The sequence below is a fragment of the Rutidosis leptorrhynchoides genome, chromosome 9, assembly GCF_046630445.1.
Source record: "Rutidosis leptorrhynchoides isolate AG116_Rl617_1_P2 chromosome 9, CSIRO_AGI_Rlap_v1, whole genome shotgun sequence".
Taxonomy (NCBI): Eukaryota; Viridiplantae; Streptophyta; class Magnoliopsida; order Asterales; family Asteraceae; genus Rutidosis; species Rutidosis leptorrhynchoides.
The window spans coordinates 24331369-24403457 of NC_092341.1; the positions used below are offsets into that span (position 1 = coordinate 24331369).

The window sequence follows — 72089 nt, forward strand, 5'->3', positions numbered from 1 at the left end:
TTTCTTGCTTGCTTAATGATGGTGCTGTATATAATGGACTCGCAGATTTGGGAGCAAGTGCAAATATTATGCCTCTTTCCTTATACAAAAGATTAGGTATGGGTAAATTAAAACCAGCCAAAATAGGTGTTCAATCATTTGACCTAACCATTAAACACCCGGTTGGAATAGCAAATAATTTACTTGTTAACGTGGGAAGTTTGACCTTTGTTGCAAACTTCATAATTTGACCCTCTCATTTGACATTCTAAACATAATTTGACCCTCTCATCCGTCACAATGGCTTGCTATATGAATATTTGTGAGTTGCTTTGGTGTTGTACTCAAGGTTGGAGATCTCGGATCTCGGGGAGATCTCGTTTGAACATTTTTTGGGAGATCTCGACATCTCGGAAAAATCTCGGGGAGATCTCAGACATTGACTTACGTTGACTTTTCAGTTTTTATAATATAAATATATACAAATGAATAAATATATGTATACTTATATACATTTTAACGAGATTCTACATGAAGGTTCAAGAAATGAGCGAGAAAATCCGAAAAATTACGAAATTTTATGAGAAAATTCGATAAATGAGCGAGATAATTCGAGAAATCGTGGCTTTGACCAAGTTTGACCTCGTTGACCGAAAAATCTCGGGAGATGGACATCTCTTCTCGGCGGCCTTCTAAAACGATATCTCGGAGAGATTTGGGGGAGAAATAAGGAGATTTACAACACTAGTTGTACTACTTGACTCACCCTAACCATTCTTTCCGTAAAATTTTATTACTTTTTTCAAAATTGCTTTCCGTAAAATTTTATTACTTTTTTCAAAATTGATCTTTGGCATTAAAACTGTACTACTTATAAATCAGACAACTACTTGAACCATTCAAATTCCAATATCCAATATAAAAAATAGAGTTGACTCGATAAAGTAAATTTAACACTCAATCTTTAAAACCATCCAGAAGAAACACTAGCTCTCAAGAATAGCATACAGCAGCTAATAACAATCTTCCATAACAAAAGTTGTAAAGTCAAATAATTGACATAACCTTTCTTGACTTTCTAAAGTCAAACCTTGAAAGTTAACATCAGAATTAGCTTTGTCAATAACACCATATATACTGCACTTCTAAATGTTTTGTAATATAATGTAATATACTTGACATTCCAAAACAATGAGACCAAGACACAAATTAAATATGTCAACAAACTGACACCATCCATTTGACTAAAAAATAGTATGATCCTAAACCTGTATACAGTGACTAGTTGATTGAATAGTTAGACCAACTAATGACAAGTAGTAGCCTGGCTCAATAGTAGGAATCATAGTTTGACCATGGATCATTATCTAACATTGGGTGATGACTTACGTAAAAGAAATGGAACTTATAACTGATTGTCTTATTCTAGAACTTGGATCCGGAAGTCCACAAAAAAATTATTGCTAATTGCCCGAAGTGAGAAGTAAAAATATTCTGATAAAGACATTCCTCAGTAATATCAAATTCAGTAAAGATTAAAAAAAAAAAAAAAAAAAAAAAAAAAAAAAAAACATGAAACAATAGAGCAGTAAACACATACATGTTAATCACAAAGCCTACTCCCAATAACAAACTCACACTGACTCAAGTCTTAGTATCAAATTAATTGAAATATCAAATGAAACATTTCTCACACAATTTATCAAGTCACGTGACATTGAATACACCCCTAGCTAGTAGCTCAAATCGCCTTAAATATCCTTAAATATGAAAAAAAGTTACAAAGAGACAAGGTAAACTTTGATAAAATATATGCCAAAGAACTCACATAGTATTAATTTCAAAAATTGAACCAAAGATGAGTAGGTTCTACCAGTTTGGTTTCAACTCAAGTGAATAGCACCAGCCGTCATACGACATGTAAGGATCAATACTTGTCCAAGAAGAATTATTTAGAACTTCCCATTTTTCATTACCAGGATTCTTGACCTCCATCTCTTTTTGGTCACATGTCTTCTTTGCCATTATTCCACTTATCATGAGTTCAAAGAATTGAAAAGCAAATTCCTTACTATCACTATATAGGGTTATGTATTTGGGATGGCAAATCGAAAAAAGTGCATTAATTACTGTCTCGTGCCCCGACAAGTGTTTTTGTGAAAATTTATAACATGATAATTGTTGCACATTTGTAGATGGAATTGGGAACCTTATTTGGAGATCATTAACATCGATCAGCAGTGTCTCATCAATCATATATCTTATTTCGATATCAAACTTGCTTGATATATTGAGTAGGTCCCTCATCCTAAGGAAGAAAGAATTGTCAATAGGATGCCTCGTATCAAGTTTAAGTCTGATATCTTCGTGACCATTACTAGATGTAAATAGGAGACTAGGCATTATGAAGCCTTTGTAATACAAATAAAGTAACTGTTGGACGGTGGTTGAATACCAACCACAATATATTTGACATGTTTTTTTGGTGGCTCAATTCCATAGATTCAATGTCAAAGGTAGCCTACAATTTTGGTGTATGAAACCAAAATATGAAATTGGAAAAGGAATAGTATGGCTATGTATTGTAGTATTGTTTTCATACATGGTGTTCACATGTACCTAATACATGTGTAAGATGCATTATAAATACATGGCCATGGAGAAGGTGAAGATCATCCAAATGGATCCATCCAAGTGAGGATCACAAGATCACAAATGAGAGAAAAACATAGTTGATAGGGTTTATCAATGGAGTATATTTATTTGTGAGGTCGAGAGTTTTATTCTTGTAAGGAGTGTAAAAGGGTGTACGGAAAACTTAGATTTTATCCTAAAATCTAAGGGACTTGGGTTTGGGTTAACTCATAGTGTACTTTTTCTTGTACCGGGATCTTTTATATTATAAGCATAAAGGGAACTCTTGGGGTAGGCGTAGGCAGGGTTTTGCCGAACCACGTTAAATCGTCGTGTTATCAGTTACTTTATTTGCTTTATATTATTTCTCATAAGTTTGTCTCAAACAAATTATATACTCGCTTCCGCTGGTGTGGGTGCGCTAGGCAAATTGTCATAACAAGTGGTATCAGAGCATCCAGGTGTTTCGGATAGTTTTTTGTTTGGAGATGGCGAGAAACGGCGGTATGCAATTTAAGGTGGAGCCATTTGAGATGGCGGATGACGATTGGTATATTATTGAACACGTGGATGTGTTTAATGGTCTGGTTAATCAACTTGAATAAGTTGAGGTTTATATGGAGGAAGAAGATAAGACCCTTATTCTTCTTGCCTCTCTTCCCAGTTCGCAGGATAAGAGACGAAGATCCAGTGACAATTTTGAGCATGAGTTTGCTATGGTTGGTCATGGAAGGGGAAGGTTTGCCGAGAAGAGATCTAGTGATAACAGTAGGTCTAGATCAGGAGACGGCGTGAAGGGTATCCAGTGCTTCAAATGTCATGAGTGGGGTTACTACAGGAAGTATTTCCACTCTGCAGGAATGGTGAAGGTAAATCTGGGGGTTCATCGACTGCGGTAGCAGTTAATGTACCGGTGGGAGATGTTCTCACAATCTCCAAAAGCTCTACTTCTGCTCAAGATGAGGTCCTGATGAAGGGAGAGAAGTATGAGGGTTTATACCGTCTGGTGGCGAGTACAAGATGTACTCGTGTCTCGAAGGTTTTGAAAGCGTGCATGCGGGAAACAGGTCGGGAACATGTTGGAACATGTGTGGCCAAGGTAGATGATGGTGAGAAGGAAAATCCTACTGTGGTAGAAGAGGTGATTCGAGACTCCTCTCCGGTGTCAACTAGGTAAGTTAACAGGGTTAGTTGCACATAATTATTAGTCGTGTTATTTGAATCGGGGTTCGGGACCAAGGTGATTCAAGGTGTGTGTAGCGGGGATAAGGTGGCCAATGGTGAAAGTACTTGGTGATAGTATTTTCAGTGAAGAAGAAGATGGAATGTTCGCCAAGGTGGAGATTGTTGGACGGTGGTTGAATACCAACCACAATATATTTGACATGTTTTTTTGGTGGCTCAATTCCATAGATTCAATGTCAAAGGTAGCCTACAATTTTGGTGTTTGAAACCAAAATATGAAATTGGAAAAAGAATAGTATGGCTATGTATTGTAGTATTGTTTTCATACATGGTGTTCACATGTACCTAATACATGTGTAAGATGCATTATAAATACATGGCCATGGAGAAGGTGAAGATCATCCAAATGGATCCATCCAAGTGAGGATCACAAGATCACAAATGAGAGAAAAACATAGTTGATAGGGTTTATCAATGGAGTATGTTTATTTGTGAGGTCGAGAGTTTTATTCTTGTAAGGAGTGTAAAAGGGTGTACGTAAAACTTAGATTTTATCCTAAAATCTAAGGGACTTGGGTTTGGGTTAACTCATAGTGTACTTTTTCTTATACCGGGATCTTTTATATTATAAGAATAAAGGGAACTCTTGGGGTGGATGTAGGCAGGGTTTTGCCGAACCACGTTAAATCATCATGTTATCAGTTACTTTATTTGCTTTCTATTATTTCTCGCAAGTTTGTCTCAAACAAATTATATCCTCGCTTCCGCTGGTGTGGGTGTGCTAGGCAAATTGTCGTAACAGTAACTTTGGAGGTATAAACTTGTATGTCAATCCGCCTATTTTCACAAATTATTAGGCTCAATCTTTTCAACGAAGAACTTGTAAAATCCAATGTTTCCATAGTCCAGTCTATTATTTTAAGGTTCAAAATCTCGAGGGAAGGTAATTTTGATTTGATCACGTCAAGGAATGTGATGTCTATGATCACCCATTGTAATGATAATTCAGTCACGCTCGTTAATGAAGCCATGCTAAATGTCTTTATAGGTTTATACCAATTAAGCAAGTAGGAAAATAAGCAAAGATTAGGGACATCATCAATTTTCAAAACATCAAATGCTACTTCTGTCTCTAACTTTAGTTGTCGAAGATAATGAAGATTTCTAACCTTAATTGTCTTCAAATCGCTGCAATATGAAACTTGAATTTTCTCGAGTAAGGTACAAGTAGACAATAAGGTATCGAGTACCTCTTCACTTATATTCACATAGTACAACTCGAGTACTCTCAATGACACACAGTTGATCACAAGTTTGGGTCCCACTGAACTTTTTTTAATAGACAGAATCACATTTTTAGTCTCGCTGAAATATTTTTAATAGACACAGTATGTAGGTATTTTCCGGAGAATATCTCACCCGGAAGTTTAATTTTTTCACTACGACCCCTACACGTATAAGATTCATTGATTTGATCGATGGAAAGCTGCTTGAGATGGGAAACAACAGTTGGAATCCATTTATAAGCAAGATCAATAAACAGATAGTTTAGTTTCAGATCAAAACTTTCGATTGGTATGTTGTCTTGGACATACTTAGATATGGTGCGATCCATAAACTGAAAATAATCTCTTTCTTTTTCTTCAATAAGAGAAATTGAGGGTTTATGGAACCTGAGATGAGGGATGGTAGACCAAGCATGTGACCAAGTCTTGGACAACACACACGTACGAGCCGCTTCTTCTACAGGTAACAACGTTTGTATATGCTGAATCAACTTGTAACAACCATGGATTTTTCAACGTTTATTTATTAATAATTATTATTATTAATACGTGTGATTAAACAAATGTATGTTATTACATTTGCATGTTGCCATGACTAAACGTACTTGACTTTAATTGCTCGAAACGTCTTTGTGACACCCGAGACTTACACGAATAATATTTTCAGATATTATTTACATTCATGATTTGTTTTATTAATCATTTTATTTAACTAAGGTTATTAGTCAATTACATGGGCTTTTATTGGATTACTTGTTAATTACTTACAAACTTGGGCCTTTTAATTGTACATGGGCTTAAAAGCCCACCCTACCCATATTAATGGACTTAGTTAGCCCACTAACACTTGTAAGTATCAATTTAGATGGAAGCTAGTTAGTTTAAGGCTTTTGGAATCTAGTTACTTGTTCTTCCAACACCATGCACACTAATAACCAACTTTTGTAAGGCTTTTCATGCTAAGAACTAGTAGACTTTCTCCTCCTCCCTCCTCCCCCAAAAACCGTCGGCCTAACCCTTCAAACAAGGGAGTTTGGTTTCATTTTTCACATTACTTCATTCATACTTCTCTCATTCAAAACACACACTTCAACTTGCTTTCATTTTTCTCTCTTTTCTTTCTAAAGATTGTAAGTAACAAAAACATTTTTCTCTCTTCTTTCCTTGTCTTAAAACCGAATATATACACCCTTAATCATCATCATTTGTTGTTTTTTACTTGTACTTAGTTGTTGTTACTTTGTTACTAGTTGTTGGTTGTTACTTACTAGTTTCAAGAATCAACTCTTTAGTTTGATTCTTCATAATATCTTGTATTTTCAAGAACACAAGAACATAAACTTACTAGTTTATGATTCTACATTTATTGTTTCAAAAGATTTAAGGTTCATGTGTTGTAAATCATACTTGTAATTCATGTTAGTAAACTTTAAGGTTTACTTTCTTAAAGATCAAACTTTGGTTTGAATCTTTAAAGTATGAATAACCCATGAACTAGTTACTAGTTACTTGCTTACTTAGCTTATTTACTTCATTTACTTGCACTTTAATTTCATGATTTATGTTCTTGTTGGTCAAGTGTTACTAGTTAACATTGATCTCATTAATCTTGAACTAAAAGTTAACTTTAATAGTTCAAGAACATGTAAGTAAGTTTTCTTTAATTATAACTTTGTACACTTATGTTAGATCTAGACTTTTGAGTCTTGGATCTTCAAGATCTAACTAAGAACTATGTTCTACAACTTAATATCTTGATTTCATAAGTTCACTTTCAAGTTTGTAACTTATTATTAGTTTTAAAGTTCATGTATGTGTTAGATCTAAGACTTTGATGTAACTTTGGTTCATCAAAACACTTGCAACACTTAAGTGAGTTGTGCTTCATGTCTTAGACTTACACTTTGGTTATGATGGTCAAACCTTGGTAAAAATGATGCAAACACATCAACGAGTTGTACACTTGAAGCTATATGCATCAAGGATGAGAACCATGATAAGCATCGAACACCAAGAACCACCGGAACCTACTGACCCTACTGTTTTACTATTTCTGTGTCTGACCCGTACGACCTGGGCTACTGTAACTATGATTTTCAGATAGCTCAGTTCGAGTAGATAATTTTTCATATAGGACTCGTCTTAATCCGAGTTACGGTTTAGGATTTATGGCCCTCCGATCGTCACTATGTCCTTTTAACGTTGTGCAGAAATTTCTGACCTACTCGCACTTAGACCGTCGCCACGGTCAAACGAAGACGAGTTTGCTTCTGTAAATTTTACCACACTTAAAGGACTCATATACAGAGCCATGGCCACTGGTTTCACCTTATTTAGTAAGGGTAGAGGCCGTGGTGACTGACTGAAGTCAGCCTTTGTTTTAAACTACTTTCATGAACGAAATTTACTTTACGCCTTTTGTTTGATGATGAATGATGATGACCCTTAAGACCTAATTTACATACTTTTAAACCTATTCAGACGATTTGCTGACTTAGTACTATTTGACTTCGGTTGAGGACTCGTTGGACCTTTCGGACCGATTACTTACTTACTTTCCGAGTCATACTTTTACCGATACTATATCATTGTGAGTTATAGCATTCCCTTTTTACTTTAACTTATTTTGGGAACTGAGAATACATGCGGATTTTATGTTTTACATACTAGGCACGAGTACTTAAACTTATATATGTGTGGGTTATATAACGGCAGAAACATTCCCTTTAGCTCGGTAACGTTTAGTCATTGGTTTTTGAACCGGTGAACGCGAATCTTAGATATGGATCCATAGGGTTTGACATCCCCACTCGGGCTAGTCGCCCTAGCATTTAACGAGTGTTTAATACTTCGTAGACATACGCACTTGCCAAGTGTACTTTCAGGGGGTATAAACGTTAAGTTAGTTACCAAGTGCCTACGGTTAACATATACTTTATCATACTATTTTGAAACGCTCTTTGTAGCACTGAAATCTCGTGGCCTACCTTACATACTGTTATACTTAAACTATAGCTCACCAACCTTTGTGTTGACGTTTTTAAGCATGTTTTTCTCAGGTGCTTAAGGTTATTTGCTTCCGCTGTCGTGCTAGTCTTGCTGTAGACACCCGCTGCTCTAGTGTTATCACTGCATGAACTGTTTATCTTGCATTCAAACTTTAATATATTTAAAAGTATGTTTTGTAACGACCTAAGGGTCACATACATTTATTCATGCTTGCTATTCGTAGAAGCATACTGTTGGTGTAAAACATGTGATGTCGGTTATGACGTCACATTTTTATCGTGAATGCAACTTCTTTTATTACAGCATATAGTACTTAACCTTGTAATGATCCTGTTGTTGATGATTCGTACACGATGGTTTTGTACGGGACATCACACAACTACATCGGGACATCCATCGACGACATTTTTTTAGGGTTGCTAAACCTTAATATCTCTCTTTTCGATTAAATGATCGAGCTTTTATTGAATAGAAAAGGAATATATAATATATATAATATATAATATATACGACTATTTTATTATTATTATATATAACTAAAAATCAAACTTGATAAATAAGTAACTTTATAATGGAAACTTATTCAAACTAATAAAGATTTAAATATAATTCCTAAAATACTTTTGCGATATCTAAATATTATCTCCAAAATATACCTCTAATATTTTAAAGGGTTTATTGCTATGTGGGGATATCAAAACTAGAATAATGATCTAATAGTTTCATTCTATCAAAATTTTATTTTATTATACTTCAGATTTGGTTTTAGTTTAAAGAATTTTTAAAAGAGTCTTTATTTTATCTTCAAAATTGCAGTATAATAAAAGTAAATAAACGAATTACATCCTTTTTTCCATATATTTGTGTGATTAATTGATTTAAAAATGAACTAGTTTAAGACCCGCGAATTCGCGGGACTTTGCAAAAAATTTATTGTAACTGAATAATTCATTTAAGAATCAATATGTATCTTCTATCCAGGTACCCTCTGTTGAATGTTAAAGGTAATGTGAATACTCTAGAGTGGTTGTAGATGTTAAAATTAGTTCAAACGAGTTTGTAGCTCCTGTAGAGGTACCCTCTGTTGATGTCATTTGTGACTCGGATCTGCCTTCTTGTTCCGTATGTGGTGCTTTTTACAATGGTGTGTGTAATATTAATAATGATGAAATGATGAAGAAAATGGAGGGCGAGCCGGTTAAAGCTATGCTTATCACCTAAAGGACCTTCTTAAAGCCGTGGTTATAAAAGTAAAAAGCAAAAGAAGAAGATTAAAAAAGAGCCGGCTAAAGCTATTCTTATCAACTCAAAGGACCTTTCTAAAGCCCTTGTTAAAAGTAAAAAGCAAAAGAAGAAGAAAAAAACGGTTGAGGGCATTGAGAGGCAATAAATTTGGTGAATTTAGATGGTTTATAATCTTCCGAACATTTTGGTAGATTTGTCACCCTCTCTGTAGCGTGTATTTGTTGACGTTTGTTTGTGTTGTCGCGGTTCTCTTTAGGTATACCTTCCGGTGAATTGTTTAGTGTCGTGAGCTATCGTTTGGTTGTTTGTTTGTTTAGTTCGGTTTGTAGGTTTTTAGGGGTCTCATCTTTTTGATCAACTATTAGTTGGTTATAAAAGATTTTTTAGTTTTTTCGCCAAAGAATAAAATATACGTATCTTTTATTAATTACATGGTATACAATCAACTTTAGACAAATGAGAACGATAATCATTACTTAGACATATTTCTTATAGTGTTTGGGTTTACTTTTATCAATTTTCTCAAATCTGAAATGGAAAGACGACTTAGAGGCATGCTGAAAATTCACAAAGAGACCGATAAACTAAGATTACATATGTAACATGCTTTTGATGCTTTTGACTAACTCAAGGGACTTTTATTATTAATCCATACTAACATTCAAGTCTTCCAGCATGTACCTACGCTGATAAAAGCACAAAATGAACCTTCAGTTTAAAAAAATAATATGATGAAACTACATGTTTAGACACAACAAATCATACATTGAAGTTATGTAAGTTATGTAGAATATTCATGTTTAGACATAACAAATCATACATTGATCAGATTATGACATTTTAGAATGACCACTAAAAAATGTAATTAATAACTATCATAACTTCACAAAAGATTAAACTACAGGACATCTTATGAACTTGTGGCCTGATTAACTTCCATCGATCAAAATTCGGGTGTTTTCATCTCCCTGACCTCTATGAACTCGAATTCTGTTATATGTTGAAAGATGTATGTAGTGATTGGATATTAACACGAATATGCACTAACACGAATATGCAATAACACGAATATGCAGTAACAACAAAAATTAAATCGTAGAGTAAAATTAACCATAGATCAATATGCACATGTATCAACAAACATACAGTATCATAACTAAATTTTTGATTCTCTTTTTTTCAAGAATGACCCATTAAAAGGGTAATGGGACGTCAGGGGGATGCAAATTAAGAGAACATGATAAGATTGTAAAAAAAAAAAAACCATATATAATAAACCCTCAAATTGGCCTAACTATATTTGTATGCCAAACATGACCAACGGTTTCAACTTCTATCCTAAATTATTGCTCAAATTGGGCTCTGTAGCCCACACATTAAATAATAAACCCTCTTAAATGATCTAGATTTATGTAAGAAAGAAGCCGCCGAAAAAACATACACATTGTTGAAAATTTTCTCTATAGCAACAGGAGATCCATTAGCAAAATGAGCATGATATACGATACCATATCCACCTTCTCCAATAACATTATCCTTAGGTGCATAAAACCTTCAAAATTAGATTTTTCAAAAGTAAAGTTAGGTTAGTATTGTAATAATACAGTATTAAAATCAATGATTAATATAAGTTATTTATTAAATCTATAAAACTGGCCGCAAAAGGCGTTCTTGGCTAGTCAGCTAGCCAATAAGACCAAATTTGACTAGTAATAAGAATTTAGCCAAGTTGACTCATAATCCCCTCAACGGTCCCTCCATTTAGTCATCTAATTGATGATACACCACGTATAACATCCATGATTGAATAAGACAAGATTATCATTTTTGGTTAGTTAAAGATACTCCTAAACCAGATACTTACATAAACAATCAGATTATCCCAATCACTTTCACTATAATTAAGAAATACAAAAAGATAGTTGCAACATGAAAACAACTTAAAGTAATAATAATCAGCATAATAACATACCTAAACACGAAATTGTGATGTGGTCCAGCGGTTGGTGGTCTGCCTCCTTTAGGGGAGGTCAGGAGTTCGACCCCCGTTGGCTACATAATAAAAATACAATTTCATCCCTGCCATGAAGTATCCACCCATGGCACCTTTCCCATATCGTTTGGGGGTAAAGGGGAGGGGGTTTTTACTTGGCCGTGCCCTTGGATCGGTTTCAAGGTTTCCTCCCGAGCAGCGATGGAGGCGGGGTTTATCGCTGCATCGGCATAGTCGAAACGGGAGATGATCGAAACGGGTGGTTAAAGTCCCCGCGGGTGATCCCAATCGCTGTTAAAAAAAAATAACATACCTAAACACTACAAAATACTATAATTGTGACATATAAGCAATACAATCAGATCATAACACTATGCAAACACCCAACATTAGAAGAAATATCGATGCTTACCTTTTCAGTGTCATCTCTGAATGCTTTCTTGCACGAGTGTCCCCTACTGAATTTAGCTACAGCTCCTATATCAAACATAGAAGTTTTCATTAATCATTTACTCTACTTCACCGATAACACAACCCGCCCAAACAACCCCATTTGCCACCTTTACTTTTGAAAATTCCAAATTATATGCATGTTCATTAATGATATTTATTGTATGCGTACATTGACTCTGAACATACCATCTACAATACATGCCTATTACAAACATCCATGGCAGATTTGCAGAAGATCAATGTTTGTTCAACGGATTCGATGCTATCATTACACAAGGGACATCGAACCGTATCCGAATCAATCTCCCTTAATCAAGCTCACATCGAACCGGTAGCCTCTTCAACCTAGCCCTCCAAACGAAAACTTCAAGCTTTTTAGGAACTAAGTTGTTCTTAAATGAATGTTGATTACGAGTGTATGATTGAAAGACCTGCTCCTTAATAAGTCTTGTTAATTCTTGCAAAACGAATGTAACCTTGTTATGTTTTTGCCTTACCTAATCAAAATCAGCCCAAAATCCATTTCATGAGAAAAATATAATAAAATATAAACCTTTATTGTGGGGATTGATCGATGAAAGTAGCAGATTGTCTAATTGTACCAGGAGTGAACATTTCAGTAACAAAATTCATGTTACTGTTTGAATTATAAACCCTATAATGACAGTCACTGTAAGGGTCCATTACCTTAGAAATCTCTCTCCTGCTCCAAACCGGCTTACACTGGTAACGTCTCATTTTAATATTCCGATCATCTTTTTCCGACATAATCCAACTCTTTGCTGCCTTTAATCCATTCTCTTTTGCATCTGATAATCACCTAATGGATCTCTTCCTCTTTATGTGGTTTACACCTTCCATTTTTTGAGTTGCATATCAACTGCTCGATCATTTGTCTCAAAGAGTTTGGTTAATTTGTTGGCTAAAGGATCACCTGCTACTCTAGAATAATGACAGTATTTTAAAAATACAACTCCGTATTAGTTGCAGAGATGGCGACGCTCCCTTTTCTCTTCTCTCCTTTGATTTCCGGCGATCGGAGATCTGCCTTCTGATCTCTTTTTAATTCTCGATCTGGTATCTGCTTTATTTTCTTAGATTAGTTTCTCTATTTTATTCAATCAGATTTAATTCACAATGTTTTCAATTCCTGTATCCCCTTTCACACCTTGTTCTAATAATATGAACAAACACCTCCAGAATAAGCAATCTAAACCTGCCTATGTCATCAACAACATTCAATACCAACCTGATAACGTAGGTGTTTGGGTCAAAGTAGATCAAAATCGTAAAATCCCCTCTGACTCGAAACAGACCAATTTTGAAAAAAATCACTGTGATTTTCCTCCACTTTACCGACAATCCTTTACCCCTTATGCACCTTCCTACAATCGATTGAATACCACAAACAACCCTATATACCAGCGATTCAAGCAGAGTGAAAATGTCAAAAACCTAATCAAGACGTACGGCAAACCATATCCCTCCTCAGAAAATCCTAGTTCAACTCAGTCTCATCCCATACCTGCCAAGAATAACATTACCTCCTTCCTTTTCTTTAATTTTCCAGATTCTTGGAATTCCATTAAACTTTGGTCCATCTTCAAAAAACATGGAGATATAACTGAAGTTTACATTCCTAAAAAAAGGTTGAAGAACGGGAAACGATTCGGTTTTGTGCGTTATAAGAACATACCTCAATATCAAGTCAACTCTATGGAACGTAAACTGAACTCGACTGAAGCAGATGGTGTGTTATTGGTTGTTTACAAGGCCCGTGACCAAAAAAGCTCACAACAGGCTGATGAAAATCACAATGGTCATAGACCTCATGGTACTCAGCAGAAGGTTAATCAAAAAATTGATCTAAGTAACACTGTTAACGAACGTTCCTTCTGTGATGTACTTAACAACACGACTCAAATCTACAAAGGCTGTGATACATTCGCATCCAAGGAGTTCTCCATCAAGGCCCCAACCGATACGAAAATTGTTGATCTTCTCGGACATGCGCTCATAGGTGAGATTAAAAATATTGAACACCTCGATTATTTTAATGAAATTTGTAAGTCCGAAAATTTTAACGGTTTTGTCTCTAAATACCTTGGAGGTAAAGATGTTATGTTATTGTTTGATGATATTAGATGTGCTCTTGATGTCATTAACCTCATGAGCTTTGGTAAAAAACACCCACTTTGGAATTGGTTAGATAACATACGCCCTTGGGATCCGGATGAAAGCATTTCACCCGGGCGTTTGGTTTGGATCGACATAAAGGGTGTTCCATTAGCATGTTGGAACGAGGATACTTTCCGTAAAATTGCTAAATGTTGGGGGGATATTATGGATCTCCAAAATTGCTCTATAGATGATAAGGGTTCGCAAGATTTATCTTTTGGCAAAGTTCTCATTAAAACGCGTTCACTCGCTCCTATAAACGGGCAAGTATTCATCCATTACGATCTTAAGATTACTCTTGCCTATGTGTCCGAAAATTGCACTACGCCTATTGACTTTAACTCAACGGACAATGAATCATCGGTTTGGGAGGATGACATACAATCGGATGAATTTATATCGGACAACGAATCCCACATGGAAGATGAACATGAAAAAACATCACAAAACTCAGAAAACCAAAACCCACCATCACCACATGTAAAACAGGTCGAACACAGTGTCAACCAAAATCCCTCTAACCATAATCAATCTTCACCCTCCTCATCATCGAAACGCGTTGAGACAACCAAATTCCACAACCGCACTTCCGACAATACAAACCATGACATTCAAAATCCTCTCATGTCACCCCATATCCCGGACACATTTCAAGAATATAGCTCCCCAAATCTTCACTCCCAATGTAGCACTAACCCACATATTGTCCCCGATAGCACACCATGCCAACCCGTGCATATGAGCCCCAATGATATCATCGAAAAATTGCTATCATCCTCACCTACTTATCCAACCAAAAACACCTCATCTTCCTCATCCACAAATACTACACCCATTGAGCCTTTAGATGAAATTGAAACCGAAGTTTGTACAGATAATGTCCCTTCCACTATCAACGAGCCTGAGGCTATTGTTGTAACCGATACTATCCCTACCACCCCACAAAACATTGCACATACGGAGCCTAATGAGAATACTACCACAGTCGATAGCCCCGACATAAACCAGAACCAATCTACTGGTAAAATCATACCGGTGGCTAAAGCTAATAAAAAGCATAAAGAGTCGACACGAACTAAAAAGAAAAGCATTCACTCTCCTATCGTCGACGTTGAATTCAAATATGTTGCACGCAATACTTCGGTTCCAAAGGCCCCCTCAAAACAAATACCCAAACCACCAACCGAGAATTCTAAGAAAAACACGAGATCAAAATTCCTATACATAAAGCATTGTGCGAGAAGTGGGCAAAAAATAAAGTTTAGTCAACTCAACCGCAAAACATCTTCCACCTCCAAAATGTCCGGTAACATTTCTAAGGCATCATCAAAACCTAAAGAAGACAATGAGAGTCTACTCTCCACCAAGAGATCGTGCAGCACCAATGACACAACAGAATACGGGAGAGGTATCGGTATCCGCTGGGAGCCCGATCTCTGAGTTTCCATCCTATCATTCGTATGTAAGTCTTTAAATGAGTTGCATTTCTTTAAATATTCGTGGGTTGGGTCAAACTGATAAAATCAATTGGCTCAAACAAATTTGCCTTAAAGAAAATCCGGTCATCCTTGGACTACAAGAAACAAAATGTGGTCAATCAAATGACTCTTTAATTGAATCCTTTTGGTACAACTCAAACCTAAAATTTATACAAAAAGACGCAACAGGGGCTTCAGGGGGATTATTATTAATTTGGGATTCGTCCACTTTTTTATTTGACTGTGCAATTGAGGGGGAATTTTTTATCGCGATCAAGGGAAAATGGGCGGGGTATGGGTCCGATATGGCTTTTATAAATGTATATGGTCCACATACACATACAAAAAAATTGAGATTTTGGTCCGAACTTTCAAAACTAATTGATTCCATAGATGTTCCCCACATCATCTTTGGCGACTTTAATGAGGTTAGAACCAAATCCGAACGCTTAAATTGCTACTTCAAACAAACTTGGGCTGATAACTTCAACAACTTCATAAATAACGCTAACTTAATTGAAATCCCATTAGGCGGAAAGAAATTCACACGCATTTGTCTCAATACTCTAAAATTTAGCAAACTTGATAGATTCCTTATTTCCGAAAACATCCTTAGCATTTGGCCAGATATTTCCTCAAAAACCCTCGAGCGTGACCTTTCAGACCATTGCCCAATCATATTAAAAAACTCCTTCACCGACTTTGGACCGAAACCCACCCGTGTCTTCAACTCTTGGTTAAAATTAAAAAATGCCGATGACATCATTAAAAACTCATGGCAACTTCCTGTTAACGGAAACCGACCTGACTGCATCTTTCGTAATAAACTAAAAAACGTAAAACTCGAACTTAAAAAGTGTAGTCTTCAACTTAGCAACCTCGACTCCGAAATTAAAGCTCACTTAGACGCCTCTAACGAATGGGAAAAAATTGCAGAAACCAGGCAATTAACTGAATCCGAACATAAAAACTGGGTTAATGATAAAATTCAACACATCGAAAAAGAAAAAAAGAAAACCAACATGCTAAAACAAAAAGCCCGTATTAAATGGAATCTTGAAGGAGATGAAAATTCAAAATATTTCCATAATTTCATCAAAAGACGAACAAATAAAAATAATATACGTGGTATCTCCTTAAACGGTACATGGTCTGAGAACCCACACATAATCAAAAATGAGGCGTTAAAATACTTCGAGACATTATTCAAATCCAAAAAACGCAAAGGTAATTGTCCATTCGAAAACGAGCCTAATCATAATTATATAAACGATACCGACAATCTCATACTTGAAGCCCGATTTGCTGAAAACGAAGTGCGGGATGCACTCCTTGACTGCGACAGCTCTAAAGCTCCTGGTCCAGATGGCTTCAATATGAAATTTTTCAAAAAATATTGGTGGTTGATAAAAGAGGATCTCATTAAAGCTCTCGACTGGTTTTGGACCAATTCCGAAATCTCTAAGGGCTGCAATGCTTCCTTCTTCACACTAATCCCCAAAAAATCCAATCCTATCGGTTTTAACGAATATCGTCCTATCTGCCTAATCGGAAGCTACTACAAAATACTCACAAAAATCCTGTCCAATAGACTTTCAAATGTTATCCACAAAATTATTGGAATAGAACAGACCGCCTTCCTCAAAGGTAGATATATCCTTGACAATGTCCTTATAGCAAACGAACTAATTGATGAACTAAAAAGAAAAAAACAAAAGGGTCTCATATTCAAAGTGGATTTCGAAAAGGCATTCGATTGCATCGAGTGGGATTTCCTTTTTGATACCATGAAAAGTATGGGATTCGGCCCCAAATGGATCAGTTTCATCCACGCATGCCTCTCCTCCTCTTCAATCTCCATCCTCATCAATGGCTCCCCGACCACGGAGTTCTCCCCTGGTAGAGGCATCCGCCAAGGTGACCCAATATCACCTTTCCTATTCATAATCGCGGCGGAAGGCCTCAACATTCTCGCCAAACGGGCCATTGCAAATGACCAATTTCGTGGTATTTGTGTCGGCCATGACAAGATTGTAGTATCTCATCTCCAATATGCGGATGATACAATCTTCTTTGGCGAATGGAGCAAACGTAATGCGAAAAACATATCTAAACTATTAAAATGCTTCGAAAACATATCTGGCCTAAAAGTAAATCTCAAAAAAAGCAATCTTTACGGGATTGGTGTCTCAAAAAACGACGTCGAGGAGATGGCCAAATATATCGATTGCTCGGCCGGATCAACACCCTTCACATACATTGGACTTCCGATTGGGGTCCCTTCCAATCGGGCTTCATCTTGGCAACCGATTATTGATAAGTTCGACAAACGTCTTTCCGACTGGAAAGCCAAGTCCATGTCATACGGCGGCCGCCTCACCTTAATTAAATCCGTCTTATCCAGTATACCTTTATACTACTTTTCCTTATTCCATGCACCCGTAAAAATAATCAACGTACTTGAATCAAAAAGAAGAAAATTTTTTTGGGGAGGTTCGGACACAGAAAATAAAATAAACTGGATTAAATGGGAACACATCCTCTTACCTTACGACAAAGGCGGGTTGAACATCGGGTCTCTTTTCTGCAAAAATATTTCCCTACTATGTAAATGGTGGTGGCGATTTTATAATGAACAAAACGCACTGTGGACCAAAGTCATATCGAGCATTTACGGGGAGGGAGGGGGGGTTAATACTAATGTCTTATCTAGAAATGTTTCAGGTACCACAATATGGAATGAAATCATCAAGGCCGGAAAAATTGCTGACAATCTTGGAGCTAATTTCACCACCTCAATAACAAAAAGAATAGGGAATGGCAACAACACCAAATTTTGGCTGGAAAAATGGTTCGGAACAGAAGCTCTTAGCAACCAATTCAGAAGACTCTACATGCTTGAATCAAATAAAAATGCATTAGTATCGGAACGCATTTCTTCCACCAATTCGCTCACTTTCGGAACTTGGAATTGGTCTCGTGAACCATACGGACGAACACTTAATGAACTATCGGAACTAAACAACCAGCTTTCTTCCATTAACCTTTCTGAAAAACCCGATACTTGGATATGGAACTTAGATAATTCCGGATTCTTCACTACAAAATCCCTCTCAACCATTTTAGACAACCTCAAACTCGAAATACCTTCCAACACCTTCAATACGCCCAGAAACAAACTCATACCACAAAAGATTAACATCTTCATTTAGAGGATCTTACTTGGTAGAATCCCGACTAGAGTAGAATTAGATAAGCGAAGCATTGATCTCGATACCGTTCTTTGCCCACTCTGTAACTCACATGTCGAAACCATAGAACATATTCTACTCCAATGCACTTCAACCCAAACGATCTGGAACGCAATCTTATCTTGGTGGAATCTTTCCACAAACTCGCTTTCCAACCTCCAAGACATTACTTCAGCGGATCAAACATTCACCACATCATCCTCTGGTAATTACATTTGGCAAGCAACAAAATGGACCACAATTTACATATTATGGAAATACCGAAATGCCAAAGTATTTAGTAAGAAAGATTGGTGTCCTGCCACTATACTTTCCGAGATCCAAACACAATCATTTTCATGGATATCTAAAAGATCAAAGAAATCAACAATCGAATGGCATCAGTGGCTCATCAATCCCTCGTTCTACACATCCTTGAACACTCATAGCACGGGCATCGGCTAATTGGATACAAAGCTCTCGTACGGTCTCGAAACCGGTCATGAAGTCATGTCGTAGATCACACTATTCACTTGGTTAAATGGGCTGTAGTGGTCAACTTTGTCATCGCATCAGCGGTACTGTCTGGCCGCTCCAGCTCAGCTCGAATTCACTCAAGTGCCGCGGGGTTTAGTGTCTCTTCGTTCATGTTTTTATGATTTGAGGTTCATTTTTTTCTTTTTTATCCATATTTATGACACATCATAATGTATAGTTTATAGGGCTTTGTAAATATTCCATTTATCAATGAAAGTTTTACTTGCTTTTCAAAAAAAAAAAAAAATTATAAACCCTATATGTGTAGAACTTCATGACGAGATCCTGTTTCAATGTTTTAAACAGGTGAATAACAATATGGCATTTCAAGATCTTCAGGAAATTGCAAAAAATCAAGAGTGCTTTATTTGATTTCAAGTCACTTTATATCTCTTCATGCTCATCAGAACCACTATAGCTTATAATTTCTAAAAGAAATCCAAATAAAGTTTATTATTTGCTTAAGTTTATACAGACAACTAATACTAATTCATAAATAAAAAACTCACATTGTCTTTGAAGCACCCTTACACATAATATCATTATATTGCAACAACAAACAAATCAATATGAAATAGTCTACGAACCAATGTCAAAACGTTTTAGCATGTACAAACTATTAGGAAACTCTAATAATGTGAAGACTTTAATTGTTAATAATACACCAAACTAAACTTATTATAATAACATAAGAGAGTTTTCAATTTTTTGTGTACCTGCTTTGTTAGATGTTCACGTTATGTGGCAAGTTGCATTAGGGTGTCCATGAGTAATTCTAAGTTTGTATCAATCAAAAACCATCTTCAAGTGATTCATCTTCATTTCTTAGAAAGTCAAATTCTAGAGTGTACCTTAAGTCGTCAAGTGAAATTTTTAGCATCTGAGTATGAAAAAAATTAGATATTGAAGAACAAAAAGAAAAGAAATGACTAACTGATCCATTGATTAATAAATAAAACTATACATAATAGTTTTGAATAATAAAAAACACAAAAAATCAAACAGATTTGAAACACCCTGTATAAGGTCTTTTCTCTGTGTTTTGGAAATAGTTTCCAGTTTTTTTCTCTCTGTTCAAAGCTTTTAATAGCAATCTGAAATGTCTTTTCCATTCCTTCTTGAAATACAAGGTACAAAAAAAGATGTTGCAATATTTTAATGTGTTAACTGAGCAGTTTGAGTAAGCGATTTAGACATAAGATGGCTGTAGCCACAGTCGTATGCATCTGATTTGAAAGAAGGAACTCTTGAAAATCTTGATTTTAGAGTGTATATCCGTTGCCCTAAATTGTATTCATATTACAACTGATGTGATTTACTGAATCCAACAAATTATGTTGATATGATTTCATTAACGGATTTATTATATTTCTAGGGTTTGCGTATCAACTATTGGGGCGATTTAGGATTATCGTGAGATGTAATTGGGGAAGAATTTGATGCGGTGCGTTTATGGATTATTGAACAAAAACCCTTCAATTTCAGAGGAACCCCTAATTTGTTGAAAGCTCAGTGTTTTTTTTTTCTTTTTCTTTTTTAATTTAAGGGTATTTCAGGTACATGATTAAAGTTGTTTGATTTATTAGCTAATAATGAAAGAGGATGAATATGGACCATTAGATTAAAGGGTAGATTAATGTCTTTTGTTAATCTAAGGGTCTTAAAGGAGGTTTTGTAAAGATATATTAGCTAATAAAAACCCTCTTTTAAGGTATAGAGTGATTCTTTTAATACCAAATTGATTTGATTGCTTGATTGATCATTTAAATTTTGTCCTTTCTAGAACTACATTTATTTATAGTTACTCATTTGACAATACCTTTGTTTATTTATTTATTTAACAAGTAGTTATTGACGGGGTCGAACGTTTGACAATATCTTTATTAACTGTAATTTTCAGTTCAAACGGGCTTATATAGAAAGAAGAGGCTTATATAGGAAGATTGAAACGAGAATCAAAACTGCTCATTTGTCTTCAATACATGAGCCGACGTAGATTGAAACGAGAATCAAAACTGCTCATTTGTCTTCAATACATGAGCCGACGTGTAACGGTTTTATGAAAATAGTTTCAGCCTTATATTGTAGAACATGAATAGAAGCATCCCAAGTTGCCCAACTAAAGAAACTAAATAACATGATATACTCCTAACTTTTTTGTAAACAGAGTCCAAGGTGTGAAAAAAAAAAAAAAAAAAAAAAAAAAAAAAAAAAAAAAAAATCTGTCAGTTAATATCTTACTTGTGAATCAAGCCCCTTATGGAGGAAAAGCATATCTTTCTCGGCCTTTTGTCTATTATCAATTGTAGCATCTGTTCTTATCTGTTTAATATCTAATATATGAGACATCTGCACACCAACCGTGATATAGATGAAACCATAAGCTCCTGTAAAGCATATGGTTGGCTATATATATATATACACATTTTATCAATTAGTACAGCTTGCAAAATGCAAATTGAGGGAAGAGATTATACTTGTGACATTGACATGTTTGAACTTCTTATTCCAAATGTTATACCTAAGTGCTTTAATCCCTAAATATGGACTTGGAAACCATTTTCAACCATACCTGTTCTAGACAGAAAGCATCATATTTTATGTTGGACAACTCCACATTCATAATCATACAACAACGCACTCGATAATACACACAACTATGGCAACTCAAAAAGATAGGTTCAGTATAGAGAACTTTGGCAACTGAATTGACAATAACTATAAACAGACTCGTTAAATTAATCCAAATATAATAGAGATTACCGAGCCATGAACTTCGTGTTATGAAGAAATTTGCAACCCGTGACTGCATATCTGGTTCAGATTGAGGTAAAATACTTGGATTATTCCTTCAGCATGATGCTTCAAGCAGCAAATCAAAAATATGCATCTAATAGCTTAAATAAAATTAGAGGTATAAATATAAATCCAAACATAAATATTTAAAAAAAAAGTAGCAAAAACTACATACACATTTCGTCGAACACCTCATGTGCATAACGAATGTGTTAAATAAATTACATGTAAGAGTTTTGGGTGATGAAGCTCAAAGAAGCAGATGGCTAAAGAAGATGAAGCAAGGAGAAAGAGAATGAATGAATTTGTGTATCCCTTGCAACAACTCGATTTTTTTTAATTAAAACATGATTCACTTATTTATTTTAACATCTGAACCTTTTTTATATAGTCAAACACACTATAATTACGAATTACGAAGGAAACAACTCTCTTAGAATTGAAACGAAGGAAACAATTGTTATACAAACATCAAATTCAAATAAAGAAACCTACTTATTTATGAAAAGGGAACAAACCCCAATTTTATTTTACCTTTATAGGGGAAAGTGATATGTACACAACACATTTTTGTTATGTACAAAATCACTGTGCTTTACAGTGTTGTACTGTACAACACTATAAAGCATTGTGATTGTGTACATAATAAAAATGGATTATGTACATATCATCACTCTTATCAGAATGGCGAGAAGATAGTGGTACCATCTCAACTTTATGAATTGATGTAAAATTAGTATAAATTACGGGAAATTGACAAAAATACTTTCTTTTTTTTACTTTTAAACAAAAATGCACTTTTTGCAAAAAAAATTGTCAAAATACCACATTAGGTCGACCAAGTTTTGGTCGACCACATCATAACATGGGCCGACCACATCATTTTCAAGGTGGTCGACCAATTAGTATCAAAGGCTTGGTCGACTATAATATAAGTTTGGTCGACTACATAGTCAACCATCTTTACATTATGGTCGACCAGGTCGACCAACAAAATAATATTGATGCTGATGCAAATTCTATCATTAACGGAGTCAACGTATGAGTCTAGATCACGTGATCCACCTACTACTACATATGATGAACACGTGGCATGTTAGAAGACGAGTGACAAAGTCTACCCAAACATTTGACTTCCAGCCTCACTCTAGTCCCACCATAAAGATTTATTTAGATCAGAAAATTTTATTTCAGTTTAGCAGAAAGTGGGATAATGATTTCGAAGAAGTAGATGAGGTGGTTGATCAAAACTTGGTCGATCATAGTGTAAGGATGGTCGACCACTTTAAAAATGAGGTGGTCGACCCATGTTATGAAGTGGTCGACCAAAATTTGGTCGACCTAATGTGATAATTTGATAATTTTTTAAAAAAAAAGGTGTATTTTTGTTGAATTTTTTTTTTTAAAAAGTGTATTTTTGTCAATTTCCCATAAATTACAACGATAAATCAACCTCTCATTACAATGTGAAAAAGAAACTTGGAACCATGTTTCAATTGCGCCAAAATTCAAGTTTCAAAGCGAATAAGTTCTTCCATTTGAGACTAATTGAGAGCACCTTATGAACTATCCTATTCACAACCTTTAAAACCATCCAGAAGAAACACTAGCTCTCAATAATAGCAGGCAGCTGCTAATAACAATGTGCCATAACAAAAATGTTGTAAACCCAAATAATTGACATAACCTTTCTTGACTTTCCACCTTCAAAGTTAACATCAGATCGAATTTGCTTTGTCAATAACATACTGCAATTTAGTAATGTAATACACTTGACATTCCACAACCATAAGACCATGACACAAAATAAAATGACAACAAACTGACACCATTTAAGTAAAAAATAGTATGATTCTAAAACCTGTAGCCAGTGACTAGTTGATTCAATAGTAAGACCAACTAATGACAATGGATCATTATCTAGCATTCGGATAAATAGATAACTATGGAGCTTATAACTGATTGTCTTATTGTAGAACTTGGAGTATGTAGATGTTATGTTGAATTCAGTAAAAAAAAAAAAAAAAAAAAAAAAACCTTGAAACAATAGAACAGTAAACACATACATGTTAATCACAAAGCCTACTCCCAATAACAAACTCACACTGACTCAAGTCTTAATATCAAATTACGTAGTAATTGATATATCAAATGAAACATTTCTCACACAAATTATCAAGTCACATGACACTGAATACACCCTTAGCTAGTAGCTCAAATCGCCTTAAATAAATATCCTTATAATAAATATGAAAAAAAAAAGTTACAAAGAGACGAGGTAAACTTTGATAAATTATCAGCCAAAGAACTCATATAGTAATAATTTCAAACCATTGAACCAGTTTGGTTTCAACTCAAGTGAATAGAACATGCCGTGATATGACGTGTAACGAATACTTGTCCAACAATCTTTTAGAATTTCCCATTTTTCATTACGAGGATTCTTGACCTCCATCTTTTTTTGGTCAGATGTCTTCTTTGCCATTATTCCACTTATCACGAGTTTAAAGAATTTATAAGCGAATACCTCAAAGCTCTCAAGACTAAAAATATATATGGTTACGTATTTGGGACGGCAAATCGAAAGAAGTGCATCAATTACTATCTGGTGCCCCGGCAAGTGAATAAATGAAAATGTCTTTAATGATAATTGTTGCACGTTCGTAGATGGGATTGGGAACCTTATTTGGAGATCATTAACATCGATCAACGGCGTCTCATCAATCACATATCTTATTTCGATATCAAAGTTGCTTGATATATTGAGTAGGTCCCTCATCCAAAGGAAGAAAGAATGATCAATACGACCCCCCGTTTCTAGTTCAAGCTTGATATCTTTAGGAGCATTACTCGATGTTAATAGAAGACCATGCATTGTTTTGCCTTTGTAATTCAAATAAAGTAACTTTGGAGCATAAACTTGTATGTCAATCCGTCTCTTTGACCAAATTATTAGGGTCAGTCTTTTCAACGAAGAACTTGTAAAATCCAAATTATTAGAGTCCCGTGCATAATATCAAGGTCCAAAATCTCCAGAAAAGGTAATTTCGATTTGATCATGTCAAGAAACGCGAAGTCTATTATCACACCATGTATAGATAATTCAGTAACGCTCGTTAAAAAGGCCATGTTGAATGTCTTCATAGGTACACACAACACATGGTAGTAAAACAAACAAAGATTAGGGACATCATCAATTTCCAAAACATCAAATGGCATTGATGTCTCTAAATCGAGTTGTTGAAGATAACGAAGCTTTCTAACCTTAATAGTCTTCAATTTAAAGCAATTTGACACTTTAATTTTGTTGAGTAAGGTACAAGTAGAGAATAAGGTACATAGTACCTCTTCAGTTATCTTCACATGGAACAACTTGAGTACTCTCAGTGACATACAGTTGATTAAAGGTTTAGGTCTCGCTGAACTATTCTTAATAGACAGAGTATGTAGGTATTTCCCGGAGAATATCTCACCCGGAAGTAAATATTCAGATTCATAACTTTGATGATGGATGGAAAGCTCCTTGAGACGGGCAGCAACAGTTCGAATCCATTCATAAATAAGAGAAACCGACTGCATGTCGTCTAGTTTCAAATCAAAACTTTCGATTGGTATGTTGTCTCGGACATACCTAGACATGGTGCGATCCATAAACTGAATGTAATCTCTTTCTTTTTCTTCATCTGTAGGAAACCATGAGGTTATATGAAACCTGAGATGAGGGATGGTAGACCAAGCACGTGACCATGTCTTGGACAACACACACGTACGAGCCGCTTCTTCTACAGGCATCAACGTTTGTATACGCTGAATCAACTCCACCGGGACATCCATCGACGGAATTTTTTTAGGGTTGCTAAACCGTGATTTCTCTCTTTGCGAGTAAATGGTTTTTTATTATTTTATATTTTATATAGGAATAGGAATAGTAGAAATAGGAATAATAAAAAAGTTTGATTGTGATTCCAATAGCTTACATATACGCCTATTATATATAACTTTTTTTTTTTTTGAACAGCCACATTTTATAAACTACTCACTCTAGAAAGAAACTAGAAGAGCAACCACAAAAAACTTACAATGGCTTACAAAGCCAATCGTTCTTAGAAATATTACATTTGCTTCTATATCTAATCCAATTAAACGAGAAATTACATATAGAATCAAAAAGATCTGCTTTCTTCATCTTGTTCTCACCAAAGATCACATTGTTCCTGTACCTCCACATAATCCACAAATAAGCAGCCATAATAATGAACATATGGTCCTTCACTCTTGCCGTAAAATTCCAATTGTTTAACCAAGCCAAACCTTGATTCCAAGAGCAAAAGTGAGGCATATCTGCATTAGTCCAAAGTTGCACTCTGGACCACACTTGAGATGCGATCGGACATTCAAACAAGACGTGCTCCGTTGATTCGACGCTGAATCCGCATGAAGGACAATCAATGTGCATAATTTCCAAGCCCTTTTTAGACAGATTGAGACGAGATGGAAGTTTATTCAACTCCACCCTCCACATAAAAATATTAACTTTGCGAGGAAGGGTGTTAATCCAACGAGTAGAATGGCCATTCGAAGGTAACAACATATTGTCTATCATCATTCTCCCATCTTTAACTAAATAACAGCTTTGTTTCGAGATAGTGCAAGCCCACGAATCCATTTGACCCCCCAACACGAAAGAATCGATAACCAACTTTAAATCTTGCAAAAGAGCCTGATGACGACAAGAAGTTAACTCCCGAGACCAGTCCCAAACCCAAACCCCATTGATGAACCTGTCTGCAATAGTACAATCACCATTCATATCAAGAGAAAAAATACGACCAAACCTGGAAGCAAGCGAGCAATCACCAATCCAAATATCTTTCCAAAATTTAGTGTTTGCGCCATTTCCCACCTTTCTCTTGAAGACATTATTGAGAATTATATTTTGAGTATGTAGATCAGACCAAGAAGAAGTGATGGAACCCCATGTACCACGCCTATTATGTCTGATCTGAGCGCCCGAATTCTCATCACCATGAATTACCTTGATAACTTTCACCCATAACGCCTTGCTGTCGGTCAACAATCGCCACCTCCATTTCAACAATAAAGCCAAGTTGAAAGCTTTTAAGCTCCCCACATTAAGGCCACCTTTAGAATATGGAGCTAGAACTTGTTGCCAATTAATCCACGTCATCTTTCGCCCTTCTTCACCACCTCCCCAAAAAAATCTAGAACGTAAACTCTCCAATTTTTTAAGAACACCAACTGGGCATTTATATAATGAAAAAAAATAAATGCCCAAACTACCTAAAACAGATTTGATGAGCGTTAGACGTCCTCCCATAGATAACAAGTTACCTTTCCATCTGGATAACTTTTTAACAAATCGATCTTCCAACACCTTCCAGTTTTTCACTAACTTCATGTTGGCACCAAGAGGAAGCCCTAAATAATTAAGTGGAAAAGCACCAGCCATACAACCTGTTTGAGTAGCCATGATGCCTAATTCCACTTCCATAACACCCACACCATAAACCTTGGACTTATCTATGTTAATCTTCAATCCAGAAATATCATGAAACAAAGAGAACAACCTTATAATGTTCTCCATGTCCAAAGAATTCCATTCTGAAACAATCATAACGTCATCGGCGTAGAATAAATGAGACACGATAACCTCCGAATTAGCTATTCGAGCTCCCTGGATCAGACCTGAAGAAACATACTCATGCAATAAAATGTTTAGACCCTCCATGACAATTAAAAATAAAAAAGGACTTAAGGGATCCCCTTGTCGTAAACCCCTTAGATTAGGGAATTCACGAGTAGGACTACCGTTAATGATAACTGAAGATCTGGCCGACTTGAGACACATAAAAATCCAAGCAATCCAAGTCGAGCCGAAACCTAAACGCATCATCATATAATTCAAAAACTCCCAATTAACAGTATCGAATGCTTTCTCGAAGTCTACTTTAAATACCAGCATTTTCTTATTATTCTTCTTGTACCACTCTATGACTTCGTTAAGAATCAACGGACCGTCTAGAATTTGTCGACCTCTAATAAACGCCGTTTGTTCAGGGCTTATAATTTTGTCGATCACCTTAGCAAGACGAAGAGCTAGCAACTTAGCAATAATCTTATGAAATGCACCAATTAACGAGATCGGTATAAAATCGTTTGTGTGCATAGGCTTGGTGCTTTTCGGGATTAGAGTAATAAAGGATGAAGTCGCACCCTTAGACAACGACCGACAATTAAAAGCATTATTTACAGCTGATATAAAATCAGCCTTCATAATCTCCCAAAAGTATTTGATAAAATGAAATGAAAACCCATCGGGCCCTGGTGTTTTCTGACTCCCACATGACCACACCGCCTTTTTTATTTCCTGTTCCGTAAACTCACTTTCTAAGCTGACAACATCATCTCTATTCAGTGTAGAAAAAGGAGTTAGATTCGGAAACAGAACATCTGATTGCAGGGAAGAAAACTTGTTAGCGAAGAAATCAAAAAAATGATCTTTAATCTCTTTCGGATTGGAGTTCCACATACCATCGATGAGGATACCTTTGATTAGATTATGTTTTCGTTGATAATTAACCAAACCATGAAAAAATTGTGAATTTTCATCTCCCTCGATGTCCCACTTGATCCTTGATTTTTGTTGAATATCTAGATCATCCAGTTGAGAAATCTCTTCTACCTCAACGAAACTCTTTGTCCTCTCGTCTAACTCCTCGAGAGAGGCACAAGAGTTTTCCATTTTACATTCGATCTCGTTAATTCTCTCCTTTAACAAGTGAAGACGACTTTTGTCATTTAATCTATTTGCGACAACCCACGCCTTAATCTTTCGTTTTAGCCGTTTCATTTTCTCAAATAACCCCACGTTCATATCATGTTCTTTCCAAGCCGTGTCTACGAAATCTTTAAAACCATCTCTGTATAACCATGAGTTGAATACTTTGAACGGAATATGACCGAAATCCTTTCTATCCACTCGAAGAAATAAAGGAATGTGATCCGACCATCCCCTATTAAACGCCTCAACAGATAAATCCGGAATAGAGAGATTAACTTCTTGGGAAACAAAGAATCTATCAAGTAAACTCATCTTCGTTCCAGTTTTATTCATCCAAGAATATCTCCGATTGGCAAGCGGTAATTCAACTAGACCTGCATTAGCAATAAAACAATTGAAAAGAGAAGCCCCGGCGAAGTTAAAATGAGACCCGAATCTATCCGCCTCTTCTCGAACCTCATTAAAATCACCGAACATGATGTAAGACCCAGAGTGTTGAGATCTAAAATCAACTAAAAAATCCCAAAGATGAGCTTTGTCACGAATGTCTTGAGGGCCATAGACATTGACAAGAAAAAAAGGATCTTCCAACCCCGAAACTCTTCCTTTAACGATCACATAATGGTCATCGCACCATATACGCTCCCTACAAAAAAAAGAAGGATCCCATATCGACACTATCCCTCCCGAACGACCTCTCGATAGGGAACAAGCAAAATCAAAAGTCATATTACCCCACATCGTTTTTAAACGGAAAAAATCTAAATGCACCATCTTCGTTTCCTGAAGACCCAAAAACATAACACTATTACGAACGCATAGGTCTTTGACCCACAATAGTTTTCTCCTCTTTCTACACCCCCGCACATTAAGAGAAAGAATCTTCATTTATCCACGTGATAGGCTCCAATCCTGTCAATCAGATTATGGAAAGCATTCTGACAATCTGAGACATCAACTCCCATTTTCTCACCCAAGTCCATCATCTTTTCAAGTTCGCAAAAAATGGATCCACCATGAAATTTATGAAATCCTTTATAATTGTTACTTTCGTCAGTATCTGAAGGAACTTTTTTTGGTTGAGAGGAGTTCGATCCAGAGTTAAATTCTTTACCACCTTCACCTTTTTGAGTATCACAACTTTGATGAATCCCAACGGAATCGAAAACTGTTTCTTCCACCGCTTCATTTTGAACAAAAGTATCATTATTCTCTTCTTCATTCAAATCAGAATGAACTTCAAAATTCTCCTTGACCATATCCGAATTAATTGAATTAACTTCACTGTCAATGTCATCGTCCTTATCATTACCTTCTTTTCCCTTATCTAGAATCACATTCCAATCTCCAGTTTCATGCACTAATACCGCAAACTGTTTACCTTTCACTTTGACCTCAACTTCTTCATTTATCATAGATTTCTGTTTGGTTGCAACACATACTTTACCAACAGACATAGCTGCATCCTTGCCTTTTTCGAAGAACATGAATTTTCCGAATAAACCTGCTACCTTTTTATATGCAATTGTACCCCATGCACATAAAGGAAGGCCAACAATCTCAATCCAGACAAATCTCTCATCGGGAATAAAATGTTTGTAAACAGGTCTGACAATAGTATAAAAGTTCTTAAGAAAAACATTTTCCTTGAACTTGGTACAATCCTTAACTGAATCGAAATGTAACCATAACCAAAAACCTCCCACATGATGAATTGACACATTATAAAAGCCTTCTTCTTTACATATTCTATGAAAATTCAACATGGATTCAACTTCTTTCACTTTAATCAAGATAGCTTCCTGAGAATCAGGAAAAGTGACCACATCTTGATCAATTAAAGTAATTTTTTTGAGGATAATACCTGTCGTGCCTTTAGACTGATTACCTCCCGTCACAGCTTCAGCAAAGTTCAAATTACTAGTATTCCCCGGATCTGTCTCCTTGTTTACTGAAGTCTCCTCTTTGTTATAACCAGTGTCGTTTGGTTTAGAGTTAAACCTACGATGGCTGCCATTAGCTGATCGATTCTGATTCAGGTGACCTCTCCCCCCTTTTCGTAACGAGGATCGTTGGAACCTAGCCAATGAAGCAAATAAATGAAAATTGCCGATCCAAATATTAGCTAGGGATTTACCCACCAACTCCTCATCTTTGACACCCACGAACCGGACAAAACCAAACCTCTTCCCATTCTTTGACCGTTTGAAAGGAATGAAGGAATCGATGACATGACCAAACGATTCACAGGTATCTCTTAAACTTTTTGCTGTCATATCCTCCGGAAAGTTAGTGATGAAATACGTAGTCGTTACCTTTTCCAAATCCACAAACGGATCATCGATAGGAGAAGAAGTTTGTTTTCCATTCTTTCTGTGAACTAATCGCCATCGAGTATCCTTGGATTGATTAGTATGAACCCCAACCATGATCGAGACCCCCCACCCCGGAACGAATTCCGTAAAAAAACTCAGACGTGAATGGATCTGAGAATTTGAATTTTAACTAATCAAACGAAACTTCTTCTCCTATCGATGATCCGTTTGTGGATTTGGAAAAGGTAACGACTACGTATTTCATCACTAACTTTCCGGAGGATATGACAGCAAAAAGTTTAAGAGATACCTGTGAATCGTTTGGTCATGTCATCGATTCCTTCATTCCTTTCAAACGGTCAAAGAATGGGAAGAGGTTTGGTTTTGTCCGGTTCGTGGGTGTCAAAGATGAGGAGTTGGTGGGTAAATCCCTAGCTAATATTTGGATCGGCAATTTTCATTTATTTGCTTCATTGGCTAGGTTCCAACGATCCTCGTTACGAAAAGGGGGGAGAGGTCACCTGAATCAGAATCGATCAGCTAATGGCAGCCATCGTAGGTTTAACTCTAAATCAAACTATTTTTAATAAAGATAAATATTGATTAAATACAAATTTTTTTTTTAACGGCCTGGTTATACTCCCCACACACGCTAGAAGGAACCCGCTCTCGAATCTTCGCACTTACGTGAACCGGATCGATTTTATCATGTACCTACACCTGCCAGTAGCAAAGTCGTAGGGACCACAGCACCATAGGATGACTGTGTATACATAATATGCGGTAAACCTCCCCCCGGAATCGAACCCGCACCAATCGCGATAAGAGAATGCGGACCCACAGTCCAGAAGCTTGGTACCACTCAGCCATGAGCTCGGTGGTATTGATTAAATACAATTACTAAATAATCTCTAGAATATCTCAATATTATCTCCAAAAATATACCTCTACTATTTTAAAGGATTTATGCTATGCGGGGATATCAAACAAACTAGGACAATGATATCGTTTCATATCAAATTTCTACTGTACTTCATACTTCATATTCAAGGGTGGATCTTTGTGGAGACCAAAGGGGGCCATGGCCACCATAAATTTTTGGGTTAGTAATGTAATTTTTACTAGATTTTAAGAGCCCGTGCGTTGCACGGCAGCTCTAAAAAATAGTTTTCGTAATCGTTACTATTTGTAAAACATTGTTTGTTATTGTTAGCAGTTTAATGACGAAACACATCATAAACTTGTAACATTCTTAATGAACAACTTTATTGTGAAATAAAGAGTACCTCAGGAGCCAGCCATCCATCAGTTCTAGTCTCATCGGGTCATCAAGTCCCACATGCCACATATTGACCAGATATTTACATTATGATCCGCCAGTTAGAAGCTTGGTTATTATAAGCATACCGATGCCTTGCAAGATTTTCTAAACTGTGATCACATAGAATAAATTGACTTAACAAAACCAGATGTTTTAAAGACTTAATCAAAACCCAATGCTTTCTGGGTGATTTAAAGCTCTTTTCTTCATTCATTCAAGAAAATAATCAACCACATGGCGTGATTCTGGAATTTAGCATTCATCAAACAAACATCTATCAAAATCAAATTACAAAAATCATAAACAAAAACGATAAATCAAACACCTAAACTTGTAGAAAAATAAAACATTAAATCATAAGTTTATAGGTCTTCATCACAAGATCAACAGCCATTAAAAGTTGAACCAAGAATTTGTGAACACATATGAATACAACCAAATGATTTTCTTCTTCCAGCAGTAGACAAAGTCAAAGTCAGTTATAGCTTGGTATACTAGAAAATTTCATGTATACACACATCTTTGTAACAACATGCAAATAAGTATATACAAAATGGAATCCATGTACAATTTTAGAATCCTTAAATAAATGGAATCATAAATCTAAAAATGAAATAAAAAAAGGCAAAAAAAGAATGACATAACCCGTAATTGATACCTCAGGGTTAATCACATATAGTTCCGGCATTATGTCAGCACAATAAATTAGCACTCAACGGAGACCATAGCCTATAATCCAGATCTAAAGTTAAATTCCCGTAAAATAATGGATATTAATAAGTCCACAGTCACACCACTAAGAACGCATAAAACGTAGCTAAGATCTATAACTCGTGATTTAAAACATCTATTTGTAAGAACCCTTTAAACATAATATCCAATCTACAATTTCGTGAGGTGAGAATCCTGCAGCTGCCACCCAGGTTTATTATACAAACGTTACATACAAACTATTTAGGTTTATTATACGAATTCGTTAAAGAAACAAATAAATAACTTTAAAAAGATAGTTACAAACTAAAAATATAAAAGAAATAGACACTTGACTCGCATAATAACAAACAAAGAGTTCAAAACTACATAACTTATTGTAATAAGGATTTGTGTGCTATCATCTTACCCAAGTACATTTACATGGTCTTTCCTATGAAACCGGGTCAAGTTACATCAAATTACGGTATAAAGTCGTTTACGGTATAAAGTCTCGAAATCAAATGGTGAAATCCGATCGATACGGTATTCCGATGTTACAAGTCTTGAAACCGGTTCAAGTTGCATCAAATTAGTACTTAACAAATTTAACACAAAGAAAACTCCAATGTGAAACCAATGAAAACAAAAAAGCCAGTATATGTAGAGCACCTTTGTTTGTGTTCCTTGTACACCTTTGTTCTTGTCATATATTCTGCACATAATATAGGAACACCATAAATTGATTTGATAATATGGATAAAGTAACACACAAATAAACATAACAGTTTGTAAGCAAAAATAAATACGGAGTACATACTATAGTACTTGATCTGATTATGATCCCTTCACAAAGCCCAATTATTTGCAGTATAAAATCTGATTATGATCCCTTCACAACAACTAACTCATTGTATCTATAAGGTCATTACAATGTAAAATCCTTTTCGTATGCGCCACATAGACCACAGAGCAACTCTTAACTCAAATAGAAACGGCATTGCATGAAGAGTCAACTAACATGTTATATATACTTATTTGGCATAGTTTACTTTTAAGTCAACAAAAGTCGTTGACATGGTTTTCACTAAACCCTAATGTAAACTGCACATAGTAGGTCATAACTCAAATAAAAACAGCATAGCATGATTATGGATGATCTATGATTAGCATATAAAAAGTCAACAAAAGTCGTCTACTGATTTTCTGCTAAACCCTAATGTATGCAAGTTCATACAATCCTTTGTGTATGCACAACGTAGATCATAGAGTAACTCTTAACCCAAATAGAAGTAGTATAGTATGAACTAACATAGGGGCTATTTTGACCGAAACTAACAAACTGCATATAGGTGATTCAACGGATTCTAAATAGCATCAAACTGATACAACTCATATAGACGTAAAAAATAATGATAATGATTGAAACTAAAAAAAAGATATGATAAAAAAATAAAGATAACCTGAGTTTTTGATGACGATCAAAAACAATCTTAAGCAATCCTTTATGCACATTCATATGAGTAGTCACCTACAAAAGAAACATTGTAAGATTGTTTAGTGTTAAGAATGATAAATAAATATAAGGAAAGAGAATTAAATCAAATTGTATGATTAACAAAAAATTGTTAATTTATCCTGCAAAAAGTGACTAAACTATTTTTAATATAGATATGTAGCAATCTATATATAAAAATCGTTGACAAAAAATCGTTAATTAATCTTACAAAAAATCGTTAATACGTAAGAGGTAGTGATGTGTGGATTAGAAAAAGAGAAATAAAAATGTTTTTAATATAGATTAAAAATTGGTACCGGTTAAACATACAAATTTCCACTTACAGATTAAGAATTTTGTCATGTTTAAACATACAAATTAAATACAAAAAAAAAGAGCTAAAAATTGTCTGTAAACCACTCACACACTACGCATGTATTTGGATCAATACCAGGAGGCAAATTTCCACTTGGGATAGGCTCAATCTGCAAAATAAAGAAGACTAAAAAAGGCAATTTAAAAATAAAAAACCCCGAATAACTATAGTAAATCAGATCTTATAAGGAGAAGGTAAAATGGCAGAGGGATCCAGCATGAAACTACACACCATCACCAACGAAACACACTTGAAAAAAAAATCAGATAGTATACACAATTCTGTTATAAAAGCCTAAAACATACAAGTACAGAGACACAATATGTTCTAACTGCAACCAATCCTTACTAACATTTGACGGTTCTTATACAACTTATTACAGGGATATGATTTTATGTACACGTGTAGAACAACTTATTAGAACCCTTACAATAACATGAAGAACAAATATACCTTCAGTCTAAAATCAATCGTAGTAAACAATACCCCAATAACAATCGCATGAAATGAACGGAATTGAAAACCTAACCTTACACCATCTTCAATCGCTTCAACCGGCAGAAGTAGTAGTCGGTGTTAACATGGCATTCGCTAAATTAAAAGAACAACCTATAATCACACAAATGGATCGATGAGGATGCAACAAATAGGCAAAATCAATGAAAAGATATCAACTAAAAGGACTCTAACACCTCACTATGACATAATTACCACAACAAAGCACCTCAAAAATCATCTCCATCAAACCATTTAGTGTCATAGCTATTCAAAATTGCATCAACGTATTGCCACTAACCTGAGTCAATAGCACTTAAAGATTTAGGATCAAGAGCCTACTAAATGCAGAATTTCTACATGTCTACTTAAATTTCTGTGAATTAAATTAGTAACACAAAGATGCAAACTGTAGAATAACATTACATCAAGCAAACCCTCAAATACTCATCATTAAATTTGAGTCAAACACAACAAATCAATAATTCTTTAAACAGTTATAATCACCCCTAAAATAAATTATATAAATGATAACCAAAATTTAAAGTAAAAGATAAAAAAAGAAAAAGATATCGTACCTTCTGGAACTGAATTTCGCAGATGAAGAAGGGTTTTTGTGACTGTGCTGGAAATTAGCACTTAATAACTTCATAGGATAAAAGGATAAAGAAGATGAACAACCGATAATCACCCCTAAAATAAATTATATAAATGATAACCAAAATTTAAAGTAAAAGATAAAAAAAGAAAAAGATATCGTACCTTCTAGAACTGAATTTCGCAGATGAAGAAGGGTTTTTGTGACTGTGCTGGAAATTAGCACTTAATAACTTCATAGGATAAAAGGATAAAGAAGATGAACAACCGATCTGCAAATGGATTTGAAAATCGAAATAGCAAACCCAATCTGAACAGTTTTTCAACCCATCTGAAATCAAAATCAAAAACTGGAATATCAATCCTGCGATTGTATTCGGCATATGATTGAGATCCAATTTCACACTGATCAAGTTTTGGTGGAGCTTGACCACCGGCGAACTGCCGTAGAAATTGCAGTGGTTACAACTACCACAAACCTCCGATTTATCAGCCATCGCAACCCTAATTACTAATTGAAGATCCTTCCGGCGAGTCTTAAAAAACTGGCTATATGAAATAAAATTTATACCGACTTGTGGCTAGAATCCAAACGGATTAAATAGTGTTACCGGAGGCCTCTATTACGGCGGCATGCGGCCATCATCGCCATTTAGAAGGATAGGGTTTTTTCATGTTGAAGAGAGAGGTAAACGATTGGTTTTGTGCGTATTTTTTGTTAATGAAAGTGGTTTTGAGGAGTTATGATCTTCAACCGTAATTGTACACAGACACGTGCAATTTTGTTGTAATTAGCAAAATTAATTATGATTAAATGACGAATTAACACATGGATTTATGAGCTGAGGGTGAATGACGGACTGACAGGTGTCAATATGCCCCTTGCTTTGTAAGATGTAGAGATGGGCAAATATGAGCTTTTGGATATATAAAACAACAAGGTTATATAGCTAATTCCAATTTAACGAAGTAACTGGGAACAATTTTAGAATTAGGGTTTATGTTTGAAAGAGGAATTTTAATTGCAGGTATGAATCTGAGTTTCACGAAGATAACAATTTTCGAAATGTTTCACTAAATATCCCTAGTTATTATAGTATAGTTAACTTAAAGACCTCAAGTTTTTTACTTTAACGTATTAGTCCCTAGTTCAATAGTCTCTATACCTGCACAGCTACTCAGCTAGTATTACTCCGTAACCTATATTTTTCTTTAATCTTTTATCTTAAATGTTGGAATTTTTATACTACAAGTCTACAACCATTATTTGATATAAATGTTGGAATTTTTATACTACAAGTCTACAACCACTATTTGATAAAATTATATATAGTTAATATTATAATTGTGATACCCTGATAGTTTAAATTAATTATTTAATAATGTAATGTAATATATCGTTAAATTTGATTTTGAAGTTAGCTGAAGTAAAAAAAAGCTTGGACGCTCGTTTTTTGCCCGAAATAAAAAAAAAAAGTTTGAGCTTTCATTTTCGCCCTCCTACTAAAAACTTTCAAGTTGAATCAGATTTCTTTTTGAGAAATTCTACAATGACATAAACTTTACATAATATTTTCTACATGCTGACATGGCGATACAAGTAGACCTCACACGTCATTTAATTAACCAGACCAATCTACTAACATAACTAACCCACTAACCACACCAAAATTAAATACAGTAATAAATTTTCTTAATTTTTTTCACCTATTTGTCAATTGAATTTCCCAATTACAGCACCCCAATAACAAATTGGATTATACAACCGCTTCAATTGAACGAGATGTACATCGTACACGATCAATATGTTTATGTTTTTTTTTTTGAAAAGCAAGCAAAAAATTTATTAAACACCAACACAACCAAAAAATACAACGCGCAAAGATCATTATGTTTATGTAGCCGTCTAATTTCTCTTCTCTTCAATCGTTTTTTTTTCTTTCTTCGATATATACATCCCAATAAATGTGGATCCATTGATCATCACCATTGTTTTAATTTCTTCATTAAACACATCGGATCAATCATCATATGCCTATTTTCCTTTATACGATGATGACTTATCATCGGGTACACAAGAATCTCGTAGCAAATAGATTAGCGGCGCGAAAAAACATAAATGAAGATGAATTTCATCAAGGTATACATGCTCGAGGGAACCATGACAGTAGTGTTCTTCATGATCGTAATATTGAATTTGTAACTCTTTATAGTGTTTATGGAAACTAAAGAGTAGTGCTACTTCAATTTGTGTTTCCTTTGGTTGTATTAGTGCTTTTGTTCATATTGTAATTCGGTTTTAAATTCATAAAATGCTTTTGAGTCTGTTCCAACAAAAAAATAACAGAAATAACACAAACCATTTTGCATCGAAAAATAGTTCTCGAGGTAAAATAGAAGAAGATGATCATGGATTTGTTAGTGGGTGTTTATGTTTGAAACAAATAATCAAAAACGAATAAATTATTAATCAAGAAAATCTAATTATTTAATTTAGGTTTAGTCCTAAGGTGTGAAAAAACTAACATTTATATCGCTTTAATATCTTACTTGTGAACCACCATCGTAGGGGGAAGACCAGAGCGCCACGAGGACTTACAAGACGCTGATATAGAACTATCCCATAACGACACGGATTGCGAGAGGATTAGCCAAGAGGAAGTAAGATTGGCACTACGAAAGATGGGGAGAAATAAATCAGTGGGACCGGATCAGATCCCTATTGAGGCGTGGTGGTGCCTTGGCGACGCTGGTGTTAGGTGGTTGACTTGCCTTTTTAACAAGACGTTTCGAAGCTCTAAAATGCCTATGGAATGGAGACTGAGCGAGACTATTCTCATGTATAAGAACAAGGGGGATGCTCAATGTTGCGGTAACTATAGAGGCATAAAATTACTTAGTCATACTATGAAGCTTTGGGAGAAAGTGATCGAGACTAGACTTCGACGCGAAACCAATGTTTCGGAGAACCAATTTGGTTTCATGCCAAAGCGCTCTTCGATAGAGGCAATACATATTATTAGGAACCTTATGGAGAAGTATAGAGAAAAGCAAAAGAACCTATAGATGGTTTTCTTAGACCTGGAAAAGGCCTACGATTGCGTGCCACGAAACTTGATTTGGAAGACCCTTAAGGATAGGAGTATCTCGAGTAGGTTAATTAATGTTATTAGGGATATGTACGAAGGGGCGAAGTCTTGTGTTCGTACACCGGTGGGAAATACTGAAGTCTTCCCAATAGAAGTAGGCCTGCATCAGGGATCTGCCCTTAGCCCTTTTCTATTCGCTTTGATCCTTGATGAACTTTATCGAGGGATACAAGAGTGCATCCCTTCGTGCCTGATTTTTGCCGATGATATTGTGCTTGTTTCGGATTCTAAAGAGGATCTTAATAGAAGACTAGAGCAATGGAGGATGGCCTTAGAAAGTAATGGCCTACTCATTAGTAGACATAAGACGGAATATCTTAGTTGCGATTTTGATAGGAATGATGACGATCTAAGTGATGGAGTGAACATCTGCATTGGAGACCAAATCTTGCATCCACAAACTTCGTTTAGATACCTGGGCTCGGTGCTCCACAAATCGGGGAGGATAGATGAAGACGTGTCGCACCGAATTAAGGTAGGGTGGGTGAAGTGGAGAGCAGCGACTGGAGTCTTATGCGACAAGAAGATCCCCCTTAAGCTGAAAGGAAAATTCTTCAAAGTGGCAATTAGACCTGTCATGTTATACGGATAGGAGTGTTGGCCAACGACGAAAGCACAAGAGAGGAGAATGGAAATGGCAGAGATGAGGATGCTTAGGTGAACATGTGGTAAATGCATGTTAGATATGATTCCAAATAGTGTTTTTAGGGAGAACCTGAAAGTTAGAAGCATCATCGACAAGCTTAGAGAAGAACGGCTTCGATGGTTTGGGCATGTGAGAAGACGACCTCCTACTGCCCCTGTTAGGAGGGTCGAGGCACTTACGGTTGACGGCGTACGGAGAAGGGGTAGACCTACGCGTAGGTGGGAGGATAGAATAAAGCTCGACTTGAAGGATCTTTTATTGACCGAGGACATGACCTCTGATAGGGCTGCGTGGAGGACTAGAATTAGAATAGACGAGTAGGTTGTTTGGTTTGTTTGTGTGTTTGTGGGTCTGTGTGGGTGTCTTCTGTCACTATGTTCTTGTTGGTTTGTTGTTATTTTTTTGTATGTTTTCTTTTGTTGTGTGATCTATTGTTTTTTTTTTTATGGACCCATGCTTGGTTTGTGTAGGTTTGGGCGTGTTGGTTTCCCTATGTTTGTATGGATGTTCGTGTTTGTATGTATGTATTTATGTTTGTTCGCAGGTTTATGTATGTTTGTTTGTTTGGATGTACGCTTGTTTGCTTTTCTGCATGCCTTGGATTGTATGTATGTATATTTGTATGTTTGTTTATTTATATGTATGTATGTATGGTTCTATGTTTGGATGTATGTATATTCGTATGTATGTATGTTTTCTATCTTTGTATGCGTTTGTAGGTTTTCCCGTATGTAGGAATGCGTGTAGGTAGGTATCTATGATTGTACGTTGGTATGTTTATGTAGGTTTGGGTAGATACGGTTTTATGTATGTTTGTAGGTTTATTTTTTAGATTTGCTTGCTATGATGTGTTTTTATCTGTATGTGGACATAAATGCTTTTTGCTCCTTTAGGGCAGCTTTACTTTATACGCCTTGTGCTCCGAAGAACACTCTAAGGTACCTTTTTTTTTTTTTTTTTTTTTTGATACGGCTCTGTTTCGAGAGCCATCAGCAAGCGTCTACTTATTGGCGACTTGACTGTAGCTTAGAGCCTAAATCGAATCCCAGGCAACACTTAAAACCCATGGAAATTTGTTACACCATTTTCATGGCGTCGACATTTACTTTTTACGAGTTATTTATTTATTTATCAATTTTTTTTTTCATCTTTGTGGTCGGAGATCCGTTAGAAGCAATTTTCTTATCCGTCGAACATAAAGAGGGAGGACTTTCTCTACCCTTGTGAGTGTTTCACTCGGGGTGGTGAAATTTTGTCCTAGGGTAGAGGAAGTATTGTCTAAGTCCCACCTCCCCCATACCCTACATATGTGGGATTGGGTATTGTTGTTGTTGTGAACCACCATCGGTTCACTCGACATTAATCTTATTTTGTATTGGATGACTTTCTATGGGACAACTGCCAGTTGTTGGAGCGAACTGGATGATCGGGTTTAAGGTTTTACGTATACTGCCTTTCATTATTGTATCAAGAAGTACAAATATTCGGCATTGATCACCGATTGTACAACAAAAACACCAATTATCGTAATACTATCCATATCAAGGAAAAATTATTTCCTCCAATCATATGTATGATTTGATTTTTATAGCTCACAGGTAACATGTTTTAAAACCATTTTCTAATTCTTGGGCATCTAAGTTTTTCCTTATTTATACAATCTTGTTTACACTTTCTTGACAATGATTGTGTACATCTTACCTCCCCCATAACCTCACATATGTGAGATTGGGTTTTGTTATTGTCCCCATTTAGAAAGCCACAATTATAAGTTGTATTTTCGACAGGACAAATAATTAATTTTAAAAATATCTGCGAGTAAAAAATAGGTCACCTGAAAAACAAATCTCTCATCCATATCGTCAATAGATAAAAGGGTCAATCACCAAAATACCCATTTTTTTGGTCTTTTCTGAGCTGGTACCCAAAAAAAAAAAACCTTGACAAAATGCCCGCGCAAGGCGCAAGAGACCTTGCGACTTGCGTCCTTGCGTCCTTGCGCCTTGCGTCCTTGCGCCTTGCGTCCTTGTGTTAAAAAATTAGGTCAAATATAGAAATCAGACACCACATACACACACACACCCCGACATTCAGCTCTTGCGACCACTTTGCGACCGACGGCGATTACAAAGAACCTTGCACTTGCGACCCCCTTGCGACCCGTCTACCCTTGCGACCTTTCTTCTGAGACTCACCACATCACCACCACCACCACCACCATCGCCAGCACCACCGCCATCAGTACATCTCACCACCATTACCATCACCGCCTCCATTAGCATCACCATCACCACCACGATTGAGAAAAAGGAAGAGAAAAAAACCGACAAAAAACGTGATCAATATGTCACAAGAACAGGTAAGTGTTTCCTTTCAACTATCTCCGTTCGATTACTCCATTTCTATGTCGAAAATGATATATAATTTTTGTTGCACACCAAGTGTTCGATGAAATGCTTCAACGAGCTTGGTGATGCAAAACTCACTTATAGTGTTGCTAGATTTGTTAAAGTTACAGTATTTGGAAGCTAACATTTTATAAAAACTGGAACACGATTGTTTTAGGGCTTAAAACTAGAATCTGGTATAGGCGCAAGGAAAGTCTTGCGTCCTTGCGTTTTGTCCCTAGTAGCTGGCGCAAGGCACGTCTTGCGTCCTTGCGCCTGTGTGATACACGAGACGCAAGGTGCGACTTGCGTCCTTGCGCCTGTATTTTTCTTCTGAAAAACTGTCTGTTTCAGGGATATGTTGAGGCGAAGTTGACGATGAAGAATATGCTTAATGTTATACCTCAACTAAAGGCATCAATGACTGAGAATCAACAAAAAAATTTTAGGGGAACTTGTTTTGGTCCTTGGCTAGATCTTTCTTACACCGGCAATGATCCGGGCCTTGTACATGCAATGCTCCAAAGAAAGAGTGAGCGACCGATAGGAATAGATGAAAAGTACCCTGCTGATGATGAAAAGCCCTTATCCTTGCGCCTTGCGTTTACACGCAAAGGCGCAAGCCGCAAGGTCGCAAGGTCTAAAGATACTTGCGCCTTGCGCGGGCAAATTCTCAAAAAAAAAAAAAAGGGGGTTCCAGCTCAGAAAAGGCCAAAAAAATGGGTATTTTGGTGATTGACCCTAGATAAAAGACCTTTCATTCGATATATATCCTCACTTCTTCTATTCATTAATAATGTACCAAGCCAGAAGTTGGCCTATATAATAGAGCACTCAATAGTTAATCCATATGTCACAAAAAGTCAAGGTTGCAAAAATTGTTACTCTGGAGTACTCGGTCGGGACTTTTATGGGAGTACTCAACAACTCGGGGTGTACTCAGATGTTGACCAAGTTTGAATTTGACCAATTTTGACCGATTTTGACTTAGTTGTCAAGTTTTTGACAGATTTCTAGACTAATCCCAACTTTTTCCGAGCTTGACCGAGTTTTGATCGAGTTTGACCGAGTAACAATCGTGCACTTGATATGGGAAAGCCACAAAACCAACCTTTTCCAAATCTAAGGTCCCTTCACAAACACTATGCTGAGTTGCTGACTGAAGAAACGCCAGGATCATGAGTTAAAACTTGTTAATCTAACAACCATAACTCAATGCATGCATTTTGTTAAAAATTTAAAGGCTATATATAATAAATAACAAGACCTGCATGCATTTTTCCGATGAACAAGCAAATAATTACACATAACATGAAAAGAGAGACAACCTTTCTATATCAAATCCTCCTATCCCAAGAACATAGTCCAAATCCACTTGGCCATATACAGTACGTTTCAATTCAGCCATACGATTTATTCCCTGTATTTCAAGGTCATTAAGGTAAAAGATCGGAGCAGATCAATCAATTCATAAAAAAAACATACCTTTAACCCAAAAAATACACAAAAACAGATACAGTCAACCAAATAAATAACTGTACACCTTTATCTGGTGAACCAAAGTAGCAACTTCTTCATTTCCAACAAGATCAGTCTGAAGAGCAACATTATATAAACCAATACCTCACAGGATATTATATAAACTAAAATCTGCATAGTAAAAAATGTAAATAATCGTTAAACATATAGGTACCTTATTGACTATTATACTATCAGCATAATCAATTTGCTCAACTGCTTCATTAACAACTGCAAAAGGTCTGTTTAATAGGTGCTGGATTTGCAAACCTGCAAATTTATAAACGTTGTGACCACAATTAGATAAACTTGAAATCAAGTTTGAATCAAACATGTAAATATTTAAGTAGTTATACATTTTCAACTGACAAAATAAAAAACAAAAGTAGATAATTAGGAACCTTGAAATTGAATTAACCAAATATACGAGCGAACTAACAAGTTATTAGTAACACTGGGGTACTTGTTATGTCTGTTTGAATAACATCACATAATATCATTAGCTAAAATCCTAAATTGTCAACTATTTAACCTAATTTTACGATATTAAAGATTGAAGTAGAAATTTATATTAAGAAAGGACAACCTTTTCGGAACCTAAGAAGCCGGTAATGATTGTTGCCGGAATTCGATTATCCGGCTTCATGAGGGCATCGGTATCTTCGTCCTGTTGTGTTGGTGTTGCCGTTGCTGAAACGGAAGGTTACGTGAGAATCGTTTAGAGTTAGTATATCGAAGTGGTGAATGAACGGAATTGGTAAAATAACGGTGCCGAAAAGTGATGGTTCGGAAATGATTGGTGAATAGTAAGGTTGTATTATGAAGTTTGGCTAATCTGACGAAGGTGTTGGTTAAGTTGATCGATGTTGACGCGCCATGGCTGCTGCTGCTGCCAGTCGGTTAAGTTTAGCAATGATGGTTTTATTTTGAGGTTTATGATGGTAAAGTAGTGCGATTGATTTTGGTTACCGTCTTAGGTCCAATCCCAGATTCCCAGGTTTAACATCATATTATTTTTTTGAATGCAAATATGTACGATAACTATTTAGAATACCCGCTATCAGAATCGATAAATCCTCTAATAATATGTACGGAGTATTAATTAGTTGTATAGATTATAAAGGCAAGCTGCATATTATTGATGAATTTATCAATTTCGATGTGAATACATATATTACTCGTATATACACTGTATAAGTTTTTTTTTTTTTTTTTTGGATAAACAAGGAAACCTTCCTATGAACGAGCACACTGGCTCCCCCGTAGAAGGTAAAACCTCGGGTAATCAAACCTCCAGAGCGCGAGACCTGGTACCGGGTGAATTGCGCATTATGCGCACCCTCTAGTCACACTCCCTTTTTGAACAATTTGACATAGCCAGTAATTGAACCCGGATGGTGTGCTTGATTGGGCAACTCGATGGCCACTCAGGCAAGCCTGAATGGTTACTGTATAAATGTATATAAGCCCAAGTAGTTGACTAAGTTAATTGGCCGATTAGGTACAAAGGAAAAAAGCCACCTTAAACACACAAGACCATTCTTATCGGTGACGGGGTGTTACAGTGATGGGGCGTAATGAGGGTATTTTTGTGGGTTATAGTGTTAGTGGCGGAACTAGGATTTTTTTCACCGGGAGCAAAAAAAAATTTAAAACCGTAGCAATTTTTTTGGACAACATATGGAGATTTCGCGGCAAAACATCAAGGTTTTTAGGCAAATTATGAAAGTTTTAGACCAACATTTGAAAGTTTTTGGGCAAAAAAAATCCACCGTGAGCAAAGTCGAAAAACTCAAAATTTTTACACTGAAAAAAATAATCCACTGGGGGCGGGCTCCCCCTGCCCCCATGTAGTTTCGCCCATGTATAGTGTTGATTTGGCAAATGTGGTGACGTGATGAATTTGTAGTGATATGGCATGAGGGTTGTGTGATGATGTACTTGGTCTCACATTTTTATTTTCGTTTTTCATTTTTTTATAACTTATTAATTTTATTATTTAGTTTATTATTCTTATTCTTATTATTATTTTTATTAACATAATATAATAATTTTTTTAAACATCACTTTTATTAATAACATAAAACGATTACATTTTTTTAATTAAACTAAACATAATAATGAAACTAAACAATTAAAATAACAACAAAGTTATTAGAAATCATCGGAATCATCCAAATAAAACTTGCCATCAGTGTCGTATTGTGATCCGGAGAATACATACTCTTCATCATCAGCGTCCACAACATACTCGATATCATCACTGAATTCAATACACACCACAATTTTTTCATTGTGTGTCACTGCTCGACCAACTAGAGCATTCCAGTCTTTCTCATTTTCAAGAACTTTGGCCGAAGAGTTGGAGTTTATAAAAAATCACACTTGTTTGTGAGTCCCATACACCACTTATGTGGTATTGGGTTCTGTTGTTGCTGTACTTGTTTGTGAGTAACAGGTATTTCTTCATTTAATAATGCAAGTACATTCGGTAACACCAAAATGCGCACTTCCAAAGTAAACTCTATTTCTTCATCACCGGAATACGTCTTTACTTCCCGGTCAAATTCACCGCCAAATTTAACCTCTATCACAACACGTGTTTGACTCATGTTTAAGTGGAAGGTATTAGGTTTGTTGATTTTATAGGAAAATAAGAAGTGAAGGAGGTGTAATTGAAAGTTAAAAGGAATGTGGTATTTATATAAGAAGAAATAAGAAAACGAAAAAGAAAAAAAAAAGGTATTTCAAAACCAAATGGCTATATAACCGTTTGGTTGATTTGCTGGCTTCATTTCATTGGATAAACCCGTTCGATAACCTGCAACTCGTTTTAGTGATGAGGCCATCACGCCTAAAATTTTTTCCGTCTATCACGCCTCAATATGGCTCGATGGGAGCACGATAGGAGTGTTTTGGTGGTGATCAAGCTTAGTTAAAAATGGTCTAAGCCCATACGGGGTTTGGCAATGTAATTTCATTTCCAATGCAATTTTTTGCTTTCCATATAAAAGGCATCTTAACCTCTATCTCGATACATTTCCCACAACCATAAACCTAAAAACCTCCCATTGCCAACCACGGTCACCGGTACCACCCAAGCTGTCGTCCTCTCATTTTCTACTCTAAACTTCTGGTTTTCTACTCCAACAACCATAATCCGCCACCACCAAAGTTATTAAATTGCTCGTTGTTTATTCTATAACATCATCGTTGTCGACCGCCATTTTAAGCCGTTGTCAACCTTTTTTTTTTACTTTAAACCGCCGTGTCCTGATCTGGTGATGGGTTGGAGTAGATAACCAGATCTGGTGATTTTTTAATAATCGGTCCGTTACCTTTTCTCAGATCTGGTATCATTTGTTTCAGATCTGGAGTATTTTTCAGATTTGGTGGGCTTTGGTAGTTTTTCTAGCGGTGGTGATAGATTCTGCTAGAGTTTTCCGGTTGTGAAATTGTTCAAGAAAAAGAAACAAAAAGCAGTTGTTAGTAAAAAATATACAGATCATGGTTTCGTTTGGAAACTTACTTGAACAACTCAGTGCATATGTGATGATTAAGTGGTGTATTAAAGTGATTAAGTAGTGTATTAAATTGTTTGCTAAATAGATTATTAAGAATCATTGAAGAGCATACAAAATCCAAGTAAAAAAGTTGAAAAAGTGAAGTTAAAAATTTGTAGAAAAGCTAACAAACTAGAGTTACAAGTAAAATTATTAAAAAGTTAGTTTGTCAAATAAACCAAGTCATCACTTGTTGCTACTTGCTTGTAACATTACCCAACCCCATAACCGTAATTAGCAACAGGGTTTATAATACTAATAATGTCAATGTTTTTAGTTTAGTTGCTGAACACTGATTCTTTCTCATACTTCAGATCTGAAACACTCATTTTAGTTATACTTCATTTTATTTATTTATTTATTTTTTGGAAAAAACAGCAACTTTTATAGAAGACGGAGGAGGTTCATCATAAACATTTGTATAAGAGCATTCCCAACCTTTTTGCCAATTCATTGCCAATCCATTGTTATATGCATTGGCACCATTGGAAATGCTTAGTCAATCCATTGTCAATCCATTTCCGTCTCCTATTTCGTGAATGTTAAGCCATCACATATGTAATTGTTTTAAACATTTGTACATTTTGTTTTTAGAGTTACTATGATTTAATTAATTATTTTATAGTGGTTGAGAAAGGTTGTGATGATTGTAAGTGAATTGTGATGGGTTAGTGATAAGAAGGAAATGGAGAGTAAATTGTGATGTAACGCTGATGTGGTAGTGTGTTAATATGAAGAAATGTGTCATGAATTGGAATGCTCTAATGACTCATATGTTTTATCTGCCTTAGGCGGAAAGATTTCTTTGTTCAATAGATGACATTCAAGGTGATATTTTATTTTTTATACGTTACACGATGTTTTACACTTACCGATTGTACGTTTGACAAAAGTCAACGTTTTTTAATTGATTTGGCTAATCGAGTAAAATGGTGTGAATTTCAGACAATGACAAAGTTTATGCCGACGCCAACAACGTTTCTTGCATTCCATCCGCAAGACAATATAATTGCAATTGGTATGGATGGCTCAACGTTCCAAATCTACAACGTCCGTGTTGATGAGGTATAAAAAGCGTTTAATGTATTTATTGAAATTTTTGAGCCTCAAAATTCGTGTTATAAGAATTCTGTTTTATTTTGTGAAGGCTAAAAGCAAGCTTAAAGGCTACGCTTAAGGAATCACGGGCCTTTTGTTTTCACATGTTCTTAACGTCTTGGTCTGGTCTGGTGCTCATGCTTAGGTTAGTAAAGATGCGAGCTTCTTAAATCAAACCGAATTTGAATTTGTTTTTATGTTCAGTTTCAATAAAATTTGAATTTATTTATCAGTTTTCGTTTTTTGAACTCGGTTTAACCAAACACCGAATCCAACTAATAATCAGTGTTGCAAATGACCCCTTGGGGTGGTTTGGTGACTAACCTGTCTCGTCTCGAATATTATCGTCTAATAAGTTGGTCAATAGTCAAAAGTCGTGTCAAAGTTAGCCAAAGCCCATCAATGTCAGTCAAATAGGTCAAAATTTTCATATTTTAAGTTTGATTTTTTATATTAAATTAACACTGATAGTGATTATAAGGTACAAATTGTCAATAAAAGTTTTTGGCTTTATAACATGTATGTATATACACATATATTTAAACATCAACGTTGGTTAACGTTCTTTTCAACCTTGCTGATACTCCTCCGTCCCAAAATAACTGCCTCGTTTGATTTTTCAAAGTCTTTTTTTTTTTAATTTTTGCTATATAATATTTAATAAAAAATTATATGAATGGATTCATTCTAAAATGTGTTTTCATTGATATAATTTTCATAAAATATTGTATATCACAAACAAAATTATTTAAGGTCAAAGTTGTAAAAGAAAAACTCAAAGTCAAAATAGGACAGTAATTTTGGGATTAAAAAATGATTTTTAATGGTTATGTTGGTTAGATCATATTTTTTTTTGGTATTTCGATTTTAACCGACACTGAACCTGTTTCAAATCCAGTTTTCAGTTTTGGTTTCGAATTTGAATTCGTTTTTTCAGTTTTCAGATTTGCTCGAAAATATTATAACTGAAGAAATTGAATCGAACAAAGGTAAACCTATTATTGAATCGATTAACACCCCTAAATTCATGTCTATTAACCTTTTTTTTTTTACTTAGATTTGTGTATGTAGTTCTAATGGCTGGGAAAAGCAAAGTTCAAGACACGTTCAACTTCTGCAAGGAAGAAAACTGTCACCACAATCCGACATGTGTGTCCAGTTTTATCACGACTAGAACACGAGAATCAGCTTGCTATTTCAGTGCCTCTCCAAGTACATAAAGATTCATAATAAGTCAACAAAAAAGTCAACTATTAATTCATAATTTTTAATTTTTAACATGAGATTGCTGGCTGCTTTAGTGAACGATCACGGAGTCTGTGAACCGCATAATTTGGAGTCCAGATGGTTCATTGTTCGGTACGTTCTACTTACCTAATTTTATGTGCAGCATTGTATATGTCCCTACACAAACATGATAATAATCAAGCTTTCGGTTTCTTGTTATTATGAGCTTGAGTTGCACACTTAAGGCACATTGTACAAATCTACTCATATCATGGAGGTGATGATGTTCGACAGAATGTCAAGGTTTATTTACTTTCTTTCTTGTATTCGCGTATATACAAGGTTGCAAAAATCTCTACTCGGGGTATACTCGTTCGGTACTTTTTAGGGAATACTCGGTAACTCGGGGAGTACTCAGTGTTGACCAAGTTTGACATTGACCGAGTTTTGACCAAATTTGACTGATTTTTCGAGTAATCCCGAGTTTTGGTCGAGTTTGATTGAGTATACGCTGAGTTGCAAAAAACGAGTACTCGCTGAGTAGTTCTGAGTTTTGAAACACCTCACACATGTTTAAAATTAGTAAATGACAACGTTTTATCTTCGTAAATGTAGATTGATGCTCATGTTGGTGGATTAAACGATCTTGCATTCGCTCATCCCAACAAGCAGCTCTCAACAAGCACCTCTGCTTAAACTTGTGGTGATGACAAGACCATTAGTTAAGGTATGTTTTCGCATTACGTTAATTCGGGCTTTTTTATTTGTAGGAATGGGATGCGACAACTTGTGTCAAAAAGTACACTTTTGAAGGTCACAAAGCTCCTGTATATTCTGAATGCCCTCACTATAAAGAGATCATTCAGTTCATATTTTCAACGGTTCTCGATGGTAAGATAAAAGCGTGGTTTCATCATGATAAAATAGTGAAGTTGGTCACATTAAAATAGTTTATATCATAACTAATCATTAGAATTTGGTCACATTAACTAAGCATTCAAAGTTCATATTCATAATCAAGCATTAGAAGTTCATATTATAAGTAAGCATTTGAAGTTCATATCATAACTAGGCATTACAAGTTGGTCACATTAAAATAGTGACCTAACTAATCATTACAAGTTCATATCAATAGTATAGCAAACGTCTAAATCCGTTCCAGTTCCACCTATTTCTTTGCATCTCTGTTAAACACTTCATAAAAAATTAGACATAAAGTAATATATATATATATATATATATATATATATATATATATATATATATATATATATATATATATATATATATATATATATATATATATATATATATATATATATTATAGTTCTAATTGTTCTAAGAGTCAAAGTCAAAACCAAAACAAACATGAAGTATATGCTTCCTCCCTCTCAAGGGCATAATCATTGGGCAAGTGCTCTAAGATTATACTTAATTATAAACTTCTCAATGCATTCACAGTCACACTGATCATGACAGTCATATTAATCGATGTTGGATCGTTAATGATCTGAATTTATGTTTCAGTCTTAACCAAGAGGGCTCTTTACATGTCTCCACTGATGAACACATTTTTCATACGGATCATACCTTCACATTCACGGATCATACTTTCTAATTCTCCATATTTCACCTCGGTTATTAAATAACCGATTAACCTTTGATTCTATCAAGGTATTCATAATGGATTGACAATACATAACCGCAATTACTTGAAATGTTATATGAGATTGACCGGTATTCCTCCGAGGATAAGCAAACTAATGTCTTACGACATTTGTAAATGTTTGATACGAGTAATTAATAACACACAGATGAAGATATTGAGCGCCATATGGAAGAGATCTTACACTTTGAACTGGAATCCCTAAATAAGCACTTAAACGCAATCCGGTTTATCGTTGCAATAAAATACATCATGAAATTTTGTATGACAATAAGGTAAAAATCATATGGATCAATATAACCAGAACAACATCTTTTTTAAGAAAAGTTCATGGTAAAGAAACCTGGTATTATTCTAAGCATTTGAAGGAACTCAGTGTTGAGTTTGGTATCGTTATCATCTTCCATGTAATGACGAAATTTTGTTCGTGTAGGTTTAAGAACAAAATGTTTGTTAAACAGTTTGAAAATTAAGAAACTACAATTTGATAAAAAGTTTCTTCTTAAACCTACGTGAGCAAGAATTCGTCATTATAGGGAGGATGATAACGATATCGAACTCACCACTAAGTTCCCGTAAATGTTTAGGGGAAAACCAGATTACTTTACCATAAACTTTTCTGAAAATGATCAGTTGTGTTATTTATTCTGGTTATATTGATCCATATAATTCTTATCTTATTGGCATACAAAATATTCATGGTGTATTTGTTTGCGATGATAAACCCGAACATAGATTGCGTCTAAGTGCTTATTTAGGGATTCTGGTTCTAAGTGTAAGATCTCTTACATACGGTGTTTAATATCGTTACCTGTGTGGTATTAATTACTCGTATCAAGCATTTAGAAATGTCGTAAAGGAATTTGTTTGCTAATCCTTGGGGGAATACTTGTCAATCTTATATAGCGTTTCAAATAATTGCGGTTATCTATTGTGAATCCAACATCAGTTCATATGACTGGCATGCTTGGTGTGACTGTTAATGCCTGGAGAAGATCAAAATTAATTAAGTATAGCCTTAAAGCACGTAACCACTGATTATGCCCTTGAGAGGGAGAAAGCATACTTCAGATTGTTTCGATTTTGACTTTTAGAATGATTACAACTATATGATATATGTTAATACTTTATATCTAGTTTTTTATGCCGTGTTTAATAGAGAAGCAAAGGAACAGTGGGAATTGGAACGAATGAACAGTAATCGGAACAACTAGACTTTTGCTATATTGTTGATATGAAGTTATAATGCTTAGTTATGCCGTGTTTAATAGAGAAGCAAAGGAACAGTGGGAATTGGAACGAATGAACAGTAATCGGAACAACTAGACTTTTGCTATATTGTTGATATGAAGTTATAATGCTTAGTTGGTCACTATTTTAATGTGACCAACTTCTAACGCTTAGTTATACATGAACTTCTAATGTTTAGTTATGATATGAACTTCTAACGCTTAGTTATGAATATAAACATCAAATGCTTATTTAATGTGACCAACTTCAAATGCTTGGTTATGCTCACAGAAATTTTGTTACTGCATTTTTTTAGCTTTGTTCATATTTTATACATGGGCTCACGAGTTGATTACGTGACTCCGGGTCGGTGGTGCATGACAATGGCATACAGTGCTGATGGGACGAAAGCGAAGGGGTTGTGAAAAGAACGTATTTAGGGTTCCGAAAACGATCTATGTGTTGTGCAATTTGATACGACTAAAAACCGATTTTTGGCAGCCGGTAATGATTTTTCCTAAAAAAATTAGGATATGGACAATGTTCAGCTTTTAACAAGTGTTGATGCTGACGGAGAATGATTATATTCTTTATGATGAAAACACTGATAAATCTAATATTATTTTTGATTATAATCTATAAAAGGCAAGCCCACACATCAGATTTAGCAAAAATGGCGCTCATTTGGCTGTTTCTGCTAATGACAACGTTATCAAAATCTTGGCGAATTCTGACGGTCTTATCAATTTCAATTTCATAAACAAAGCCAACAGGTCTTATCAATTTCAGTTTCATAAGCTAATAATTACTGTATATTATAGATCGACTAAAAGCATGAAGGTTATTCAAATCGTAATATATTAAAATCAGTTTCGTATACCGAATCTGTATAAGTTTGTTGGTGAAATATATACGAAACTGAAACAATTAACCTATATACTATAAGTAATGGATAACTTCTCAGTTAAACAAGAATAGTAATAGATCGTGGCTAAACAATGAATGCAAGACTGTGTTATAAACCTTCTCGGTTTTAACTGGAACAAAACCTTCACGGCTGAATAAACCTTCACGGTTTATGTGTTTATTTCACGTAAAACAAAAATAACAACCAACCCACAATTGCTCCAGATTACAATTTAAATAGCAAATATCTAATGGATTAAAAAAAAAAAAAACAGAACAGAATGATAAACTTGGGTGTTTGTTTCAAACTCTTATTTAAATACGTAGTCAGCAAGTATTTTCTTTTATCCAACTTCAATCCACAACTTGAGCCCAATTCTTTTGTCCACAAAATAGTCATCGAGTGTTGCTGGCGCAATAGGCCCAGTAAGCCCACACGCACCTCCATCATCCCCTCCCCCTTCGAAAAGACTCGACCTCGAGTCAACACCGTCATCATCTGCACCAAGATAAGGAGAAAGATCACCAACATTAAATGTGGCCGAGTCGTTATAATGGCCGGGAACCTCGATTTTGTACGCATTGTCATTAATCTTCTTCAACCCACGAAATGGTCCATCCGCTCGTGGATTAAGCTTTCCAAAACGACCGCCTGGGAAACGTTCTTTACAAAGGTGGATCTAGACGAGATCTCCCTCTTTAAAGACCACTCATTTCTGACGCATATCAGCACGCTTCTTGTACTCATGGTTTTGACTATCAATTCGAGTGAACCTGTTTATGCAATTCTTTGATATACTCCGCATGATCAACACCATCAGTTGGTCCCTCTCGATGTATTGGTTGTGGTAACAAATCTAGTGGTGTAAGAGGATTGGTACCATAAACTATCTCAAACGGACTTTTCCTGGTAGTCCTGTTAATCGACCTATTGAACGCGAACTCGGCTTGTGGAAGAACCAAATCCCATTGTTTTGGGTGATCACCTACTAGGCTGCGCAATAAGTTACCCAAATTACGATTAACCACTTCAGTTTGTCCGTCGTTTTGTGGGTGATGTGAACTACTAAACCGCAACTTTGACCCCACACAAGCCCACATAGTACGCCAAAAGTGGCTGACAAATTTTACATCCCAATCAGAGAGCAATGACTAGGAATTCCATGCAACTTAATGACCTCTGCGAAATATAAACGAGCAACTTGACTGGCGTCGAATGTTTTTTGGCATGGAATAAAGTGCACCATTTTAGAGAAGCGATCAACAACGACCATGATGGAATCTTTGCGTCGTTATGTTTTTGGTAGGCCCAATACAAAATCTAGTAACACTTCTTCCCAAGGTTTACTAGGTATTGGCAGTGGAGTACATAGCCCCGAATTAGTCCCTTGCATTTTTGCCAAGTGACATATGCGACAACGAGTAACTATGCGGTTCACATCCTTCACTATTCTTGGCCAGTAAAATTTATCTTGAAGGAGACCAAGCATTTTGTTAACCCCGAAATGGCCCCCTAACCAACCTCCATGTGTTTCGAGAATAATCGCTTCACGTAAAGAGCCTGTGGGAATACATATGCGACTACCTTTAAAGAGATAGCCATCATGAATAAAATAGGATTTGAATACTCCTTGCAAACAGTGTGCCCAAATGCCACTGAAGTCACGATCGTCGTGATAACGTTCTTTCCATTCATCAAACCCATGAACCTGTACCTTCATCAAACAAACAAGAGAATGTTTACGGCCAAGGGTATCCGCGACTTGATTATTAGCACCGGCCTTATGTTTGATGACAAAGGAGAAAGCTTGTAAAGACTCGACCTACCTAGCATGGCGAGGGTTCAATTTATGTTGCCCATTAATATATTTTAAGGACTCGTGATCAGAATATAAAACAAACTCAGCTGGGAGCAAGTAGTGCCTCCATGTCTCAAGTGTATGAACGATCGCGTAAAATTCACGATCATACGTAGAATACTGCCGCCGTGTTTCATTCAATTTTTCGCTAAAATATGCTATAGGGTGATTGTTTTGGCTTAGAACTCCACCAATACCAATGCCTGATGCGTCACACTCCACCTAAAAAACATCATTAAAATTTGGTAATGCGAGAATGGGAGCTTGTGTTACCTTAGCTTTAAGATCGTTGAAAGCAATGTCTGCCATTTCGGTCCACATGAACTTTCCTTGTTTCATACATTCCGTAACGGGCGCAATGATGGAACTGAAGTTTCGGATAAACCTTCGATAAAAATGATGCCAACCCATGAAAGCTTCGGACCTCGTTAATAGTTGTAGGAGTTGGCCAGCTTGTGATGGCATGTATTTTTGACTCATCCATTCCGATGCCTTCACCCGAGATGACATAGCCTAAAAAAATTACCCCAGGAGTAAAAAAATGGCACTTTTGTTTGTTGGCATAAAGTTGTTGTTCTCGCAATACTGTAAATACTTTGCTCATGTTCAAGATGTTGTTCCTTGGTGAGACTATAAACCAAAATATCGTCAAAGTAAACAACAACAAAATGACCAATAAAAGGTTTAAAAACCTGATTCATGAGCCGCATAAAGGTGCTAGGTGCGTTGGAGAGACCAAACGGCATCACCATCCACTCCTAGAGCCTGTCTCGAGTCTTAAAAGCCGTCTTCCATTCATCACCGGGACGCATTCGTATCTGATGATAACCGCTTCTTAGGTCGATTTTGGAGAAGACAGTAGCTCCATATAGCTGATCGATGAGGGCATCGAACCGAGGAATGGGAAACCGATACTTGACCGTTATCTTATTAACTTCACGACTGTTAACGCACATTCGAAAAGTCCCCCATGCTTCGGGACTGCACATGGACTCATACTTTTGCATATTAATCCCTTGTTCAACAACTCTCCAACTTGTCTTTGTAACTCTTCAAACTCATTGGGATTTAGTCTGTACGCCGGTTTATTTGGAATTACTGCACCCGGTGTGAAGTCGATACAGTGTTGTATGGCACGCATATGAAGTAATCCAGAAAGAATATCATCTGGAAGTTGATGTTAAAGCTAAGGGGTATAAAATACTATTAAATTTTACAAGGAAATACTATTAAATACGATACAATTTTACACAAGATATTTATTTATTTAGAGAATGGATATACTTAAACCTTGCTACAACACTTATAGGCAGTGTACCTAATTGTACAGTAGTGTAGTTTTTAGTAAGTCCGGTTCGTTCCACAGGGAATCTTTTAATCAAAGCTTAACGCTATATTAGTTTTATTTTATAAAAATACAAATATATATATAAGTAATATTATTATTATAAAGGGGGGTTTTTACCGTTTAATGACCGGTTTGTCGATTTTAAAAACTTTAGTCGCAGTTAATACAAAATGTAAAATATTGAATAAATAAAAGACTTAATTTAAAGCGTAAAGTAAATAATGATAATGAAATTGCGATAAAATAAACTTGCGATAATTAAAAAGTACGATAATTAAAAGTGCAATTAAATACAATAACAAAAAATAAAAGTGCGATAATTAGAAGTGCAATGAAATATAAAATAAAGGAAATTAAATATGAAATAAAAGAATTATGCTTATTTAAACTTCCGTAATCATGATGTTTGACGTGTTGATTTTAGTTTTATGCCCATGGGTTAATTGTCCTTTGTCCTGGATTATTTAATATGTCCGTCTGGTTTTTGTCCATAACAGTCCATCAGTCATAAATATAAAGTGCGAGTGTCCTCGTCAAATTATCCTTATACCCGAAGTTAAATATTCCAACTAATTGGGGACTTAAACTGTAACAAGATTTTAATACTTTGTTTAATAATTACACCAGGATGTCGACTGAGTGTAACCCAAGGTTTTAATACTTTGTTATCAATTATGCCAAGTGTCTTTGTACATAATTTCACCCCTGTTTTAATAATTCTAGTGGCTATTAATCCATTCCCGTGTCCGGTTAAATGAACGATTATTCGTACATATAAATATCCCGCCCATCGTGTCCGATTGAATGTATATGGTTATTTATAGGGACGTCCAATTGTAAATCTTTATATTAAAATTAACAAACTATCATTTAGTTAAACAAATATAAAGCCCATTAATAGCCCATAGTCTAATTTCCACAAGTGTCGTTCTTTTGTCCAAACTCCAATTATGGTACAAAGCCCAATTACCCAATTTTAGTAATTAGCCCAACATCATGATTACTTCGTTTTAAATAAGCATAATAATAACTTAGCTACGAGACATTAAATTAAAAAGGTTGAACATAACTTACAATGACTAAAAATAGCGTAGCGTTACCCGGACAGAATTTCGACTTACACCCTTACAAGCTGATTTTTGATCTTTAAAGGAGATTATCCTTTCTGGGGATCTGATTTATTAGTCTTATCAAGCTAATTTGCACGGTGCCCCCCATTGTACGAGACAGATCCTCTCATGGTTAAGATAAGTCTGACCACTTCGCGACCCTGTTTGATGCTGAGGTCCGTGGATTTCCTGCTGATTTTAGTGATGACTTTTCTAGGTTTTTCGTCAACCTACAGCTGGTCTGGACGACAACTTCATGACCTAAATCAAGAAGCGCGTGTCTTTTTCGGAAGACTTTACTTCCTTTAAATGATGGATTTGATTCATCGTGTAGATCCATCTTTCTTTCAAATATATTACAGTAAATCGGGTAAAACTGTTTAGTTTAGTCCAAAGCAAAAGTATCTTCAATTATTTGTTACAGAAATATGTGATATATGTTTAAGATAATTTGGTAATTTTTCCCACACTTGCCTTTTATTTTCCTTTTTATTGTCCTCTATTCCATTTTAAATGAATTTTAACATTTTGGTTTGTTTCTCAATTTATGTCCTTTCTGAGGTAACAATAATTTCGGTGTTAACACCTAGTTTTATCGTTCATAAATATGTATAAATATGATTTTGAGTTCATTTAATTGAAAATTTTGAAAATTTTTACTAGAATTGGGTAGTCAGTATATAAGACTATGGCTGTTCTTTATCAGAGAGCACTAGATTCTAATACAACTACTACTTTACTAGTATTTCTAATGGTAACCAAGTGTATAAAGTAAAAATTTTAAAATCCGAAAGAATTTAACCCCTTCCCACACTTAAGATCTTGCAATGCCCTCATTTGCAAGAAATCAGTAAATATTTAAATTATTGAGGGTGATTAGTGTGAAAATGATTAAATTTTACCAAAGTTTCCAAACATATTGGCGTTTGTTTGCTGAATGATAAATGGTGCATATCATTTGTTCATTCCGTCTGTTGTTACATCACATTTATCTTGTCGTCAAAATTAGTAGCTTTTGCTGAACTTAATGCCAGTCTTTGAAAATGCGCTGTTTTACCCTGTTTTGTACAATTTACAATATACATACATACAAATATAAACATGCATGACAATTTGAAATGGAACTTAATATCCCACTTTCAAATCCTAAATGTGAAATATTAGTACACAATAATAATAAAAATGATAAAGATTACATAAGTATATTCAATCACATAAGTTTAAACATGAATAAGTAAAAAGATAAAAACATAAAAATCATATAAATAACCAAATGGAACCAAATCAGTCTGGATAGGGGTTCCAGTTCATCTCATCATGTGGGTTCCATTGTTGGTTATAGGTGTTCTGATAGGCTTGGTTATAGTCATACCGGTTAAAGGGTGGTCGGATATCGGGGCTGTGTGGCGGAAAATGAGCAGGTGGAGTAGGTACATAGTTATTTGGTACCTGATATGATAGTTGGCTCATGATTTGGTGCTGATGAACTACCCAGCTATCGTGTTGGCGTCGCCTATAATCCTCGTATACTCGCTCGGAGTTCCACTGCTCATACATACTATGTCTGGCCGCGTTCGTCATTGCTTCCTCATCTATACTGTAGTGACCCGAACTTTTCCATGTTTATATATATTAATTGAGATTGATATTTACATGATTAAATGTTTCCAACATGTTAAGCAATCAAACTTGTTAAGACTTGATTAATTGAAATATGTTTCATATAGACAATTGACCACCCAAGTTGACCGGTGATTCACGAACGTTAAAACTTGTAAAAACTATATGATGACATATATATGGATATATATATAGTTAACATGATACTATGATAAGTAAACATATCATTAAGTATATTAACAATGAACTACATATGTAAAAACAAGACTACTAACTTAATGATTTTTAAACGAGACATATATGTAACGATTATCGTTGTAAAGACATTTAATGTATATATATCATATTAAGAGATATTCATACATGATAATATCATGATAATATAATAATTTAAAATCTCATTTGATATTATAAACATTGGGTTAACAACATTTAACAAGATCGTTAACCTAAAGGTTTCAAAACAACACTTACATGTAACGACTAACGATGACTTAACGACTCAGTTAAAATGTATATACATGTAGTGTTTTAATATGTATTTATACACTTTTGAAAGACTTCAATACACTTATCAAAATACTTCTACTTAACAAAAATGCTTACAATTACATCCTCGTTCAGTTTCATCAACAATTCTACTCGTATGCACCCGTATTCGTACTCGTACAATACACAGCTTTTAGATGTATGTACTATTGGTATATACACTCTAATGATCAGCTCTTAGCAGCCCATGTGAGTCACCTAACACATGTGGGAACCATCATTTGGCAACTAGCATGAAATATCTCATAAAATTACAAAAATATGAGTAATCATTCATGACTTATTTACATGAAAACAAAATTACATATCCTTTATATCTAATCCATACACCAACGACCAAAAACACCTAAAAACACTTTCATTCTTCAATTTTATTCATCTAATTGATCTCTCTCAAGTTCTATCTTCAAGTTCTAAGTGTTCTTCATAAATTCTACATGTTCTAGTTATATAAAATCAAGAATACTTTCAAGTTTGCTAGCTCACTTCCAATCTTGTAAGGTGATCATCCAACCTCAAGAAATCTTTGTTTCTTATAGTAGGTTATCATTCTAATACAAGGTAATAATCATATTCAAACTTTGGTTCAATTTCTATAACTATAACAATCTTATTTCAAGTGATGATCTTACTTGAACTTGTTTTCGTGTCATGATTCTGCTTCAAGAACTTCGAGCCATCCAAGGATCCGTTGAAGCTAGATCCATTTTTCTCTTTTCCAGTAGGTTTATCCAAGGAACTTAAGGTAGTAATGATGTTCATAACATCATTCGATTTATACATATAAAGCTATCTTATTCGAAGGTTTAAACTTGTAATCACTAGAACATAGTTTAGTTAATTCTAAACTTGTTCGCAAACAAAAGTTAATTCTTCTAACTTGACTTTTAAAATCAACTAAACACATGTTCTATATCTATATGATATGCTAACTTAATGATTTAAAACCTGGAAACACGAAAAACACCGTAAAACCGGATTTACGCCGTCGTAGTAACACCGCGGGCTGTTTTGGGTTAGTTAATTAAAAACTATGATAAACTTTGATTTAAAAGTTGTTATTCTGAGAAAATGATTTTTATTATGAACATGAAACTATATCCAAAAATTATGGTTAAACTCAAAGTGGAAGTATGTTTTCTAAAATGGTCATCTAGACGTCGTTCTTTCGACTGAAATGACTACCTTTACAAAAACGACTTGTAACTTATTTTTCTGACTATAAACCTATACCTTTTCTGTTTATATTCATAAAATAGAGTTTAATATGAAACCATAGCAATTTGATTCACTCAAAACGGATTTAAAATGAAGAAGTTATGAGTAAAACAAGATTGGATAATTTTTCTCATTTTAGCTACGTGAAAATTGGTAACAAATCTATTCCAACCATAACTTAATCAACTTGTATTGTATATTATGTAATCTTGAGATACCATAGACACGTATACAATGTTTCGACCTATCATGTCGACACATCTATATATATTTCGGAACAACCATAGACACTCTATATGTGAATGTTGGAGTTAGCTATACAGGGTTGAGGTTGATTCCAAAATATATATAGTTTGAGTTGTGATCAATACTGAGATACGTATACACTGGGTCGTGGATTGATTCAAGATAATATTTATCGATTTATTTCTGTACATCTAACTGTGGACAACTAGTTGTAGGTTACTAACGAGGACAGCTGACTTAATAAACTTAAAACATCAAAATATATTAAAAGTGTTGTAAATATATTTTGAACATACTTTGATATATATGTATATATTGTTATAGGTTCGTGAATCAACCAGTGGCCAAGTTTTACTTCCCGACGAAGTAAAAATCTGTGAAAGTGAGTTATAGTCCCACTTTTAAAATCTAATATTTTTGGGATGAGAATACATGCAAGTTTTATAAATGATTTACAAAATAGACACAAGTACGTGAAACTACATTCTATGGTTGAATTATCGAAATCGAATATGCCCCTTTTTATTAAGTCTGGTAATCTAAGAATTAGGGAACAGACACCCTAATTGACGCGAATCCTAAAGATAGATCTATTGGGCCTAACAAACCCCATCCAAAGTACCGGATGCTTTAGTACTTCGAAATTTATATCATATCCGAAGGGTGTCCCGGAATGATGGGGATATTCTTATATATGCATCTTGTTAATGTCGATTACCAGGTGTTCACCATATGAATGATTTTTATCTCTATGTATGGGATGTGTATTGAAATATGAAATCTTGTGGTCTATTATTATGATTTGATATATATAGGTTAAACCTATAACTCACCAACATTTTTGTTGACGTTTTAAGCATGTTTATTCTCAGGTGATTATTAAGAGCTTCCGCTATCGCATACTTAAATAAGGACGAGATTTGGAGTCCATGCTTGTATGATATTGTGTAAAAACTGCATTCAAGAAACTTATTTTGTTGTAACATATTTGTATTGTAAACCATTATGTAATGGTCGTGTGTAAACAGGATATTTTAGATTATCATTATTTGATAATCCACGTAAAGCTTTTAAACCTTTATTGATGAAATAAAGGTTATGGTTTGTTTTAAAATGAATGCAGTCTTTGAAAAACGTCTCATATAGAGGTCAAAACCTCGCAACGAAATCAATTAATATGGAACGTTTTTAATCAATAAGAACGGGACATTTCATATACGAACGTGGACGTCAAGAATAGCATCTCGAAAGGCATCCCTAATGTCTTCCACCTTCTCCATTTCCTCGTCTGAGCCTCTCTCTACCTGAGGATGAGATCCCTCATAGGGTACTGTCTGGTTACGTCTACTTTTCAATACCTTAGCACCCACATAAACTTTCAATCCTAAGGGCTCAACCTGTTCTCTACAAAGCTGTAATGGACCCCCTTGGTTCCTATCAACACCTAAATACTCTCCAATGAGAGTAACAAAAATACCTCCTTCTATTATACTCCCGTCCTGCATTCCCTCTACCATTTTAGATAAATAAAAAGTAACACAGTAAGGGATATTGACAAAGCTTCTAGGATCCCGAATACACTTTAGGTAGAATAAATCATGTAAGGTAATTTTTTCTTTATTGTGACCTCTCTGTGTAATCGAGTTAGCTAAAAATCTATGAATAATACGAAGCTCGGCTCTGTCAATATGTGTATAGGAGTGTCCTCCTGCTCGTGTAAAAACATCAAAATGTGACATACGCCTCCAAATGGCGTCAGCGTCAAAGTTGCTATCTACCCTTTCACCATAATGAATCAAATTTGTACAATTGGGTAATAGTAACTCACCAGGAGTATATATCTGTAAGGCCCTGGCCATGTCCAGCATGGACATTCTGTACATCCTACCGCCAAGGATAAACCTAAGAAATCTTCTATCATCTATTCTAACTATATTTGTATCAAGTGATACAGTACTCATCAACTCAACACACCATTCCTTATAAACATGTCTACGAATGGTGAAGAGACGTTCCCAATCTGTAAAAGAAGAACTGCCATACCTTTGAACCAAAAGCTGTCTAACACGGTCAGCTAGATGGACCGTTTCCAAAGGGGCCCAATCGATTACCCTTGGCACCTCTACATTTTTTGTTACCAATTTGAATTTGTTCCTTTGATATGTCTCGTAATCTCTCCATCTCCTATCAAATCTCAGATTAGGATGCAGAGTGTGCTCAGGAATCATTGGGAATTCTACTGGCGGCCTCATTGGGAATACTATGAATTCATCAACAAACTGTACCGGATCATAATAAGGTACGTGCTGATCAGGCTGTTGTTGTTGTTCCTGTTGTGGTTGTTATTCGTGTTGCATTTCTGGTTCTGGTTCGGGTGCTGGTGCTGGCCGTCTAGATGATGATGCTCCTGAACCTCCAGTATCGGCTTTCTGCAAAACACATTAAACACAAAATTTGTGCATCCAAATATGCATTAGTGTTAGCAAAATAACAACTTAAAACAATCACTATAACATGTTAAATCAAAATTAAACTTATACACATTTTCACAATTTTTCACAATTCTACACTTTTCAAATAAGCACATATGAAAATGTATACAAAATTCATAAGTATTTAACTCAAATAACATGTCAAAATAGTCATTACTAATAATTAAACAAGTCAGTCATTACTATCTAAACATGTTACACTACTCAATTTAGCAATAATTCATGACAAAAATCAGCCATAACCTGTTTATATCAAAAAGCCCCAAATTGCTCAAGAACACAAACCCTAGATTTCTAAAATTTTTGAAGTTTTTGGCTTCAAATCATGTTAAATAGCATCAATCTAGGTTATACATGCATAAAATACTAACAATTTAACACTAATTACACTAGAAATTAACAAAATTGCATTAGGTAAAAAAATTGGTAATTATCACAAAAACTAGGAATTTATAGAGTTTAGGGGTGTAATTTTTACCATTTTGCTGAAGAATGAGAATCTAGGCATGATTAGGGCAAGAAAAATGACGAATTACGGTGGATTTTGGTGAATTTTGATGAAGATTTGAGAGTATTTTCGTGTATGTTGTGTGTGTTTTGTGGAGAAAGCAGAGCAGCAAGCTGTATGTATCAGGCCTGTTTTCCAGCTCCATGCGATCGCATGGAGTTGGAGTGCAATACCCATGCGATCGCATGGGTATCCGGAAACAGTGTTTTCAGCCTTTTTTTTTTTTTTAAACCTTATACTTTATAAAACATAAAATTAATAAAATTTTAAAAATTTGTTTCTTTTTAGGATGAGGGCGTTTCGGATCGTTGTCCTAGTCCGTCTCTCGACAAAATTTTAAAATTTGTCAATTTAAAGCGCGGTTTTAAAAGCAAAGATTTTTGGATTTTTTAATGTTTTTGGCATATTTTAATTCAATAAGATTAAAAATAATGATAATAAAAGTTCTCGTCCCTCCCTCGGGTAAAGCAATTTCGGTTCAACGACCTAGTCTTCAACTCACGACGAATTTTAAAAATCATATTTTTAACTTAGCGAAATAAAGTAAATTTTTGTTTTTAAATTCACAGCAAACTTAAATTTAAAGTGCATACAATTAAAAATTTACACCAAACTTAATTAAAAATTTATATTATAAATTCACACCAAACTTATATTATATTTTTGTTTTTATACATACAAACTTATATTAAAAAGATTAATTTTTCAAATATTTACAATTTTAAATATATTAATTTTAAAAAGTTTACAATATTATTTTAATTTTTATATATTAATTTTTAAAACATGGTAAAAATAAAATTAAAAATCTTTTTGGCTTTTATCCCACTTTAATCAATCAAATATTATCAAAAATATACGCCCCTCTTTTCGGTAAAGTAATTTCGGTTCCATGACCTAATTTAACTGATGACGAATTTTTGAAATATTTTGGGTTGATTGATTAAAGATATTTATACCTTAAGAATAAACGTTAAATTTCGCAGTGATGTAATAAATTTTTGTATGATATCAATAATTTCGGTCGCCAAACCTAATTTTATTCAATACTAATTTAATACTTTATAGCGAACAAATTAGCGTTTATTATCAAATGGTTAAAAATAAAAATAAAAAATAAAAACTGTACAGACTTACGCCTCCTTTAAATTTCCCTCTCTTAAAACTCCATGTTGCGCCTCCTTTATTTGAGTAGTAAGGTTATTATGAATCATTATATTCATAGATTTTACTCGAATGAGTTCTCTGTCCTTCCTGCTCAAGGCATCGGCTACCACATTTGCCTTCCCCGGGTGGTAACGAATCTCAAAGTCGTAATCATTCAATAATTCAATCCACCTACGCTGCCTCATATTCAGTTGTTTCTGATTAAATATGTGTTGAAGACTTTTGTGGTCGGTATATATAATACTTTTGACCCCATATAAGTAGTGCCTCCAAGTATTTAATGCAAAAACAACCGCGCCTAATTCCAAATCATGCGTCGTATAATTTTGCTCGTGAATCTTCAATTGTCTAGACGCATAAGCAATCACCTTCGTTCATTGCATTAATACACAACCGAGACCTTGCTTTGATGCGTCACAATAAATCACAAAATCATCATTCCCTTCAGGCAATGACAATATAGGTGCCGTAGTTAGCTTTTTCTTCAACAACTGAAACGCTTTCTCTTGTTCATCCTTCCATTCAAATTTCTTCCCTTTATGCGTTAATGCAGTCAAGGGTTTTGCTATTCTGGAAAAGTCTTGGATGAACCTTCTATAGTAACCAGCTAGTCCTAAAAACTGGCGTATGTGTTTCGAAGTTTTTGGGGTTTCCCACTTTTCAACAGTTTCTATTTTTGCCGGATCCACCTTAATACCTTCTTTGTTCACTATGTGACCGAGGAATTGAACTTCTTCCAACCAAAATGCACACTTTGAAAACTTAGCGTACAATTCTTCCTTCCTCAATACTTCTAACACCTTTCTCAAATGTTCACCATGTTCTTGGTCATTCTTTGAGTAAATAAGTATGTCATCAATGAAAACAATGACAAACTTGTCAAGGTATGGTCCACACACTCGGTTCATAAGGTCCATGGACACAGCTGGTGCATTAGTTAAACCAAACGGCATGATCATAAACTCGTAATGACCGTAACGTGTTCTGAAAGCAGTCTTTGGAATATCATCTTCTTTCACCCGCATTTGATGATACCCGGAACGTAAGTCAATCTTTGAATAAACAGACGAGCCTTGTAGTTGATCAAATAAGTCGTCGATTCTCGGTAGTGGGTAGCGGTTCTTGATGGTAAGTTTGTTTAACTCTCGGTAGTCGATACACAACCTGAATGTACCATCTTTCTTCTTGACAAACAAAACAGGAGCTCCCCACGGTGATGTGCTTGGTCGAATGAAACCACGCTCTAAAAGTTCTTGTAATTGGCTTTGCAGTTCTTTCATCTCACTGGGTGCGAGTCTGTAAGGAGCACGAGCTATTGGTGCAGCTCCTGGTACAAGATCTATTTGAAATTCAACGGATCGATGTGGGGGTAATCCCGGTAATTCTTTCGGAAATACATCGGGAAATTCTTTTGCGACGGGAACATCATTGATGCTCTTTTCTTCAGTTTGTACTTTCTCGACGTGTGCTAGAACAGCATAGCAACCTTTTCTTATTAGTTTTTGTGCCTTCAAATTACTAATAAGATGTAGCTTCGTGTTGCCCTTTTCTCCGTACACCATTAAGGGTTTTCCTTTTTCTCGTATAATGCGAATTGCATTTTTGTAACAAACGATCTCTGCTTTCACTTCTTTCAACCAGTCCATACCGATTATCACATCAAAACTCCCTAACTCTACTGGTATCAAATCAATCTTAAATGTTTCGCTAACCAGTTTAATTTCTCGATTCCGACATATATTATCTGCTGAAATTAATTTACCATTTGCTAATTCGAGTAAAAATTTACTATCCAAAGGCGTCAATGGACAACTTAATTTAGCACAAAAATCTCTACTCATATAGCTTCTATCCGCACCCGAATCAAATAAAACGTAAGCAGATTTATTGTCAATAAGAAACGTACCCGTAACAAGCTCCGGGTCTTCCTGTGCCTCTGCCGCATTAATATTGAAAACTCTTCCGTGGCCTTGTCCATTCGTGTTCTCCTGGTTCGGGCAATTTCTAATAATGTGGCCCGGTTTTCCACATTTATAACAAACTACATTGGCATAACTTGCTCCGACACTACTTGCTCCGCCATTACTCGTTCCGACACCATTTGTTCCTTTCGTTCTATTAACCCCTGGTCCGTAGACCTCACACTTTGCCGCGCTATGACCATTTCTTTTACACTTGTTGCAAAATTTGGTGCAGAACCCCAAGTTATACTTTTCACACCTTTGGCATAGCTACTTCTGATTGTTGTTGTTGTTGCGGTTATTATTGTTGTTGGGATGATTGTTGTAGTTGCTATTGTTGTTGTTGTTGTTGTTGTTGTTGGGCCGTTTGTTGTAGTTGCGATTGATGTTGCGATTGTTGGGATAATTGTTGCGATTATTGTTGTAATTGCTGTTGTTATTGTATTGGTGATTCTTATCACCGTTTTCCTCCCACTTTCTTTTGACTTGCTTCACATTGGCCTCTTCAGCAGTCTGTTCTTTAATTCTTTCTTCAATCTGGTTCACTAGTTTGTGAGCCATTCTACATGCCTGTTGTATGGAGGCGGGCTCGTGTGAACTTATATCTTCTTGGATTCTTTCCGGTAATCCTTTCACAAACGCGTCGATCTTCTCTTCCTCATCTTCGAATGCTCCCGGACACAATAGGCACAATTCTGTGAATCGTCTTTCGTATGTGGTAATATCAAATCCTTGGGTTCGTAACCCTCTAAGTTCTGTCTTGAGCTTATTGACCTCGGTTCTGGGACGTTACTTCTCGTTCATCAAGTGCTTGAATGCTGACCACGGTAGTGCGTACGCATCGTCTTGTCCCACTTGCTCTAGATAGGTATTCCACCATGTTAACGCAGAACCTGTGAAGGTATGCGTAGCGTACTTCACTTTGTCCTCTTCAGTACACTTACTTATGGCAAACACCGATTCGACCTTCTCGGTCCACCGTTTCAATCCGATCGGTCCTTCGGTTCCATCAAATTCCAAAGGTTTGCAGGCAGTGAATTCTTTGTAGGTGCATCCTACACGATTTCCTGTACTGCTAGATCCAAGGTTATTGTTGGTATGTAGCGCAGCCTGTACTGCGGCTATGTTTGAAGCTAGAAAAGTACGGAATTCCTCTTCATTCATATTCATGGTGTGTCGAGTAGTCGGTGCCATTTCCTTCAAAATAGTCAAATGGAACAAGTTAATCATACAGAATATTAAGAGTAGTTAATAGTATTTCGTAGCATAATATGAACTCATTTATAAAAGCTTTTTCTTCATATTAGCATTTTATAAGTTTAAATTCGGGTAGTACCTACCCGTTAAGTTCATACTTAGTAGCTAATATACAATTCAACTACTACAATTCTATATGAAAAACTGATTATAATAATATTTCGCGTTCAAACTTTTATACAATATTTTACAAATTTACAATACCGCTTATTTTACATAAAGCATGAAATATAGCACAAAATAACTTTGATACAAGATAGTTGTGAAGATAATTCTAGCTAGTACACAAGTCGTTCAGCAAAGGCAATAAAGACACGTAATTCATACGTCCAGAAACAAGTCATGCATTCTGGTTTACTAGGACTACTTCCCATCCTTGGTCTTGTGGAACATAACCGTTATGGCCGTTGATAAGACAGCGTGTTGTAACATCGTCAAAGGGACGAGGGTTACGTAATGTCCAACAGTCCCGTAACAATCTAAAAACCTCATTTCTTACCCCAATTACCGACTCCGTCACTTGTGGGAACGTTTTGTTTAATAGTTGTAGCCCGATGTTCTTGTTCTCACTTTGGTGAGAAGCGAACATTACTAATCCGTAAGCATAACATGCTTCTTTATGTTGCATGTTAGCCGCTTTTTCTAAATCACGACGTCCAATATTCGGATATATTGAGTCAAAATAATTTCTTAACCCATTGCGTAAAATAGCATTTGGGTTCCCCGCAATATATGCGTCAAAGTAAACACATCGTAACTTATGGATTTCCCAATGTGATATCCCCCATCTTTCGAACGAAAGCCTTTTATAAACCAAGGCATTCTTGGAACGTTCTTCGAATGTCTTACAAACTGATCTCGCCTTAAATAGTTGTGCCGAAGAATTCTGACTGACTCTAGACAAGATTTCATCAATCATGTCTCCGGGTAGGTCTCTTAAAATATTGGGTTGTCTATCCATTTTGTGTTTTTATACTGTAAAATAGACAAGAGTTAGATTCATAAAAAAAAATACTTATTAATACAAGCAATTTTTACATATATCATAAAGCATAAGCACACTATATTACATATATTACACCACACGAATACAACTATCTTATTCCGACTCGCTTGTTTCTTCTTCTTCGGTTTTGGTTCGTTTTGCCAAGTTTCTAGGGATATATGATGTTCCCCTAATACGAGCCGTTATTTTCCACATTGGTTTAGAAAAACCTGGTGGTTTAGAGGTTCCCGGGTCATTGTTACAACTTAAGGACTTCGGGGGTTGACGATACATATAAAGTTCATCGGGGTTGGAATTAGATTTCTCTATTTTTATGCCCTTTCCCTTATTATTTTCTTTTGCCTTTTTAAATTCAGTTGGGGTAATTTCTATAACATCATCGGAATTCTCGTCGGAATCCGATTCATCGGAGAATTGGTAATCCTCCCAATATTTTGCTTCCTTGGCGGAAACACCATTGACCATAATTAACCTTGGTCGGTTGGTTGAGGATTTTCTTTTATTTAACCGTTTTATTATTTCCCCCACCGGTTCTATTTCTTCATCCGGTTCCGATTCTTCTTCCGGTTCCGATTCTTCTTCCGGTTCCGACTCTTCTTCTGGTTCCTCTTCGGGAACTTGTGAATCAGTCCACGAATCATTCCAATTTACATTTGACTCTTCATTATTATTAGGTGAGTCAATGGGACTTGTTCTAGAGGTAGACATCTATCACATAATATCAAACGCATTAAGAGATTAATATATCACATAATATTCACATGTTAAAAATATATAGTTTCCAACAAAATTTGTTAAGCAATCATTTTTCAAGTAAACACGGTCGAAGTCCAGACCCACTAATGCATCCTAACAAACTCGATAAGACACACTAATGCAAAATTCTGGTTCTCTAAGACCAACACTCGGATACCAACTGAAATGTCCCGTTCTTATTGATTAAAAACGTTCCATATTAATTGATTTCGTTGCGAGGTTTTGACCTCTATATGAGACGTTTTTCAAAGACTGCATTCATTTTTAAAACAAACCATAACCTTTATTTCATAAATAAAGGTTTAAAAAGCTTTACGTAGATTATCAAATAATGATAATCTAAAATATCCTGTTTACACACGACCATTACATAATGGTTTACAATACAAATATGTTACATCGAAATCAGTTTCTTGAATGCAGTTTTTACACAATATCATACAAACATGGACTCCAAATCTTGTCCTTATTTTAGTATGCAACAGCGGAAGCTCTTAGTATTCACCTGAGAATAAACATGCTTTAAACGTCAACAAAAATGTTGGTGAGTTATAGGTTTAACCTATATATATCAAATCGTAACAATAGACCACAAGATTTCATATTTCAATACACATCCCATACATAGAGATAAAAATCATTCATATGGTGAACACCTAGTAACCGACATTAACAAGATGCATATATAAGAATATCCCCATCATTCCGGGACACCCTTCGGATATGATATAAATTTCGAAGTACTAAAGCATCCGGTACTTTGGATGGGGTTTGTTAGGCCCAATAGATCTATCTTTAGGATTCGCGTCAATTAGGGTGTCTGTTCCCTAATTCTTAGATTACTAGACTTAATAAAAAGGGGCATATTCGATTTCGATAATTCAACCATAGAATGTAGTTTCACGTACTTGTGTCTATTTTGTAAATCATTTATAAAACCTGCATGTATTCTCATCCCAAAAATATTAGATTTTAAAAGTGGGACTATAACTCACTTTCACAGATTTTTACTTCGTCGGGAAGTAAGACTTGGCCACTGGTTGATTCACGAACCTATAACAATATATACATATATATCAAAGTATGTTCAAAATATATTTACAACACTTTTAATATATTTTGATGTTTTAAGTTTATTAAGTCAGCTGTCCTCGTTAGTAACCTACAACTAGTTGTCCACAGTTAGATGTACAGAAATAAATCGATAAATATTATCTTGAATCAATCCACGACCCAGTGTATACGTATCTCAGTATTGATCACAACTCAAACTATATATATTTTGGAATCAACCTCAACCCTGTATAGCTAACTCCAACATTCACATATAGAGTGTCTATGGTTGTTCCGAAATATATATAGATGTGTCGACATGATAGGTCGAAACATTGTATACGTGTCTATGGTATCTCAAGATTACATAATATACAATACAAGTTGATTAAGTTATGGTTGGAATAGATTTGTTACCAATTTTCACGTAGCTAAAATGAGAAAAATTATCCA

General features: G+C 35.3%; 1 protein-coding gene, 2 long non-coding RNA genes and 2 pseudogenes across 6 annotated transcripts; 1 reads left to right on the forward strand and 4 right to left on the reverse strand.

The window, feature by feature from the left end:
* Positions 1-10491: 10491 nt before the first annotated feature.
* On the reverse strand, positions 10492-21549 carry LOC139866763 (uncharacterized). Of its 4 annotated transcripts, XR_011765612.1 has the most exons (5): positions 21449-21549; positions 19924-20058; positions 11971-12281; positions 11744-11808; positions 10492-10890 (listed from the first exon to the last, which is right to left on the reverse strand). It is a non-coding gene; the product is annotated as an uncharacterized lncRNA (long non-coding RNA). The 4 variants fall into 4 exon arrangements; XR_011765611.1 differs by lacking the exon at positions 21449-21549 and having other exon boundaries at positions 19924-20710; XR_011765614.1 differs by lacking the exons at positions 19924-20058; positions 21449-21549 and adding an exon at positions 12387-12442.
* LOC139869648 (U2 spliceosomal RNA) lies at positions 21480-21589 on the forward strand (annotated as a pseudogene).
* Positions 21590-24970: 3381 nt separating this feature from the next.
* On the reverse strand, positions 24971-25837 carry LOC139867843 (F-box/LRR-repeat protein 25-like). Its single transcript, XM_071856193.1, has one exon. It carries the CDS (start codon positions 25835-25837, stop codon positions 24971-24973), a length of 867 nt encoding a protein of 288 aa, XP_071712294.1.
* A 7644-nt stretch (positions 25838-33481) lies between these two features.
* Positions 33482-36185, reverse strand: LOC139867464 (uncharacterized). Its single transcript, XR_011765842.1, has 4 exons — positions 36079-36185; positions 35054-35614; positions 34595-34662; positions 33482-33846 (listed from the first exon to the last, which is right to left on the reverse strand). It is a non-coding gene; the product is annotated as an uncharacterized lncRNA (long non-coding RNA).
* A 5299-nt stretch (positions 36186-41484) lies between these two features.
* LOC139867844 (uncharacterized) lies at positions 41485-46409 on the reverse strand (annotated as a pseudogene).
* Between the last annotated feature and the right edge of the window lie 25680 nt (positions 46410-72089).

Bases quoted from the DNA above. Each gene is read 5' to 3' on its own strand.
- LOC139867843 (XM_071856193.1), bottom strand. From the start codon at position 25,837: ATGGATGTCCCGGTGGAGTTGATTCAGCGTATACAAACGTTGATGCCT.